This window comes from Nomascus leucogenys, chromosome 12 (assembly GCF_006542625.1).
Source record: "Nomascus leucogenys isolate Asia chromosome 12, Asia_NLE_v1, whole genome shotgun sequence".
NCBI classification, from domain to species: Eukaryota; Metazoa; Chordata; class Mammalia; order Primates; family Hylobatidae; genus Nomascus; species Nomascus leucogenys.
Window position 1 is genome coordinate 42600081 of NC_044392.1, and position 60948 is coordinate 42661028.

Here is a 60948-nt window from a genome sequence, read left to right on the forward strand (position 1 = left end):
TCCAACTCATTTTTGGAGTGATCAAGGTGTTGTTCTCCACGTATCCACAAGGATATATGAGTTGGATTTGTTCTCTTTTTATAAAAGGCTATGTGGGACTTGCAAAACTTCTAGTGGCCCAGAGGAGGCAATGCCCCTGGGATTAAACTCTAAAGTCCACAGTGAGGGTGGCAGACTTGAGAAAAGTCATTTGAGACATAGAGCTGCTCTGCTGCACTTGCTTTTGCACAACTTCTTGCCCCAGAGAAATCCTTATTGAAAGCTTTACACACTTTGCAACTCCAGGGAACATGCAGCAAGGAGCCCCTGAGAGGCCCGCATTTCCGGGAACATGAAATATAAGTAGAGGAGTGTCTTGGGGTAGAAACGATGCTGAGGAGAATGCTATAAGTTCTAATGTCATCAAAACCATCAGGTAACGGACAGGAGTGGGGCCGAAAAGATGAGAGTAGCCAAAGAAGACAACTAGATGAAGGCTTTGGACCTTCCTGAATGAGGCTTGTTAGGGTGTGGGAGGAAAACTCAAGTGACATAGGTGTTGATTCCCCTCAAAACCCATAACCATTTTCCAATTTAGGGAAACATACATTACCTGTGCTGTAAGAGTCTTAGGAAACAAATGCTTATGGCTTTCTTTTTTTTTTTTTTAAGAGGAAGCTGAGGTTAAGTAAAAAGTTGCTCAACCTAATTGTTTAGTGGCAACCAAATCGCTGACTTCAGAGAAGGCTTTTCCTATTATACCATAGGACCTCTGGCTTCTTTGCTTCTTTGCTTCTTCTTGGCTTCATGGTTTTCCTTTTTAAGAATTCCTAGCACATACCCTTCGGGGATTATTTTTTCACCCAGCACAGTGTATCTGCTGGGTGAATTATCATCAGGCACCACGGGCCTAGGATATTATAGCTTTTGGACATTCTGCATTTCTTTTATTTTCCATTTTTTCTTCTTCTAGTTCTTATCAGGATAGTCTAAACACTTCAGAGGGGCTTCCTGAAAGAAGCTTCAACAGTCACTTTTGGGACATGACTTTTCTTCCTTCTCCACAGTCCAATGTTGTTGGTTATTTTCTCATTGGGAAGTACAGAGGGATAGCAATAGGAATTTTCTAGCTCTCTTGTTACTGGATGGTGGAATAGGGGAGAAAATCACTGAATCACTAGAGCACAATATTATAACATAGAAAGGGATTAAACTGGGATCAGGAGCCTTGGTTTCTAGTCCCAGCCCTGCTACCAACAGACTATGATATGGGGCCAACCATTTCTCCTTTTGGGACCTCAGTTCCTCTAGTGCAAAGTGAGGAACATTGATTAGATAATGTCTCAAGTTCCTTTTAGGTGCTCAGATTTTACGAATAGAGGAAGAAGCTTGAAGTAATTTATATTCTATGTTTATCGCTTATTCCTAGGAATCATGGATCATGTCAATCGTAACTGGACCCAGAGTTTTATCCTTGCTGGTTTCACTACCACTGGGACCCTACAACCTCTTGCCTTCTTGGGGACCCTGTGCATCTATCTCCTCACACTTGCAGGGAACATTCTTGTCATTGTCCTGGTACAGTTAGATTCTGGACTGTTCATGCCCATGTACTTCTTTATCAGTGTCCTCTCCTTTGTAGATGTGTGGTATGTCAGCACCACAGTGCCCACGCTGCTGCACACCTTGCTCCATGGGTGTTCACCCATCTCATCAGCTGTATGCTTTATTCAGCTGTATGTCTTTCATTCCTTAGGGATGACTGAGTGCTACCTGCTGGGTGTCATGGCACTGGATCGCTACCTTGCCATCTGCCACCCACTCCACTACCATGCACTCATGAGCAGACAGGTACAGTTACGACTAGCTGGGGCCACTTGGGTGGCTGGCTTCTCAGCTGCACTTGTGCCAGCCACCCTCACTGCCACTCTGCCCTTCTGCTTGAAAGAGGTGGCCCACTACTTTTGTGACTTGGCACCGCTAATGCGGTTGGCATGTGTGGACACAAGCTGGCATGCTAGAGTCCATGGCACAGTGATTGGTGTGGCCACTGGTTGCAACTTTGTGCTCATTTTGGGACTCTATGGAGGTATCCTGAATGCTGTGCTGAAGCTACCCTCAGCTGCCAGTCGTGCCAAGGCCTTCTCTACCTGTTCCTCCCACATGACTGTGGTGGCACTATTTTATGCTTCTGCCTTCACAGTATATGTGGGCTCACCTGGGAGTCGACCTGAGAGCACAGACAAGCTTATTGCCTTGGTTTATGCCCTTGTTACCCCTTTCCTCAATCCTATCATCTATAGCCTTCGCAACAAGGAGGTGAAGAAGGCTTTAAGGAGAGTCATGGCCAGGCGCGGTGGTTCACGCCTGTAATCCCAGCACTTTGGGAGGCCGGGGTGGGTGGATCACGAAGTCAGGAGATCGACACCTCCTGACCTCCTGACGGTGAAACCTCGCCTCTACTAAAAATACAAAAAAAATTAGCCGGGCGTGGTGGCGGGCGCCTGTAGACCCAGCTACTCGGGAGGTTGAGGCAGGAGAATGGCGTGAACTCAGGAGGCGGAGCTTGTGGTGAGCCGAGATCGCACCACTGCACTCCAGCCTGGGTGACAGAGCAAGACTCTGTCTTAAAAAAAAAAAAAAAAAAAAGGAGAGTCATTGACAGGATCAGAATTATTTTAAGGGAAGCTCAATGATCTAATTTGTCATAGCCCAGCTTGTTGGTAATTGTGGGAATCAGCTGGTTGGCTTGTCAACCATGTGGTCAGAGTCAAAAAAAAACACCAGTAAAGAAATAAAAAAGATCAGTAGTCAAACATGCTGCACACACCCATGCCTGAACTGGTCAAAGTTGGAAGATGTAAAGAGAAAGGGGTTATGGTCTCTGATTACCCCATTCTAATGGGAAATAAATGCAACAAAGGGAGAAAAAACAGGGATGCAGAACAAGTGGTTAAGCTGTATTTATGACTTAGAGAGACAGTGCAATACAGAAAGAAAGAAGACAAATTAAAGCTAGGAGTGGCAGGTTTAGTCAAGATAAGATTCCTGGAGAAAGATTAAGAAGGTGGAAAACTAGGTTGGAAAAAACGAGTCTAAAATTTTAGCTTGTATAAAGTTGCAGATGTAGATCAGTGCACCATGAGCAGAATGCTTATCAATTTGTGGCATCCAGGAATTCTGGGTTATTATGTGATCAAATGTAGTTTGATGGAGAAAAAACCTGAAGTTCTGATCACACTTCTTTTCTCTCCAGCTCCTCTATTACTTCCTCTGTTGAGCAGAGTAATCTCCCATTCCTTGATGGTGTCTGAACTGGGGCCCAAGTACCTGCTAGAGTATGGTCAGACAAATTAGTGAGAAAATAGGACCAGATCTTGGCAGAGACTAAGTATTGCCTAATCTTGAATACTTTCCATTTTCCTCATTCTTACAGATCTTACTGCTTTATTTTATGTATGTCTATACTATGCCAGAAATAGTTACAGCTGCCTTCATGTTTTTAAAATTTTAATCTTTATAATATCCCTCTGAAGAAGGAAGAACATCCCAATATTTATGTAATAAAATTATAAAGATTATTGAACTTGCAGTAAAGAGAGACAGATTCAACCCTAAATTCCACTTCAGCTGACTGAGTTACCCTCCTCAGCCTCATTCTCTCTGTCTGCAAAATGAAAGGCTGGCAATGAATGAGTGCTCACATTCCTCTCAGCTTAGGGAGTTTTGATTCTATGCTTATAGTACTTTTTTTTTTTTTTTTGAGATGACGTCTTGCTCTTGTCCCCCAGGCTGGAGTGCAATGGCGCGATCTCGGCTCACTGCAACCTCTGCCTCCCGGGTTCAAGCGATTCTCCTGCCTCAGCATCCCGAGTAGCTGGGATTACCGGCACCTATAGCACTTCTTTAGGAAAGCAGGACCTGAACTAAGTCCAGATGTGTAAGATCTGAATTTGCAGAGCAGAGATAAAAAGGTGTTGGTACAAATTCAGATGTTGCCATTTTTGCCTCTATGATTCTGGGCAAAAAACATAAGCTCTCTCTAATGCCAGATTTGTTTTCCTTTTAAAAAAAAAAACTACATCAAAGTGTTCTAAAGTTAAATAACACATACTAAGTATTTCATAAGCAAGTTAGTCTCAGCATACCAGAATCAGGACAGTATAGTGCTTACAGCATGGACTTTGAAGTCTCTCTGCCTGCGTCAATTCTACCATTTGTTTGCTGTGTGATCATATGCAATACACTTAAATTCCCTCCACCTCAGTTCCCTTACATGCAAAATGGGGACAATAAAAGAACATTAAGCATGTAAATATTAATCGTTGTTACTTCAAAGTTTTCCACATAAATGTCTTCAGTGGGCATTTATTTCTTTGATAATGCTTAGTTTTATACCTATCTCACGTTGTTATTACAATAGACTCGTAACTCTCCAAATGAGGCATCTTCTTTTGACCTAAGGGTCCAAATTTATCTTGTCATAAACTGAGTAGTCCCTGCTTTCAAGAAGTCTACGCTGTTTCCCCAAATACGTGGTGCAAAACTCTATTCTGCTGACAGTCTGAGTCTACTGCTTTTGGGCTCCTTTTCTTTCTCTCCTTCTGCACCTCACTTCACTCAGACTACTCTTTTTGCACGAACTCTTATGGGCCCAACAGAAACTCTTTTTTCCCTGTGGTGGCAGCTCTAGACGATGGCTCCAATTGAAATGGCTTAGATCACATTAATTAATAGGTCATTATTGTAACAATAATTACTAAAACTGTTACAGCAATTCTTGTTAATTACTAATGTCTGTTGGGTGCATACTGTGCAGTGAACATGGGGGACTTACTATCCTGTAGTGAAGACATAAGTAGTCATCTAACTCTCAAAGTGGCTTATATCTCACTATTAATTTGTACTGCAATGCATGGTATCCACTCATATTTGAACAAATGAATGAATGAACAAACTCTTAAGAGTCAAATGGGTGTGATAGAGATAGAGTTACCCTCCTGAAACTCCACCAGAAGGTATTTTTTTAAGATCCATTTATAGCTGCAAACTCCTCTTGCCTTTCATTCTGTACTCTATTCTATACTCTTTTTTCTCTTGAGATCTCCTTGGGTATTTCCTTTAGAACATAAAGTGCAGGTCATCTTTAGCGCAGAGCTTCTCAACAGATATAAATAACAGATGTGCTGAGTTACTGAGTCCCTGCCCCTAACGCACACCCTATGAATGGTCAGATAGGACCTAAGGGAACTGAAGACCTTGGACTGGTTGCCTCAAGTAGTAAGTGGACTTTCTGTTCACCTCAGTGTGTCCTACAGATACCATCACTTTTATAAGTGCTATGATATGAAAATAAAAGTTTGAGAAGTAGTGCCTTAGTGTAACATATTGGGGTAAGTCCCCAAGGTAAGGTCCAACTTTTGGCCACTTCTCCCATGGTGACAATTGGATATTGACTCTAGCAAGATAGACAGTAAGAAGCAGTCACGTCTGAAAGGCAGCATAATCAGACCATTCACTTGGTACTAGCATCAAGGCTGACATTCTGTCTCATAGGACATTCAAACTCAAGTACATCAGAGAACAAAAGGAAATACTGTCAATGTATCCAGGGACAACAGATATAAACCACAGTTGTATTGGGCAAACAAAGGCATGTGACCTTGATGTATCACTTCATTTACATAGTTGTTTTAAAAGTTTATTTGCTTCAATTAATAATATCTCTAAAAGGTTCAAAAATTCATCTTATGTGTGAAATTGAAATTTTTTCTTACATGTTTAAAAAACTTATATTTTAAAAAAAATCAGGTGATTTGAGAATCTGTCTCCTCCCACTCTATATAATAAATATCTTAAGGGAAGCAACAGTGTTATACGCATCCCATTTTCTCCAGTTCCTTGAATAAAGTCTGGGACATAAAAGCTGTTTCAAAAATGTATTAAATAAATACATAAATGAATTATTGTGAATTCCCCTATTTCTCACATTATGTTAGTTGCATTTCATATCATTTTTTTCTAACATTAAAAGCACTTTTAAAAATAATGTATTACATATAAATATAGGACATTAAATGTTTACATAAATAAAAATTTAAATTACTTATAATCCCATTACTTGAAAAATTATTTCTCTATTTATTTCTAAATTCTAGTAAGCATATGCTGTTTTTCCAAATAGTAGCAATGATACTCTGAAAATTTGAACATGTTGAATACTACTTTTTTCACTTAAGATTTTAACAAATAATTTTAGATCTCATCTTTCTCCTCAAATAATGAATTGCTTGATGAAAATATCAGTGTAACCACCGAACAAGTTCAATCTGCTTTAACTTTGTCAATAACAAAATACAACAAAATGATGACTCGTTTTTTAGTTGCAATGGACCCTCAGGTTGCAAGTAACCCAAGCGTGCCCAGATGAACCAAGTGTGCCAGATTTGTGACCCTGGAGCCAACCAGAACAAAAAAGTAAACCACATGCAGAACCTAAGTATTCAGACCAAAGAATGGTGATCAAATTAAAAAGGAAAGGATGACCTGTTTTGTTGCAGCACAATCATGAAAGTCAAGGACCTGGCATAACCTCTTCTCAGGAACCAATCAGATAACGCTTTGTTGCATTTTCCTATCTCTCTCTTAATTGCTCTCTGACTATAAAACCTGTCCCCAGACCTCAGTTTGGGGAGACAGATTTGAATATTGCCTCCTGCCTCCCTGCTGGTCAACCTTGAAATAAGGCTTTTCCTTTCTTAAAAGCTGCTGTCACAGTATTGGCTTCTAAGCTCATGGGACAGTGAACTCATTGCATAGTAATACCAGAACTTGTCATTTTATCTCACTCTATTTCTGATACAGAATAAATGCCAAGTAAGCACTCTTTACTGACAAGTGGTGACATAAAAGAGAAGAAACAATGCTCTTGACTAGGCAAGAACTAAACTTGGAAGCCTCGATCATTTAGTACGCATATCTACACTAACTGATTCTAGGTAAGGTTTACAATTCTTATGCTCAGGTATGTGTCATGTTGATAGCCTTCTGAGGGATCGTGCATGGGCATTATAATTTACTCAGTCAATGTTAAGCCATACAGATATACAATTAGACAATACAAGTGATGCAGAAAGTCTGTCTCAGAGTCTGGCTCACAAGAGGAAAAGAGGAATGTAGGAACACCAATGTGATGTGGTACAGGGAGGAATAAAAATGAGTATTAAAGTGGCCACTTTGAGTACAGAACAATTATTCATTTGGAGAATTGGGATAGATGGCTAATCTATATATCCATGAAATAAAAATGAAAACAAAGGTCTTCTGGTGCTTGAGACTGGGAGATGCAGTAATTTAGTGAAGGATAGTTTCAACTATCCATCTTTGTGAAAGGTTAGGTATTTCAGAATAAGTGGGACATAAGCTAAATGCTGATTAAGGTTGAATGAGATGCTCATATTGTCCAAATATTTGAGAGACTCTTCCAATCCTAAAGTCACATTAGTAATCTCAGAAACACATATCTTCCTTTCCTTTGGCTCAAAAACTTTCCATCTCCTACAGGAAAGCTTTTCCAATTTGATCTCAGAACACTTGGTGTTTTTCTTCCATTTAATATGATCTACTTGTTAATCTTTTTATGGTTACCTCCTTATCTTAAATTTAATATAGCAACTGCTTTCTTTCCACCTCTGATTCTGAAAAATAAAAGTACATTTGGGGCTATGAATGTTTCAAATACCTTACTTCTGACAGATAAATGCTGTGATTCCATTATTTATCTGGACTCCATATCCATCCAAGTACATGCCCACAGAGAACACACAGCTGAGATAAGAGTTCAGATGTCAAGATTAGGATGTTTGATGAGCATATTAAGAATATGGACAAAAATAAAAGTAATAATGAAAAAGTAGATTAGTCTCATGAAGATGCCTGGGTAATAATAATGGTGGTGATAATGTAAATAATGGTAACAATACTGGTGATGGAGACTTAGACAAGTGTATTCGGTATTCAACAATCAATGATTTGGAACAATGGCTAAAGACAGCTGACATGGCAAAGGGAGGGACAGTGGTGAGAGTAACAAAGGTAGAGATGGTCAGCACAAAAGTGATAGTGGTGCCTGTGCTGACTGTGATAATATGGTAATGTGGTGAGGTTAGTAGGGATGGATAAGAAATCTCCTTGCAAAGAAAGCTTTTAAGATGAAACTCACCTCTGGGGTCCTAAAGATGTTATTCTTCATGTATTCAAGTTGGATTGTCTCTTCTCATAAAAAGCTATGATGGGGAGGCCAACGTGGGTGGATCATGAGGTCAGGAGACCAAGACCATCCTGGCTAACACGGGTGAAACTCTGCGTCTACTAAAAAATACAAAAAATTAGCTGGGTGTGGTGGCACATGCCTGTAGTCCCAGCTACTCGGGAGGCTGAGGCAGGAGAATCGTTCGAACCTGGGAGGCAGAGGTTGCAGTGAGCTGAGATCACGCCACTGCACTCCAGCCTGGGCGACAGAGCAAGACTCCATTTCAAAAAAAAAAAAAAAAAAAAAGCTATGAGGGACTTGCAGAACTTCTAGTGTTCTAGTGTCCCAGAAGAGGCAGTGTCCCTGGGATTGGATTCTAGAGCCAGTGAGGGTTGCAGAAAAGCCATTTGAAAGAGAGTTGGGCTGCTTTACTTCTCTGTGTCCAACTTCCTACCCCAGAGGAGCACTTACAAAAAACTTTACACAGTTAGCAACTCCAGAGAACATATAACAAGGAGCCCCTGGGAGGCCAACATTTCCAGGAGCTTGAAATATAAGTAAGGGAGTGTCTTGGGGTAGAAAAGATGCAGAGGAGGATGTTGTAAGTTCTAATGTCATCAAAACCATCAGGTAATGGGCAGGAGTGGTACAGAAAAGATTAGAGTATCTAAAAAAGAGAACTAGGTAAAGGCTTTGATCTTTCCCAGATAAGGTCTATTAGAATATGGAAAGAAAACTCCAGGGACATTGATATAGACCACCCATCTCTCTACATCCACACTAGAAATATTTTTCAATGGCGTTAGAGATCCATAGACTACCAGGGTAGTGAGGGGCTTTATACAATATTTATTTAGAGAAGGGGAAGTTGAAGTAAAGAAAGGAGAAATGGTTAAGCCCAATGTTCATTTTGAGTTAGTGGCAAAACAAGTTTACAAAGTCAATTTAGAAATAGAATGCTTTTTCTGTTGTGCTACAGCCCTTCTAGACCAACAATATAGGGGCCTTACCTTACCAATTCCTCTCTCTCCTCATTCCCTTTGAGAATTCCTGATGCATGTCTGCCTTAGGAATCCTTCTTTAAAATGCGCTTTGTCTGTTCATTGATTCTTCATGTAGCCCTGCAGTTCTGAGCTTTGAGAGATGGGACATTTCTTTAGGGACTAGATGGAAATTTTTCTGTCTCTCCTGTTTTCTGGCAGGGTGGGTGGGGAAAAAATCCTGGCACTTAACAATTTTGTTTTAAGGAGCCAACCCACTCTCTCTCTCCCCACCTCCACCCCCACCTTTTTCTCTTTTTCACATACACACACAGACAGACACACACACAAACACACAAACACACACACCCCAGTATGTGCAGCAACATACTGACTAACACCAAGAAACAGACTTTTTTTTCGTTTTGTTCTATGTACTTTTGTGGTGATGGGAGGTCATGAAAAGTGGTGGGAAGGAGTGCATGGATTGGTGAGAAGTGAATGAGCAAAACAAAAGAAAGCCTCGCAGAAGTGTAGAAGTGTATTGTGATCTCTCCTCATGCCTCAGACTTTGGAATGCTAACTGGGCACCCATTTGGTACTTCTATGAAGGTTCTCTGAAAACCAGGTGTGGAACGGTAGGATCCTACTAGGAGATTCCCTGTCTGAGGATAACATAGCCATAGCTTATTGAAGATACAAAAAGAAAACTTATTTTTCAAATAAAAACTCTCTGGGTAAACTTTTAAAATTTCTTTTTAGTGATAGCGTAAGTTTTGGGTTTCCTGTTTTTGAAAAATGATGTTGAAATGCTTTCTTTCCAAATGCAGGTATGACTTGGTATTTATTTTAGCTTATTTTAAGAGAAAAGGTATGTGTGGAGGACAATGTGTGTGGAGTAGCATACAGTAGCATTATCTCCCTCTTAATTTAGTAAATTTGACTAAGATCACAGAATGTTCTGGGATCCCCACCTATTAAATGTGCATAAGTTGTCCAATATGAGGTTTTTCTATGACAATATGCCCTCAGGTAAATTTTCCCTGGACATCCAGCTCAGATATGGACTATATTCTCTTTTCTGACATTTGGTGGATCCTAAATAAGGGCAAACCAATTTTAATATTGTCAAACCTTGAAAATTAATGTTGTGGAGAAAAACAACAACATAAAAATAGTAGAAATCAAATCCGTGATTTTTTTTCTTTCTTTCCTAGGTAAAAGCAACTTTTCCTTTGTGGTATGGGGTAGATAGGTTCAAGTGTTGGGGTAAGCCAACACATAACTTTTGAAGACTTGCTTTGAGCAAACGCCATTTGCAGCTAGGTGAATTCCACCAGGAAGTCACTGAGAATCAATGAACTTCTGATTTAGAAGGTGCTTAAGAAGTCATCTGGTCTAAACCCCTCTGTCTTTACAAAACATAAAACTGAAATCAAGAGGTAGGGAATAACTTAATTAATTAAGTTTGCATGGCAATTTAGAAACAGACTGAGAATGGGATAGCACCAACGTTTTCTAACGCTTTCCAGTATACCTTTCGGCCTCTTTTTTTTTTTTTTTTTTTTCATTTTATCTGAAGTAGAAAGCCTCTGGCACCAAGCACCATGCAGCAGATGTAGGCGGGAAAGCCGATACAATGAGTCACAGACTTCTTCTAGGGCTCTATCTTCCCATAGAGTAACTCATACCTTTAGAGAACACGGCTGGCTGTGGAGGTTCACAAGTCTTGTCCAGCCAGCCTTTCTTCTCTCAGACTCCTGCAGTCTCAATTTTCCTTTCCAGAAGTAAGTTTGGGTTTCATACTTCACAAACCATCCCATGTTCTCGCTTAATTTCGTGATCCTTGATTATACAAGGATCCCTGATTACACAAACATACGATTTATAGTTAGATGTCCTTTGTCTATTTTCTCATTAAATCTCCCACAGAAGGTAAATAGATAAATGTCTTTTCAACATTAGTTAGTAGGTAGATTCTAAACTTAATCCAAAAGATTTAACTTTCATTTAAAAACCAAGAGGATCTAATCATGTTGACTGAGTTTTCACCCTCCTTACCATCCCTGACAACTGTGGGTTTTTAGAACATATATGATCCCACAAGTCAGCCTACATATGACCTTTCACTTGAATGACCTTCTACTGAAACGCTGGCTAGAAAGAAAATCCTTTTAAACATGGTTTATATGAGCCTGCAGAGTAATTATTGGGAAGGTATTATTTGTCTATGTTTATTAAGGTCTAAACGTAATGCCAATATTTTATGGGTATGTTAGTCATTTTTTTGGCTAACATAGTGAACAAATCGTACAATCTTTTTAAGCTTTCTCCAAACATTGATGAGGTGTGGGATAAATGGGGATCAAGTCACCTGGAATCTTCTCAGGTAAAAACTTTAGCAACAGAAAAAGATTTTATTTTAATGAGAATGTCTATCTCAGATCAACTAAATTAGATGCTTTGAAAGTGGGGTCTAGTAATTGGTGTTTTAATAAACGTCAGGATGTTATGCATGCAAATTAAAGTCTGAGAACCAGCCGTCTATGCCAATTGGTGAGATTGAAAGGAGGAGCTGGGCATATGCAGCACGGTTCTTTCCTGTGCTCTTCTCCCAGGGAGCCAGCCTGCCCATTTTGTGCGTTCTGCTCTGCTTTCTGCCATGCAGTAGAATGAGGTCTGTGGCTTTCCATGCTGCACAGTAATCACGTAAAAGCACCATAAGGAAAATTAACACGCCCACTATCAGAGTAAGACATTTGAAATCTCTTCCCCGAAGAATAAAAACACCAGGCAAATAAATAATAAGTATATATATAAATTATTTGTAGAATAATTAACAAGGTCCACCTACTGGAGGCATATGGAATAAAGATTGATTTCAAGCACAGTGGAATTAAACAAATGCTAGGCCATAAAACAAGTGTCAATACAGTTAATAGAATTAATAATATTAATGTAATATAGACCTCTGCTTCTACTAGTGATATAAATAAATTAGAAATAAATAAATGATAAATTTAACATGTCCATATGCTTGATATTTAAAGAAAATACTTCCATACAACTTACTCTCAGAAGTATCATAGGAAAAGTAGAAAACATCTATATCTGAACAATAACAAAAAGTATAATTTCAAAATATTTGGGAAAAAGTGCTTTTTAGAAGTTTATAGCCTTAAATTTAATGTTATTTAAAAAGTATAAAAATAATAAGCATTCAAATTTAAAAATTAGAAAAATAATGTTAGGGTGAAAAAAGAAAGTGTAAGAAAAAATCTGGGAGCAGAAATTAATACAATAAAAATAAATATATGACAAAAATGATATATTAATAAAAACGTTGATTCCTAAAAGTAGAAATAAACTCCTGACAAGACTAATAAAAAATAAAGGAGAGAGAGGGGCAAAAATAAGAAAGATTAAGAATGAACAATTGGCGGAATTACAGATGCATCAAAGTTTAAAGTTATAATAACATATTATTAATAATATATGCCAGTTAATTAAAATTTAAAATTGGCTGGATTCATTTCTAGAAAATTATAAATTAGAAATATCAATGTCAAAATTAATATAAAATCTAAATAATATTAAATTAGAAGTTAAAAAATCACTAGAAAGAAAACGTCAGTGGCAGCTTGCTTAATAAGTGAGTTCTACCTAATATTGAAGAAAAACATAGTTCCTATTTTTACAAACATTCTTCTGAGAATTAAAACACTGGAAATGCAGCTCAATAGTGCATTTTACAAAGATAGCCTAACAGTGATTCCAAAATAAATAAAACTAGTAATGTGAAAAAATAGATAACATCATTCATTAACATATACACAAAATTCTTCCTCCAAATATTCCTAAGCCAAATTCAATCATCCCCATTAAGAACAAAACAAGATTAATTACTAATATTACTTTTATTTAATATTGTACAGAAAAAATATGACTTAGGTCACCAAAATGATAGAGTAGAAACAACCTGGCTCCACTACCCTCGATCTCATAGAAAATAAAAAACAAATAACAAAATACACATATACAGTGCAGAAATTATCACTAGCGATATCCCAGAACCCAAATAGAAGGATGAGATAGTTTCTGGGGTTGCAGAGAAGTAAAAACGCTGTGCAGAGGGTAATAGAATTGGATTTTTATAACTATAACGCTTTTCCCCCAATTTGCCATGAACCAGGCATTTGGGAAATTTCCCCTGATTCACAGTTATTACAGCGGAAAAGGTAAGTTTAAGATGGACAACCAGCTTTCTCAACATCTTGGGTTTCCTGGCAGGAGACATGTTCCTGCCTCAACACACAGAAAGCTGCACAAGTACTTGAATGGAGAAAAATTCCTGAAGACTGACAGAGACAAAGGGGGCAGATGGGGCTAGCAGCATCCCCAGCCTGGGAAACTCTCTGTATCTTGGCTGAAGGAGTTGCCAAATTAGTGTTCAGTAGAACCTCACTGTAGGAGGTATGTTCTGTTAGTCTCTTGGGCACAAAATCCTAGACAGCTTTCCCATTCTGCTGCATTATCCCCTTTGGGACCTCCCCCATCCTGGACAGGCAGCACTCTGAACACTTGCTAAAACAGAGGTAAACCTGGACTTAGTTGCCATTTAGTGCTGAAAAGGAGGCAGTGACCTAACAAAAAAAAAAAGTAAATTGTAAAGAAAACGCTAAGCAAACATATCCAATAAAAACAACAATATATCAGATAAAGGAGACTGGAATAAATAATTTTTCAATTCAAAGTCATAAATGTACATACACAAACAGAAAATCATGAGCTCCCCAAATTGACAAAGCAAGGAACCAGTAACCAACACTAATAAGACAGCAATAGGGAAGTTCCCTGATTAAGAATAAAGAGAAGTTTTAAGAAAACTCATAGATATTCAAAATAATACAAAAAAGCAACGTAGAAATGTATCAGAAAATTTTAACAAAGAGATTGAAATAATGAAAAACAAATCAAATAGGAACCCTGGAACTTAGAAGTATATTTGCTAAACTGCAAAATTATTTAGAAGCTCTCAACAGCAGAATGGATCAGGCAGAAGAAAGAACCAGTGAGCTCAATGACAGGGTGTTGGAAAATACACAGTCAGAGAAGAAAAAAGAATGAAACTAAATGAAGGAAGCCTACAAGACATAGAAAATTACCTCAGAGGAGCACATCTAAAAAATTGAAGTTCAAGAGGGAGCTGAGCATGAGCAAAGAATAGACAGCTTAACGAAAAGATAACTGATGTACCTTTAAGGTACCAAATAAGACCCCTCCAGTTTGCCCATGATTATGGAAAACTCTGAAGCATCCTGGGTCATTGAGCTGTCCCTTTGACTCTAAGTACTTTCCAAGAAGCCCCTTTTACATCCTTGTTCCTGAGGCTGGAGATGATGGGTTTTATGAAGGCAGAGACAATGCTGTAGAACAGCACCAACTGTTTTCTGACTGTAGGTTATACTAGGAGTCAGACCTCAAGTACACGATAATGGCTGGCCCTTAGAACATGGTGACCACACTTTTACTTTTTTTTCCATAATGGCAGGTTGAAGGCATTGTTAACGTGATTCTACCACTTAGAAAGACAAAATGGTGTGCAGAGGTTCATGCTGTGGACTTTTTTCCAAGAGCAGCACAGGAACTTAACAGGAAAACTGAAAGAAGCCACAAACTCTGTGAAAGAAGTAGTGTGCAGCAGCCTACACTGTGAACCAAACAGAAAACTATGAGTCTCCAGAGCATAAGTGGGGAGACCACTGTCATGACACACATTCCCACAGTGGGGAGACTGTTGCCATGACACACATTCCCAGAGGGGAGCTGGGCAATCCAGGCCATGGGGGGAAGGCCTTAGTCCTACTCAGTGCTGGGGCTGATTTAGGGAGCAGTGGGCAAAATATGAGAAGGAACAGCATGGGGACATACTTTGCATGCACTCCCACATGCCACTGGAGATGGAGGGAAGCCATTCCTGATCCTACCTCACAGGGGACCTTGCAGAAGTCTATTGGTATCAGGCAGTGGTCACATGTTGAGAGAAGCTCCCAACTTAGATTTGCAGTATAATCTGAGTAGGGGTGAACCGGTGGCCAGAACCAGCAAGCAAGTGAGAAGTGTGCTATAGATATGGGCACAGAAGCTGGATGCCCCTGCTTTATGAGCAAACCAGGAGGGGCGTGGCCTGAAAGCCATGGTTTCTGTCTTCCTGGGGAAGGCTTATGGTTTGGGGCATACGCCTTCTGAGTGAAGGCTGCCTGGAACTCAGGTAGCTGCTACCAGCAGAACACTGTGTATGTGAGACCTGACCTGCCAAGTGTGTGAGAGCTAAGTGGGGCTTATTTCCACTTACTACACCCCCCTGACTGTTTGGAGTCTTTTGTGCAGCAGAGGAAGCTACACTCTTCCTTGGAACATTACCCCAGCAGCCAGGGAACTGCCCTCCGTGGCCACTGCCTGCACCCACACGTGGGGAGCCAGAGTACAGACTTACCTGGCTCAGCCCCCGCCTGGCTTTGCCCCTAGACCCACCTTGGTAGTGTACCACAATGTATAGAGATCTTTAGGAATTCCGTGGGAGCCTTGGGACACCCACCAATTGCTTGAGATGCCAGATCACCTTCCCTGGGTAACTTATGGAAAGCACAAATTCCACTGCCATTACTGCAGCTGATGTTCTTTTACGAGTACCACCTCCTGGCTAGAAGCAACCATGATAGCCTTTTACAACATCTGGAGGCAAAACAATACTGTGTTTAGGAAGGAGAATACGTTTGTGTAATTTCTGCTATTGCCATTGACTGCATCATCCTGGCTAGCCAAGAGGTCTTGAATCTATCCACATGCTCAATACATTATTTCTACAGCTAACATTCAAGAAAGCCAACACACTAAGGCTATTTCTAACTAAGGAAACCTTAGAGTCTACTAACTTCCCTCCTATCCCCATAAGAGCTGGTGCTGGTACCTGCTGCTGGGAGACTAAAGGAAAATTCATATCACAGGGTGCCTTGCAGACACTCCCCGGCAATAGCGTTGAGTGTGGAAGCCCCACTGGGTGGCTCAACCCAGAGGAGCAGCAGGATTCACAGTAGACTGGCCCTCAGGGACTGCTACTCCTAGGGGAAGGGGGAGTGCATCACACTGAGAGATCATCCCATGAGAGAGAAGATGCCATATTGCAGGCCTTAAGTCCCTGAACTTTCCGCTTATGGGATTGAAGAGGCACAGGTGCAGTGCTGAGCTAGTTGGGGAATGTCTGTAAATCTACTCTGACAGGCAGGCAGCCCTGATCCTTGTGAAGAGTATAGGAGAAGGGGACTTTTCTCCCCACTGATTACTACTGCAAACACAGCTGAGACTTCTGCTATGGGAAATCAGCATGGGTACATCTGTAGACAGCCTTTCTGAAATACTTTGATGTGACACATCCCCATAGAAGGAGTGCCCTCCAGGTTCAGGCTTGTGTGAGAGGTAGAGTCACAATCGCCCTCTACATAGAACATCAGGATTCCTGCAGATAAAAAGAAGTGCCTTTCTAATCTGAATAGCTGGAACATCACGTTAGGAGTGTGGCTGGAAGAAGGATCAATTTTCCGATGGCTGGGAAGGAGAGCTGTGGTGGCTCCTGCTCCTCCTCCTGAAAAGACCTAGTGCATCTCACTGAGAGATTCCCCAGCTACTTCTGTCAAGGCTGGGACCTCTGCTCACCATTGAGGTATTGCATTTACCCACCTGCTTTAGCTGCAGCTGGATTTTACCCATGGGCACCTCCTACTGGCCTGAAGCCTAAACTGTTCAACCCAGTGAATAAAATGCTAGGAAAAAAAATTTTTAAAGTGCACACCACTGAGGAATAAAATAAGTTTCATGAGACCTCTGGCATTCCAGCCCCACAGGAGACAGTGAACCTGCTTACACACCCAGCACATAGATACTACAACCAGCATCTGAGAAAGTTATTGTACAAAGATTCTCTATAACCAAGAAATTCATAGAGTCTTTGCCATTGAAAATACACAGCCAAAGCCAAGTACCAACAAACTATAAACATTAAAGTCACATCCTAAAGGGGAAAATATAAATTTAAGAAACTCAGAATCAAAACTAAATTAAAAAAATTAGAAAAAATAGTCTAGCAAAATGTGAAGGAACCCAAAAATAATAATTCTGGCAATATAAAAAAACAGATTTCTATAAAACTCACAAAAGATAACACTAACTCTCCTGCAGTGGATTCAAACCAAGATGAAATCTTTGAAATACCGGTTAAGGCATTCAAAAGGTTGATTATTAAGTTACTCAAGGAGATACAAAAGAAAAATGAAAATCAGCATTAAAAAAACACTTCAGGATATGAATAAATTTTCTAGAGAGACTGATACTTTAAAGGAAAAACAATGAGAACTTCTGGAAATAAAAAACACATTTAAGGAACTGCAAAAAGCAGAGAAAAGTTTTAACAGTAGATTAGACCAAATTGAAAAAAGAATTTCAGAGCTCAAAGGCAAGGTTTCAAAGTAACCCAATCAGACAAAAATGAAGAAAAAAGAAATGGACAAAGTCTCCAAGAAATATGGGATCATGTAAAGTGGCAAAGCCTAATAATTATAGGTGTTTCTGAAGTAGAAGAAAAAGCAAAATGTTCGGAGAACCCACTTCAGGTAATTGTTGAGGAAAACTTCCCTGGTCTTGCTAGAGATTTAGACATTCAAATAAAAGAAGCTCAAAAGCGTTAGGTAACCTATAAAAGAAAACCTATCAGACTAACAGCAGTCTTCTCAGTGGAAATCTTACAAGCCAGAAAAGACTGGGGTCCTATCTTTAGTTTCCTTAAACAGAATAACTTCACTGTCAACCAATAATTTTGTACTCAGTAAAACTAAGTTTCATAAATGAAGGAGAAATAAAATCATTCTCAGACAAACAAAAGATGAATGAATATGTCAACACTAGACTAGCCCTGCAAGAAATGCTAGGGGGAGTTCTAAATCTTGGGGAAAAAAGGTTAATATACATCAGAATAGAAGCTCCTAAAGGGCTCATAAAATAATAACACAATGAAGAAAACAACGTCAGTAGGTAACAACATGATGCCTGGAACAGTACTTCACATCTCAATATTAACATTGACTGTAAATGATCTAAGTGCTCCACTTAAAAGTTTCAGATTGGGAGAATGGATTAAAAAATCACAAACCACATACCTGCTTTCTTTTTTTTTTTTTTTTTTTTTTGAGACGGAGTCTCACTCTGTCACCCAGGCTGGAGTGCAGTGGCGCAATCTCGGCTCACTGCAACTTCCGCCTCCCGGGTTCACGCCATTCTCCTGCCTCAGCCTCCGGAGTAGATGGGAACTGCAGGTGCCCGCCACCACGCCCGGCTAATTTTTTTGTGTATTTTTAGTAGAGACAGGGTTTCACCGTGTTAGCTAGGATGGTCTCCATCTCCTGACCTCGTGATCTGCCCGCCTCAGCCTCCCAAAGTGCTGGGATTACAGGCATGAGCCACCACGCCCGGCCGAATCTGCATTCTTAACACCAAACATGCTAACCACCCTAACCCATCTTGCTGTCGGCTATACCCACAAGGCAAATTCACACCTTCATCTCCGAGCTTGAGGTCAGAATAGTTAAATTTTAGTTATGTTTTAAAAATCTACATCTGACCAGGTCACTCATCTATCAAACATTCTTCAGTGATGCCCTGCATCTATGGAGCTAAGGTCTTAAAGCATTGAGTGAGCTTTCCCAGTTTGCTTACCATAGAGGGGAACATGTGTTTCCTTCATGTGAGCTGCTTGCTCCTCGATATTTTTATTTTTGTCTGAAATATTTCTTTTTCTCTTTTATGCAGCTGATCCCAGATCTTCTTGGAAAATTCATCTTACGGGCTTCCTCTAAAAGTTTTTTTTCAGTCATCTTGACCTGAGAAATGAGCCACTTCTCAGGCACACTGAAGTGTTCTGTGCTTTACAGTACTTTAGAGAAGATGTCTGCTTCTCTACAGGGTTGTAAGCTGTCTGGTGGCAGAGATTGTACCTTGCTGAATTTTGTGTTCTTTCTGCCTGATACATATTTGTTCAATAAATGTTTATAGAGGTGAATTGAACAATAAGAAAAGATTTGCTACTATATTAATCTCATACCCAAAATTCACTCTTTGAGGCTTTACTGAGGGAAAAACTACGACCTGGGAAGAGGAGTTAGAATGTTTGGGAACAGTCATATAGTATAGAGCTGAAATGCTTGAGGATGGTCTAAATGTTGTTTCTGTGAAATAGTATCTATAGGAAATACAAAAGTGTTCTAATTACTTCCTTCTCTCTATTCCCGAGTTTTCTTATTTGCAAAATAGGCAGAACAATGGTGCTTATCTCACTGAAGTATAAAAATTTAGTAAATATTGAATGCAAGACACTAGTAAAAATGTTTGATGAATAGTAAGTGCTAATAAGAGTTAGCTATTAATATTTTTACGGTAATAGTAATAGTAGTGAGAGCAACAGTAGTAATTTCAGTGCCACTTTTAAGTTAAAAAGAGAGAGAGAGAAATGAAGTTTTGGCATGGATTCAGCAGTCATCTCAATCCAATGTTTTCTTCTTTCCTTCTTTGCCTCAGCCTCCCATGGATCAATGCAACCATTCAAGCCTGGCTGAATTTGTGTTCCTTGGCTTTGCCAGTGTGGGCTATGTCAGGGGCTGGCTTTTTGTCCTGCTGCTGTTGGCATACCTGTTCACCATCTGTGGCAACATGCTCATCTTCTCAGTCATCCGACTGGATGAAGCTCTGCATACACCTATGTACCACTTTGTCAGTGTTCTTTCCTTCTTGGAGTTGTGGTATACAGCTACCACTATCCCTAAAATGCTGTCTAATATTCTCAGTGAGAAGAAAACCATTTCTTTTGCAGGATGCCTCCTTCAGACCTACTTCTTCCACTCCTTGGGAGCTTCTGAATGCTACCTTCTTACAGCCATGGCCTATGATAGATACCTGGCCATTTGTCGGCCCCTCCACTACCCTGTAATTATGACCACTACACTCTGTGCCAAGATGGCTGCTGCTTGTTGGACTTGTGGCTTCCTATGTCCCATTTCTGAGGTCATCCTGGTCTCCCAGCTCCCATTTTGTGCTTACAATGAAATCCAACACATTTTCTGTGACTTTCCTCCTTTGCTGAGCTTGGCCTGCAAGGACACGTCCACTAACATTCTGGTGGACTTTGCCATTAATGCTTTCATAATTCTTACCGCTTTACTCTTTATCATGATTTCTTATGCAAGGATCATTGGGGCTGGCAGAAGATAAAAACAGCATCAGGAAGAAAGAAGGCCTTTTCTACCTGTGCCTCACATCTTGCTGTGGTCCTCATCTTCTTTGGGAACATCATCTTCATGTACGTGTGGCTAAAGAAGAGCTATTCCCTGACCCTTGACCGAACACTTGCTATAGTTTACTCCATACTAACACCAATGGTCAATCCAATTATCTACAGTCTTCGTAACAAGGAACTCATTAAAGCCATCAGGAGGACAATCTTCCAGAAGGGAGATAAAGCTAGTCTTGCTCATCGTTGACTTTCTTCCTATGTCCTTTCTCACCTCAATGTTCAATTCATAAAAGTTCCTTGAATAATCTTCCCATCATCACACATGCTCTGAATTTCATTTCCTTTCACCTCTTCAAAGACTTCATTTCTTTATGGTTTTCTCATTTTCTACATCTTTACTTCTTCCATTTTTTACGCAATCACTTATGTCAGCATTTAAGAATATTTTAGTATCTACATTCTTTTTTATAAAAAAAAGCACGTATATTTCCTAGGCCCACACATTTCCATCCAGCTAGAGATAGATTTCCCTGTTCCTTTTTCCAGTCAAACTTCTCAACACACCATATCTCCTCTTCTTTACTTCATATCCACTTCTCAACCCATTCCAATCTTATTTTGGCTCAGACCTTCCAACTAATATTTTGTGAAGGCCATTATTGACCTCCATGCTGCCAAATCCATGAAAAACTTCTTTTCCTTCCTCACCCCTGAACTGTTTTTTTTTTTTTTTTTTTTTTTTTTTTTTTTTTTTTTTTATTATACTTTAGGGTTTTAGGGTACATGTGCACAATGTGCAGGTTTGTTACATATGTATCCATGTGCCATGTTGATTTCCTGCACCCATTAACTCGTCATTTAGCATTAGGTGTATCTCCTAATGCTGTCCCTCCCCCCTCCCCCCACCCCACAACAGTCCCCGGAGTGTGATGTTCCCCTTCCTGTGTCCATGAGTTCTCATTGTTCAATTCCCACCTATGAGTGAGAACATGCGGTGTTTGGATTTTTGTCCTTGTGATAGTTTACTGAGAATGATGTTTTCCAGTTTCATCCATGTCCCTACAAAGGACACGAACTCATCATTTTTTATGGCTGCATAGTATTCCATGGTGTATATGTGCCACATTTTCTTAATCCAGTCTATCGTTGTTGGACATTTGGGTTGGTTCCAACTCTTTGCTATTGTGAATAGTGCCGCAATAAACATACGTGTGCATGTGTCTTTATAGCAGCATGATTTATAGTCCTTTGGGTATATACCCAGTAATGGGATGGCTGGGTCAAATGGTATTTCTAGTTCGAGATCCCTGAGGAATCGCCACACTGACTTCCACAATGGTTGAACTAGTTTACAGTCCCACCAACAGTGTAAGAGTGTTCCTATTTCTCCACATCCTCTCCAGCACCTGTTGTTTCCTGATTTTTGAATGATGGCCATTCTAACTGGTGTGAGATGGTATCTCACTGTGGTTTTGATTTGCATTTCTCTGATGGCCAGTGATGATGAGCATTTCTTCATGTGTTTTCTGGCTGCATAAATGTCTTCTTTTGAGAAGTGTCTGTTCATGTCCTCTGCCCACTTTTTGATGGGGTTGTTTGTTTTTTTCTTGTAAATTTGTTTGAGTTCATTATAGATTCTGGATATTAGCCCTTTGTCAGATGAGTAGGTTGCAAAAATTTTTCTCCCATTCTGTAGGTTGCCTGTTCATTCTGATGATAGTTTCTTTTGCTGTGCAGAAGCTCTTTAGTTTAATGAGATCCCATTTGTCGATTTTGGCTTTTGTTGCCATTGCTTTTGGTGTTTTAGACATGAAGTCCTTGCCCACGCCTATGTCCTGAATGGTATTGCCTAGGTTTTTGTAGGATTTTAATGGTTTTAGGTCTAACATATAAGTCTTTAATCCATCTTGAATTAATTTTTGTATAAGGTGTAAGGAAGGGATCCAGTTGCAGCTTTCTACATATGGCTAGCCAGTTTTCCCAGCACCATTTATTAAATAGGGAATCCTTTCCCCATTTCTTGTTTTTGTCAGGTTTGTCAAAGATCAGATAGTTGTAGCTATGCGGCATCATTTCTGAGGGCTCTGTTCTGTTCCATTGATCTATGTCTCTGTTGTGGTACCAGTACCATGTTGTTTTGGTTACTGTAGCCTTGTAGTATAGTTTAAAGTCAGGTAGCGTGATGCCTCCAGCTTTGTTCTTTTGGCTTAGGATTGACTTGGCGATGCGGGCTCTTTTTTGGTTCCATATGAACTTTAAAGTAGTTTTTTCCAATTCTGTGAAGAAAGTCATTGGTAGCTTGATGGGGATGGCATTGAATCTATAAATTACCTTGGGCAGTATGGCCATTTTCACGATATTGATTCTTCCAACCCATGAGCATGGAATGTTCTTCCATTTGTTTGTATCCTCTTTTATTTCATTGAGCAGTGGTTTGTAGTTCCCCTTGAAGAGGTCCTTCACATCCCTTGTAAGTTGGATTCCTAGGTATTTTATTCTCTTTGAAGCAATTGTGAATGGGAGTTCACTCATGATTTGGCTCTCTGTTTGTCTGTTATTGGTGTACAAGAATGCTTGTGATTTTTGTACATCAATTTTGTATCCTGAGACTTCGCTGAAGTTGCTAATCAGCTTAAGGAGATTTTGGGCTGAGACAATGGGGTTTTCTAGATATACAATCATGTCATCTGCAAACAGGGACAATTTGACTTCCTCTTTTCCTAATTGAATACCTTTTATTTCCTTCTCCTGCCTGATTGCTCTGGCCAGAACTTCCAGCACTATGTTGAACAGGAGCGGTGAGAGAGGGCATCCCTGTCTTGTGCCAGTTTTCAGAGGGAATGCTTCCAGTTTTTGCCCATTCAGTATGATATTGGCTGTGGGTTTGTCATAGATAGCTCTTATTATTTTGAGATACGTCCCATCAATACCTAATTTATTGAGAGTTTTTAGCATGAAGGGTTGTTGAATTTTGTCAAAGGCCTTTTCTGCATCTATTGAGATAATCATGTGGTTTTTGTCTTTGGTTCTGTTTATATGTTGGATTACATTTATTGATTTGCGTATGTTGAACCAGCCTTGCATCCCAGGGATGAAGCCCACTTGATCATGGTGGATAAGCTTTTTGATGTGCTGCTGGATTCGGTTTGCCAGTATTTTATTGAGGATTTTTGCATCAATGTTCATCAAGGATATTGGTCTGAAATTCTCTTTTTTGGTTATGTCTCTGCCAGGTTTTGGTATCAGGACGATGCTGGCTTCATAAAATGTGTTAGGGAGGATTCCCTCTTTTTCTATCGATTGGAATAGTTTCAGAAGGAATGGTACCAGTTCCTCCTTGTACCTCTGGTAGAATTCGGCTGTGAATCCATCAGGTCCTGGACTCTTTTTGGTTGGTAAGCTATTGATTATTGCCACAATTTCAGAACCTGTTATTGGTCTATTCAGAGATTCAACTTCTTCCTGGTTTAGTCTTGGGAGGGTGTATTTGTCGAGGAATTTATCCATTTCTTCTAGATTTTCTAGTTTATTTGCATAGAGGTGTTTGTAGTATTCTCTGATGGTAGATTGTATTTCTGTGGGATCGGTGGTGATATCCCCTTTTTCGTTTTTTATTGCATCTATTTGATTCTTCTCTCTTTTCTTCTTTATTAGTCTTGCTAGCGGTCCATCAATTTTGTTCATCTTTTCAAAAAACCAGCTCCTGGATTCATTAATTTTTTGAAGGGTTTTTTGTGTCTCTATTTCCTTCAGTTCTGCTCTGATTTTAGTTATTTCTAGCCTTCTGCTAGCTTTTGAATGTGTTTGTTCTTGCTTTTCTAGTTCTTTTAATTGTGATGTTAGGGAGTCAATTTTGGATCTTTCCTGCTTTCTCTTGTGGGCATTTAGTGCTATAAATTTCCCTCTACACACTGCTTTGAATGTGTCCCAGAGATTCTGGTATGTTGTGTCTTTGTTCTCGTTGGTTTCAAAGAACATCTTTATTTCTGCCTTCATTTCATTATGTACCCAATAGTCATTCAGGAGCAGGTTGTTCAGTTTCCATGTAGTAGAGCGGTTTTGAGTGAGTTTCTTAATCCTGAGTTCTAGTTTGATTGCACTGTGGTCTGAGAGACAGTTTGTTATAATTTCTGTTCTTTTACATTTGCTGAGGAGAGCTTTACTTCCAACTATGTGGTCAATTTTGGAATAGGTGTGGTGTGGTGCTGAAAAAAATGTATATTCTGTTGACTTGGGGTGGAGAGTTCTGTAGATGTCTATTAGGTCCACTTTATGTAGAGCTGAGTTCAATTCCTGGATATCCTTGTTAACTTTCTGTCTCGTTGATCTGTCTAATGCTGACAGTGGGTGTTAAAATCTCCCATTATTATTGTGTGGGAGTTTAAGTCCCTTAGTAGGTCACTCAGGACTTGCTTTATGAATCTGGGTGCTCCTGTGTTGGGTGCATATATATTTAGGATAGTTAGCTCTTCTTGATGAATTGATCCCTTTACCATTATGTAATGGCCTTCTTTGTCTCTTTTGATCTTTGTTGGTTTAAAGTCTATTTTATCAGAGACTAGGATTGCAACCCCTGCCTTTTTTTGTTTTCCAGTTGCTTGATAGATCTTCCTCCATCCCTTTATTTTGAGTCTATGTGTGTCTCTGCAAGTGAGATGGGTTTCCTGAATACAGCACACTGATGGGTCCTGACTCCTTATCCAGTTTGCCAGTCTGTGTCTTTTGATTGGAGCATTTAGCCCATTTACATTTAACGTTAATATTGTTATGTGTGAATCTGATCCTGTCATTATGATGTTAGTTGGTTATTTTGCTCGTTAGTTGCTATAGTTTCTTCCTAGTCTCGATGGTCTTTACAATTTGGCATGTTTTTGCAGTGGCTGGTACCGGTTGTTCCTTTCCATGTTTAGTGCTTCCTTCAGGAGCTCTTTTAGGGCAGGCCTGGTGGTGACAAAATCACTCAGCGTTTGCTTGTCTGTAAAGTGTTTTATTTCTCCTTCACTTATGAAGCTTAGTTTGGCGGGATAGGAGATTCTGGGTTGAAAATTCTTTTCTTTAAGAATGTTGAATATCGGCCCCCACTCTCTTCTGGCTTGTAGAGTTTCTGCTGAGAGATCAGCTGTTAGTCTGATGGGCTTCCCTTTGTGGGTAACCCGACCTTTCTCTCTGGCTGCCCTTAACATTTTTTCTTTCATTTCAACTTTGGTGAATCTGACAATAATGTGTCTTGGAGTTGCCCTTCTCGAGGAGTATCTTTGTGGCATTCTCTGTATTTCCTGAATCTGAATGCTGGCCTGCCTTGCTAGATTGGGGAAGTTCTCCTGGATAATATCTTGCAGAGTGTTTTCCAACTTGGTTCCATTCTCCCCATCATTTTCAGGTACACCAATCAGACGTATGTTTGGTCTTTTCACATAGTCCCAAATTTCTTGGAGGCTTTGTTCATTTCTTTTTATCCTTTTTTCTCTAAACTTCCCTTCTCTTTTCATTTCATTCATTTCATCTTCCATCAGCAATACCCTTTCTTCCAGTTGATCGCATCTGCTACTGAGGCTTCTGCAATCTTCGCGTAGTTCTCGAAACTTGGCTTTCAGCTCCATCGGCTCCTTGAAGCCCTTCTCTCCATTGGTTATTCTAGTTATCCATTCTTCTAATTTTTTTTCAAAGTTTTTAACTTCTTTGCTGTTGTTTTGAATTTCCTCTCGTAGCTCAGAGTAGTTTGATCGTCTGAAGCCTTCTTCTCTCAACTCATCAAAGTCATCCTCCATCCAGCTTTGTTCCGTTGCTGGTGAGGAACTGCGTTCCTTTGGAGGAGGAGAGGTGCTCTGTTTTTTAGAGTTTCCAGTTTTTTTGGTCTGTTTTTTCCCCATCTTTGTGGTTTTATCTACTTTTTGTCTTTGATGATGGTGATGTACAGATGGGTTTTTGGTGTGGATGTCCTTTCTGTTTGTTAGTTTTCCTTCTACCAGACAGGACCCTCAGCTGCAGGTCTGTTGGAGTTTACTAGAGGTGCACTCCAGACCCTGTTTGGCTGGGTGTCAGCAGCGGTGGCTGCAGAACAGCAGATTTTCGTGAGACCACAAATTCAGCTGTCTGATAGTTCCTCTGAAAGTTTTGTCTCAGAGAAGTACCGGGTTGAATGAGGTGTCAGTCTGTCCCTACTGGGGGGGTGCCTCCCAGTTAGGCTGCTCAGGGGTGAGGGACCCACTTTAGGAGGCAGTCTGACTGTTCTCAGTTCTCCAGCTGCGTGCTGGGAGAACCACTACTCTCTTCAAAGCTGTCAGTCAGACAGGGACATTTAAGTCTGTGGAAGTTCTTGCAGAGTTTTTGTTTGTCTGTGCCCTGCCCCCAGAGGTGGAGCCTACAGAGGCAGGCAGGCCTCCTTGAGCTGTGGTGGGCTCCACCCTGTTCGAGCTTCCTGGCTGCTTTGTTTACCTAAGCAAGCCTGGGCAATGGCGGGCGCCCCTCCCCCAGCCTCGCTGCGGCCTCGCAGCTTGATCTCAGACTGCTGTGCTAGCAATTAGCGAGACTCCGTGGGCATAGGACCCTCCGAGCCAGGTGCGGGACACAATCTCCTAGTGTGCCGTTTTCCAGGCCCGTTGGAAAAGCGCAGTTAGGGTGGGACTGACCCGATATTCCAGGTGCCGTCTGCTTCCCCTTTCTTTGACTAGGAAAGGGAACTCCCTGACCCCTTGCGCTTCCCGAGTGAGTCAATGCCTCGCCCTGCTTCGGCTCGCGCACAGTGCGCTTCACCGACTGTCCTGCACCCACTGTTAGGCACTCCCTAGTGAGATGAAACCAGTACCTCAAGCAGAAATGCAGAAATCACCCGTCTTCTGTGTCGCTGGGGCTGGGAGCTGGAGACCGGAGCTGTTCCTATTCGGCCATCTTGGCTCCACCCCCCCCCTGAACTGTTGACACACATGACCAGTTTTTATGCCTCAATTCTCCTAACATTTTACTCCTTAACTCTCCCTAACTCTCATGACATCATTACCTCCCAATTTTCTTCTTATCTTTCTAGTGAGTCTTTCCCAGCCTTCGTTGTCCTGCCGTGCTATCTCCCTAGATACTCAGAGTTATTCTTATGGATTTAAATATGATCTCTGTCTATCACAAGGGCTCTTAAATTTTTATCTCCAAAGCACAATTTTTCTCTGAGATTTAGATTTATATATTCAACTTCCTACTTATCAACACTGCCTGGATTGGAATTCCCAATAATTTAAAACTTAACATGTCAAAATTGATTTCTTAAAATTTCTAACCATGAAAGCTTGATGCTTTTGTTTCCCTGTGTTTCTTCTAGAAAATTTTAAATATTCTATTTTGCTTCCTTTTCTTACACCCATAATTCCAATCAATTATTAATGTATGCCAATCTTTTCACAAAATATATTCTTAAATCAATTTATTTCTTATTTTCTTTAGTGTTTCTACCCTGGTGTAAATTGCCAACATCTATCAACTGGATTAATATAATAATATTCTACCCATGCTCCTTTCTCCTACTCTCATTCTATTCTAATATATTTTCCACATAAAATATAAAGTAATGTATTTGAAATCTGAATTGTATATACCACTTTATAAAAACATGAGAAATTCTCAATTGCCCTTAAGATAAAATTCAAAGCCTCACCATACTTTATAAGGCTATAAACAAAATTCTTCCCTGCCTTCCTCTTCAACATAGAGTCATACCTCTTCTCCCTCAGCTCCCTCTTCCCTAGCTACATGATTACTCTTTCAGGTCTTCAAATACATTATGGATTTTTCTGGCTTCAGGATTTTCACCCTGTTTTTTCCCCAACATTTCATTTGGTTCACTCCTCCTAACTGTGTGATTTTCTGTCCAAATATCAATTTCCAGTGACGCTAGCTTTGAGAGGACTTCTGAACACTCAGTCTAATTTATGTCACCCATTTTTATCTCTGAAGTATGTTTTGCTTCTTTTCAAAATATGTATGGCAATTTATGTGTTTGTGGACATTTATGTATATATAGATAGATACAGTTGGTCATTCTTTCCTACAAGTATCTATAAACCAGATTTGATCTTAAATTATTTCAGATTTTTTATTTGTTGTATGTCCAGAATCTAGCACAGCACCTAAATAGGATGAGTATTCAATGCTATTGTAATGAATGAAACATGTAATAAATCTTACCCACATCTGGTCAATAACATATTTGGCCTTTAACAATGACATACTGATTCTAATCATTACTGAAGCCCACTCTTCTATAGAATGCATCAGTCTTCCCTAGTTGTACTCACCAGTTTTCTGCACATCCCACCTCAACTTGTCTCACATCTGCCTTTTGAATTTCCTTGGATAATACTGGTAACTAGTCCTTACTTAGCTACTGTGCATCATACTAGGTTAACTTTTCTGGATCTGCATTGTTTTTTTTTTTTACTCACAAACTTTGGTGGGCATGTAAGCCATCTCTAGATAATATTCATTTTTAACATGATACGGTTATGTGTAAACATAAATTTTCATGTCATTTGAGAAAATGTGTAAGTATAGGATTGCTAGGTCACATGAGAAATGTATGTTTATAATTAACTGTCTAACTGTTTTCCAAAGACTAGTGCTTTTTGGGTCCCTCCGCTGTGGTGCAATGTGGGGCATGTGTAGTGAGAGTTCATTCAGCCTGGGCAGCTTTCCTGAACTGTGGGAATGGGCTTGTGATGAACCCCAGCTTCTGTTTCTCATTGCTGCGTGTCTATGAGTAACAAATCTGCTTTTCTTGATTTGTTGTGTGTTTTGTCTCAGCTGATTTATGAACTAGGTAGAGAACCTTTGCATATATATGTATGTCCTTTACTCCAAATCCTCCCTGCTGTCACCCACACTACTTTATCATATATTTTTGTAAAATAAACACACAGTACATCGCTACTATTTTTGCTATATACAGTCATTTTCTGTAAACAGTGGCGGTAAAAGACATTGCAAGAGGGTGAGAAGTTAGTGAGAACTGAGGAAGTCAATGGAGCTGCAGGTTCAAGAAATGTGATCCCATAAAAAAGACAGGCAGTTATGTGCTGAAGTCTGCTCATAGTTTTTGGGAAATGATTGACAACTTATTAGAAATTCTGTAGAACCAATACTTGGAATCAGATACAGTGGGAGTATTAGCACTATGCCAATCAGCAAATGTTATAAATCAGGACCTTTTTAAAAACAGCAGGCTATGTCAAAGCTAAACAATGCAGGCACTAAAGTGGTAAGGACAGATTTAATCAGTAATATACAAATATACAAATACACACACACACACAAACACACACACACACACACACAGACATAAATTATTTTGGTAGCCTTGAATTTTCTCAGGCAGGCACTTAAAGAGGTGCTAGGATCGTCTATGGCCTTGAGCTCTTAGAAACTATGTTAGTGTTTATTTAAGTCTTTTAATACATGTGGTGGGGGAGGTAAGGTGGGGAGGGTGGATGAAATCATTTTTGCTGACAGTCTATAGATTTTGTAAGCCAAGATTGAGGTTTAGTCAAAAAGAGAACTAGAGTTCAATGAAGTAGAGAATCTTTGTTAGAGGAAAGTCGGTTGTTAAACATTTACCCCAACACAAGTAGAGACAGAATATCATTTGGAGGGGAGGGTAGCAGAATTGATGGACATATTTTAGGAATAGAGGATATTCTAGTTCACAGAAAAGAAGCAATTGAAATGAAACTGACAGAGGTGGAAAATTTTATTTAAAAGGTAGTGGTTATTTAACTCTTAATTGCCTTATAGGGATTTAGAAAACCTGAATAAACCTCTAGTCATTAAGTGCATAAAATTATTACTTAAACTCTATGTATACTAGTCAAAAAACAAAATAATACTTTGACTCAAAAATTAAGTTATTAGTTAAAAATCTATTCACCACAAACAAAATATTAAATACTTTCAACTCAGTTTGGAAAAAAAAACTTCCAGAAATCAATTAGGAGATAGAAAAATATAAACTTGGAAGAAGAATATTGAAAGTGTGGGTGGGATGGAGAAAGTGACAAAAATTATTTAATTCTTCTCATAGTTCATATTATAGTTTGTAAGTACTTTTTTTTACATTATCACATTTGATTATTAATTTTATATGAGGAAAGTAAGTCTTCTTTATACTTTTTAAATTTTTTATCTGACAAATAATAATTATATATGTGATGTTTTGATACATGTATGCAGAGTAGAATGATCAAATTAGGCTAATTAACATATTTATCACCTCACACATAGTACTTATCATTTTTATTTTGTGGCAAGAGTATTTAAAATCCACCCTTCTGGCAATATTGCCAACCAAGGCTCAATGAGGTGCCTAATGTCTCATAAGTATTTGGAAGAATGGCTGCGATTGAATCCAAGATTCTGAAGCAGCACTCTTTACAGAGCAGATAACACTAGAGTAGAGAGGAGACTGCAGTGTGTAACACAACATATAACTGCTATTAATTAACATGAGCAACAGACAAGATTAGGAGTCGGCCTTGATGGTATTTATGTCCCCAGTGTCTCCCTGTCCTCACCCTTTCAGGATCAAAGAAGGTCAGTCAAATTTTATAAAGATCCTATCATAATTGAAAGTTGTATGCTTACTCCCAAGTCATGCAATACAGGAACCCATCTGAACCTAGTTTTCACACCAGTTATTGTTATTTACTAAAGTAAGTAATTGCCTTGGACATGTTCTATCTCAACTTGGACTGGTAGTTATTGTTGTAGTAATAGGTAATGAAGGACTACTGGCTAATGAACTTGCTGTATGTCAGTTCCCTTCCTGAGAGAGCACTTCAGTGACCCCAGGAGGTCTGCTCAGAAGGCCCATGGGCTTCTGCCTCTATAAGGACCCTATCAAGAATCCAGGTTTTATGGGAGAAGAATTTGTTTCATGGTTTAACTTATTCCCACAGGTTCCATCAAAGTGATAAACTTCAACCCCTCCAGGCCTCAGGAGTGGCTGGGTATAATACTGCAAATGAGACATAGGAAGTAAGCAGGAATTTCTCTTCAAACTTCGGACTCTGAGCAGTGGCTGGGCTTCCAGAGTCAAGCTCTAGCAGAGCGCTCCCCGCCAACAATCTCTAGGTAAGACTTTATCAAGCAGGCATTTTCATCTTCACATTCCTTCTTAGTTTGATCACTAAGAGACCTAGAGGATTCAGAAATAGGGAGAGGCTTTTGGATAATCAGGGTCCATAAAACACATAATTGAAACACAGAAACTATTTTTAAAAACAGATATTCTGCTTTTCAAATGCTATAGTGAAGAGTCTGGCTTCAAAACTAGCAAATTAGCTATATTTTTAACTAACTGTGTAAACTGGAACAAGTCTTCTCCCCTTTCTGGATCCCAGTTTTTGTTGTTGTTGTTGTTTGTTTGTTTCTTTCTTTTTTTAAATGAAGACATTGAGTGTGATAATCTCTAAAATTGCATCTCCCTTCTTACCCCCAGATCTTTGGCCCTATGCCTAAACAATTATGAACTATGAATAGTGCAGCTGTGGTATCTGAAGAAAAGAATGCAAGGCACATATTCTAAAAGTTTTCTAGAATTAGGGGAATAAACTATGATTTCAATGGACCTAAGTAAGATAAATGTAAATTTGTATATGTGGTAGGATTTATGAGAGCCCTGATTCCCATATCAGGAATAGGAGTAGATGAGTAACTGATGAGCTAAAGAGCTGCACAAGTCATCTCAATTGCCCTCTTTTTCATTACCCACCATAACTCTGATACATCAGGCATTGTGCTAAGTACTCTAGGAGGTAGGACATGGTATGAAGTTTCCTCATTAATTTCAAAAAGCTCACAGAGAGTTGCCTTGGAGTGATAAGACATATGCCTGGAAAATAATTGCAGTGCATTGCAGGATATAATTGGAGGGACAGTGAGAAAGTACTACTGAAAATTTAGAAGTGTGAAAGAACAGTATTTAACTTAGATGGTCAGGGAAAAAAATGACAGACTTGAGGTAGAAAATGGTTCAAGTGTCTTCAGATTGACAAAAGATAAAACATATTTCTAGTGAGGGTACACTGCAAACAAAGGAGTCTAGGCTAAATACAGAAACCCACTTGGCAAACACTGAAATTGCTATAATAGTGATGAAAAGAATGTTTGAAAACATGACTCTGGACCAGAGCAATAAGGTTGTTTCACAGAGCAAAACAAAGAATAATGGTGAAAGCCAGGTTTCTGGTCGTTGGAAAGGACAGTTGTAAACTAAAACATTTCAAAAATGGAGAGAACTGTCTTATGGGTCAGGAAGCTTCCAGTTCTGTAAATCCAGGCAGAGGGTTGATGCCCATTTGTGGGGATATGGATTCCTCTATGAGTGAGAAGATATGAGTTTTTGCTGGGCTGAATCAAAATTAGAAACATAAGTACAACATGAAGTTTGATACACATGATTTATCCTTCTATTTTAGCCTTCCTTTTTGTGATATTTAAAGGTCTTTTCTTTTTATGAACTGTTGGAAATATATAATACATTTAAGATATTCTAGCAATCCATTGAAATCCAAAATTACGGGGGCCACTGGAAAGTGATAGTTTCTAAAGCTTTTCTCAACACTAACTTAAGGTTTATCAGTACTAGAAGTTACAATCATAATTAGAAATAATAAAATAAATTTTTTAAAAAGGGAAAACCATCAGTATTTTTTGCCATCTTAAAGGGGGTGTGAAGAAGAGAAGGAAATGGTCCAAACCTCTGAGAATTGTGTGCTTGGAAGATGAGGGAGTTGGGGGTGCTAGTTTTCCGTGGCAAATAATACTTGATCTGATCCTGATGGCTGATTGCTTAGGCGGAGTATGGAGGGAGTGAACAACAGCAGGTCATTAATGAGTGATGACACAATGTATAGTGTGATAATAAGTCTTTGAAGTTATGTGGAAACTTTACCTTCTGAGAAAGGAGAGGACAAGGTACTGGCTTCTCATATTCAATCTTCTGACCAGCCATCCATGTAGATCTGAAAATTTAGTTAAGGGCTCAGAGTCTAGACAACTCATCTGTGAGTGGGACTGGAGGCCAGAGAAGGAAAGACGCAGCTCTAGAATAGAACCTTTTATTTATATTTAGAAGGGAAGGAATACAGAACATCTAGAAAATAAGGGTCTGAGAAGAAGTAGAAATTTAGGGATAATCCTTTATAGAAGGCAGGTATGCATCCAAGACTTGAAGGAAACAGAAGGCAGAATTGGGCAGTGGATAGGCATGGATATGCAGTGAGAAAAACTAAGACAAAGAAATTTTGGACAATAAAGTAATTATGCTGATGCAAAATCACCCATATAAAAGTTTGGCCCAGAAGTAGGTCTCTGGAATCTTAGCAGAGAAACATCCTATATTAAGTCTTGGATTGAGAAAGGCTTTTGTATATGGGATGGACATGCTCCCTAGGTTTAGAAAAATGCCAAGAAAAATCAGAGTAAAGAAAGTTAGTTTGGATGAATTTCAGGATCCTGGAGAGGGAAGAAGTGATAGGAAGACTGGAAGGCAGAAAGAGAAGACTCGGTGTCTTTCATAACTCTGCCTTTGTACAAGCACTCCCTTTTGTTTCAAATACTTTTTTTTTTCATTTTTCCATCTAAAAAATTCTGACATTTTCTTCACTTCAAATAAAAATTATATCTTCTGGCAAGGCACGGTGGCTTATGCCTGTAATCCCAGCACTTTTAGAGGCCAAAGCAGGTGGATCACTTGAGCCCAGGGGTTCAAGACCAGCCTGAGCAACATGGCTAAACTCCGTCTCTACCAAAAACACAAAAATTAGCCAGGCGTGGTGGTGCATGCTTGTAGTCCCAGCTACTTGCGGGGCGGAGGCGGGAGGATTGCTTGAACCCAGGAAGTCAAGGCTACAGCGAGCAGAGATCCTGCCACTGCACCCCAGCCTGGGTGATAGAGTGAAACGCTGTCTCCAAAAATAATAAAATAAATTATGTGTTCTGTGAAATTTTCCTGATTTATCTCCATTTCCAGCCCATGGCTCGTAACTCCTATTGCGTATGCAAATTAGCAGTTATCTTAATAAATTTGCATATTAATTACATAAATATTTATTGAGTTGTAACTATATTTCAGACATGGCTCTAGGCAATTGACATACACCAGTAAACAAAATAGAAAAGAAAAAAATGTTTGCCCTTAAGGAACTTAATACTCTCAAAGAGGAGAGACCCAATAAACAATAGGAATAAGAAATAAGTATATTTTACAGGTTAGAATATGATAAGTCCTCTGGAAAAAAAGTTAAAAATTAAGTAGAGAAAGGCAATAGCCGTACAGAATATAGATGTAAGGATGGAGGCACACTGCAGTTATATAGGGTGGCCCAGGTAGTTGAGCTGGTGAAATTTGAGCAAAGATGATATAAATGAAAGAGCTATCCAAGTGGTGAAAGAGATACTAGAACAAGGAAACAACTACAGCAAAGGTTGTTAAATGACATGTCACTAAACACATTTGATCAGTGGAAACGCAGAAACCTAATTTAGAATGTAACAGGATCACTCTGGTGTGTTGAGATGAGGCTACAAGCGGACAAATGCAAGTACGGAGATCTGTTAGGAGTCAATTACAGTAAGAGAGGTGAGATAAAAGTGACTTGGACCGAGGTGGTAAAACATAATCAGTTCCTGGGTATATGAGAGACAGATAGAAACAAGGAAGACTGCTGGAGTTTAGCTTGTCAGTTAGAAGATTGCAATTGCCATCATTTGTGATGGGCAAGACTAGGGGTAGAGCCCCCAGGAGTTCAGTTTGAGATGGCTCTTAGACTCCGAAGAGGAGATGTGAGTAGGCAGTGAAATATATGAGTCTGGAGTAGGGGAGAAAAATATTGCCTGAGATATGGATTTAGATGTCTTCAACAAATTTATAGTGTTTAAAGCTCTGGTATTGGATGGTATTAGCAGAGGAGTTGAGTTTATATAGAAGAGAAAAAAAAAGATTAAACACTGACCATGGGCACGGTGACATTAAAAGGGTGGGGCATGGAGGAGGAACTAATGGTGGAGAATGAGAAGGAATGACTAATAAGACAGAAAGTAACCAAAAGTATAGTACCCCGAGAATCAAGTGAAGGAAGTGTGTGAACAGGCAGGATAAATCAACACTGTCAAGAAACATAGATAGTTCAAGCAAGCTGAGGATGACCATTGGATCCAGGAAATCTTAGATAATTAATGTCTATGAGAAAGGAGGTTTTAATGGAGTGGTGGTAGTGCAAATCTAATTAGAGTGGGTTTAAGAAGAAACTTAAAGAGAGGCATTAAAGGCAATGCGTATAGCCGACTCTTGGAAGAGTTTTCTGTTAGGGGCATAGAAAGAAATAGAGCAGTGGCTGTGGCATGATTAAAGAGAAAGAATTTAAGGCTCTTGCTTTTTTGTTTGTTTAGTAAATGAGAATAATAGCATGTTTTTACATTGATAGAGTATTCCATGAAAGAGCTGTATGATAGTTGTTTCTCTATACTCTGTGTTAGAATATTAGTTTGTTAACATCAGGTGCCACATTTTATTTATCTGTTTAGTCCCTGTTCTAAGTATAATACCTAGAGTACTGAAAATAATCAATATTGTTACATTGACCTCAACACAGTAGAGCATGTATATTTAATATCTACAGAAGCAATAAACCAGAAAAGAGCATTTGAAGTTGATAGAGGGGGAAATGGGAGGAAGAATTGATGAAGTGGCCACAGTCTGAAGTTGAAATTGCAGAAAGATAGATTTGCCTCCTGTCTTTCTTTGGCTTTTTTATTTACTCCAACCTTCTTATTTTTGGCTGGAGCTCTCACCGGTGTCCAAAAGAGGTCTAAATTCAGACCTACATGCCCCTGAAAGATGCTAGCAGAACTGAGTTCTCATAAAGGAATAGGAGGGAGCAGAAGGGAAAAAAATTGATTCTTTGGTAGCCAGAAAGTTGAAGAAGAAAACAAATTAAAATGAGAAATTAGAAAATAATATTCAAATTATATATATTTGGTCCAGTACAGTATCAATATATTATCAGTATAAATGATGATTTGTACCTTAGACGAACAATATGTATAAATGTTAATATATACCTTGGATTAGAAATACTTAAATTTCTAAAATCTATATAGATTCTATTGAGAAAGTCAACTGGGTTACAGGATGGATTAGGAAGGCCAAAAATGAGCTGTGTTAATCAGGGAAGACTAAACATAAAGGTGAATAGTTTGAAGGAGGCTGTTGACAGGAAGGGCAGGGAGAAATGGAATTGAAATGTTGACCTCTCAAAGCATTTACTGAGAGGGATTTACTCTGGAGGTGAGTGAAGGGAGGGCAATAGAAATTTGAGGGTTGCCTTCTTGTTAGAACCTCTACAGTTCAATTTTCTTTCCTATCCTTCCACACTTCACATCTAGGGACATGAATGATGAACAATGGACACAGGGAACTGGAGCCAGGTAACAGAATTCATCATCCTGGGCTTCCCCCTTCTCCAGGGTGTCCAGATTTATCTCTTTCTCTTGTTGCTTCTCATTTACCTCACGACTGTGTTGGGAAACCTGCTGATATTCCTGGTGGTCTGCCTGGCCTCCCGGCTTCACACACCCATGTACCACTTTGTCAGCATTCTCTCCTTCTCAGAGCTTGGCTATACAGCTGCCACCATCCCTAAGATGCTGGCAAATTTGCTCAGTGAGAAAAAGACCATTTCCTTCTCTGGGTGTCTCCTGCAGATCTATTTCTTTCACTCTCTTGGAGCGACTGAGTGCTATCTCCTGACAGCTATGGCCTACGATAGGTATTTAGCCATCTGCCGGCCCCTCCACTACCCAACCCTCATGACCCCAACACTCTGTGCAGAGATTGCCATTGGCTGTTGGTTGGGAGGCTTGGCTGGGCCAGTAGTTGAAATTTCCTTGATTTCACGCCTCCCATTTTGTGGCCCCAATCGCATTCAGCACATCTTTTGTGACTTTCCTCCTGTGCTGAGTTTGGCTTGCACTGATACGTCTATAAATGTCCTAGTAGATTTTGTTATAAATTCCTGCAAGATCCTAGCCACCTTCCTGCTGATCCTCTGCTCCTATGTGCACATCATCTGCACAGTGCTCAGAATTCCCTCAGCTGCCGGCAAGAGGAAGGCCTTCTCCACGTGTGCCTCCCACCTCACTGTGGTTCTCATCTTCTATGGAAGCATCCTCTTCATGTATGTGCGGCTGAAGAAGAGCTACTCACTGGACTATGACCAGGCCCTGGCAGTGGTCTACTCAGTGCTCACGCCCTTCCTCAACCCCTTCATCTACAGCTTGCGCAACATGGAGGTGAAGGAGGCTATGAGGAGGCAGCTAAAGAGAATTGGGATATCGGCATGAGTTGGGGCTGGGAGTAGGCCAAGGCTGGGCTTGAGGATATGGTGGCCCGAGGGATCAACAGTGGCCAGAGGCGAGAAACCAAAAATTCAGTGCTTTTCTATGTGGGATGGTGGAGCTGCAGCAAGTGCTGACTGACTTTTAGTGTTATGGTGACCTTCATACTGTCTGCTGGAGCCACATTCGGCTTGAGACCAGAGACTAGGGAAAGTACACATCCCTTCAACATGATGTGGTGCAGTGATTTTCAAAACTCAGGTGTTTATGTATCATACTTAGGATTTTTTAAAAATCTGTGTCTTACCTAATATATATATAACATATATATATAGGCATTTTTCAAATTTATTTGACAATATAAATATACTCAGTCATGTCCTAAACAAAATGTGCTAAATAAAATTTAGAACATGAAATTCATGATGTTTTTGTACCACTTGCAATCATTTCATGTGGAGAAGACTGGTACAGTAGAAAAAAGCATGTTTTTTGAACTCACATATATCTGGATTTAAATCATATTTTATTCAGTCACTTGCTAATTACTTAATCTTTAGAAAGTAACTTAGCATCTCTGAGTCTTAATTTCATTATTTGATAACGATATTTTCTTGAAGAGTGTTTTGAATATTAGTGTTAAGATTTGTAAACCACAGTGCACAGTGTCTGACGTAGGTGATAGTAAATAAATAAGGACTTATTTTTATTTATTTTATTCTGCGAAGACCTCTCATCATTACTCTGAGTCTTAGAACAATATCTAGTAAAACATAAATAAATAAAAATACTTTCCAGGTATTTTCCCCAAAGGAAAGGAGCAAACCAGCCAGAAGGAATACTTGTATAGTATACAAGTATACTATACTTGAAAAGTATAATTTGTCACAGTTCTGTTCTGACAAGTTTCATGTACCTGTCTTAGTGGTCCTAATATCTATGGCCAGTATAATGTATGAAAGTATAGGAGTTGAGTCAGTGGCAAGAAATAGGATTTACTTTTTACATGGAGCCATTTCGTTATTTAATTGTAAGCTAATTATTTCCTGAAATGTGTGAAAAATAATTCTAAAAGGTAGCATATGAGAGATCTGGGGATTTAATTAATAGCTAATATTATGTATTCTTTATGTATCCTTCCATGAATGGAGGATCAAATATTAACTACAAGAAATCTTTGAATTCTATAGAACTTCCTAAGAAGACTACAAAATATTTTTAATACCACACTTTTAAAGGTATTCATCCATCCATGCATTCAATTTAACACGTTTATTTAGCTCTTACTATATATCAGATGCAGTGTCAACCCTATAAAAGCAATGAACAAGACATATATATGTCCAGGTCCTACCTTTAGGGTGTTTTAAAAGAGTTGAGAATATAAATATTAAAATTATAATTAATTTATAATTAGTTATAATTAATTATAATTGTGGGAAGTAGTATTAAGATAAACATACATTCTCTTCTTGAGAAAGTTGCATTTAAACTGAAAACTGAAGAATATGTCAGTTAGCCATTTTTATGAAAGTATGCATAGCAACTTTTCTTTTTTTTTTTTTTTTTCAGATGGAGTCTCGCTCTGTCACCCAGGCTGGAGTGCAGTGGCGAGATCTCGGCTCACTGCAAGCTCCGCCTCCTGGGTTCACACCATTCTCCTGCCTCGGCCTCCTGAGTAGCTGGGACTACAGGCGCCCGCCACCACGCCCGGCTAATTTTTTATATTTTTAGTTGAGATGGGGTTTCACTGTGTTAGCCAGGATAGTCTCGATCTCGATCTCCTGACCTCGTGATCTGCCTGCCTCTGCCTCCCAAATTGCTGGGATTACAGGCGTGAGCCACTCGTACCCAGCTACAACTATTATATCTATTCTGAAATATTAGAAATTTAGAACTCGGTAGATGAAACAACTTGCCAAAACTATAGAGTAAGTCAGAGTCAGGGACTCTGAATTAAGAAAAGTGTTCATCCTTCCAGGCTATGTTTCTCTAATCTTTAAAAGGCCCAGGGAAAGAAAGGCAAAGGACTAATATATGAAAGTAATAGTTTAAAACATAACAACCAGGTTATGGGTTTGGAAACAAAAATGCAGTGGCTGAGTGGCTGCCAGGGGTGCTTTGTTCCTTGGGACTTCACTCCCTGTTTAAAGAAAATGATTTAAACTGAGAGAATGATGGTCTCTACCCCAGTTTTAGAGAAGCATTGTTTAACCCCATACTCTGCTTTTTAACTCTTTTGCTAAAGCATTCAATTACAAGACTGATAATTTTCCAAGTCCAAAATAAAAATAACTGTGTCTTAGGAAAGTTAGTAAATTTCTAACGTGAAGGAACAATGCTGCATCATAAATGGGGCTGTATTTCTTTCTATTTTTTTTTTTCGGAGTCGGAGTCTTGCTCTGTTGCCCAGGTCGGAGTGTACTGGTGCAATCATAGAATCACTGGAGCCTCAAACTCCTGGCCTCAAGCAATCCTCCCTCCTCAGCCTCCTAAGTAGCTGGTGTTACAGGCGTGAGCCACAGCATTTTCTACCGTGAAATGGTAAATTGCTGTTTTGTTTGTGTCAAAATATTATATAACAGTTTCAGTTCTTGGCCCTAAGAAAGTCACTTTCTGAAATTTGGAGAACTCAGCTATTGCTACTAGGATTTCAGAAAGCAGAAATTAAAGATTTAATAGCATCCTCCGGAGGTTTCCAACATGTTGGCCCTATGAGTAATTTTTGTCTCATAACAATAATAAAAGTAACTGCTAAACATTATAGGCACTTGTGCTCAGTACATTTATATGTATATATGATTATATATATAATATATATTTTATATATATAGTCTTTACAATCTATGAAACTCCCATATTATAGATAGGAATATTAAGACTCAGAACACCTGTGTCAGTTTTCAAAGTTGTATAGCTGGTTAGCGGAAAAGCCATGATTCATGTTTGGACAGTAGGATTTTGAAGTTCTCAGTCTTAGTGAGACCTTAAGTCTACTCTAATAAAGAGAAGCTTTCTCGTTATTGGAACTAGTTAACACTGCGAAGGCCACCTTAGTTAAATGTTCAAGCAGAGGCTAAATTACCTTTTCTGTCATATGCTGATGAGGAGTTCATATATTTAAGTGTAGAAAAAAATAGATGTCTTTTTTTAACTTTTATTCTAAGTTCAGGGGTACATGTGCGGGTTTGTTACATAGGTAAACTTGTGTCATAGAGGTTTGTTGTACAGATTGTTTCATGACCCAGGGATTAAGCCTAGCACCCATTAGTTATTTTTCCTGCTCCTCTCCCTCCTCTCACCCTCAACTTTGTGAAACGTTCCAATGTGTGTTGTTCCCCTCCATGCGTCCGTGTGTTCTCATCATTTAGCTCCCACTTATAAGTGAGAACATGCAGTACTCAGTTTTCTGTTCCTGTGTTAGTTTGCTAAGGATAATGGCCTCCAGCTCCATCCATGTCCCTGCAAACAATATGATCTCATTTCTTTTTATGGCTGCATAGTATTTCATGGTGTGTATGTACCACATTTTCTTTACCAAGTCTAGCATTGATGGGCATTTAGGTTGATTCCATGTCTTTACTATTGTGAATAGTGCTTCAGTGAACATACACATGTATGTGTCTTTATAATAGAATGATTTATATTCTTTGGGTATATATGCATCTGACAAAGGTCTAATATCCAACATCTATAAGGAACTTAAACAAATTTACAACAGAAAACAAATAGCCCCATTAAGAAGTAGGCAAAGAACATGAACAGATACCATCTCACACCAGTTAGAATGGCTATTATTAAAATGTCAAAAAATAACAGATGGTGGCGAGGCTGTAGAGAAAAAGGAATGCGTATACACTATAGATGGGAGTGTAAATTAGTTCAGCCATTGTGGAAGACAGTGTGGTGATTCTTCAAAGACCTAAAGACAGAACTGGATGTCTTCCAAGGTAACTTCAGGTTCAGAGCAAATGAGGAAAAATGGCTATTCTTTTACACAGATGACCTTAAGGAAAAAGTAACAACATCAAACTAATAGGAGAGAGCCTTATACTGAACTAGGGCTGGGACTAAGAAGAAGTTAAAGGGGGTACCTGAAAATAAAGTAATGAAGGATCTGGACAGACTTATTATTTTAGCCTGGCTCATTTGAGTTCTGCTTCCACCTGGGTGGCAAATTTTCCATTCTTTACTCCTTCTCCTTCTATTTTCTTAGGCTGATACATGCACTGCTTATTATTGACATCAAAGGCTGCCCCTTCTCACTCTATCTCCTTTCTTCCCACAGGCCTTGATCCACTGATTCTCTCAGCCAGCCCAACCTGTCAATCAATTGGTGCACTAACTTTTCTCATGTAAAAAGAAGTTCATATTTATTAAATACAATTGTTGATGATAAATGAGATAATACATCTTAGGGAATTGTTAAAAATGAGTATTAAATAGCCTCAGGACTAGAAATGATCTCAGTGATCATCCAGCCCAGCTGTTCCTAAATCAAGAACAAAGCTTGGATAGTTGACAGATAATCTGCAGAATTATATTCTGTGTTCCGGCAATCAGAAAGATGAGAAAACATTTCTGCTATCTGTGGACCCCTACTTAGTCTAATGAGAGATGTGGGACAAACAAAACTATATTAATAGCAAGAGAAACAAAAAGAAAAAAATCATATCAAAATAAGGGCCAATATTGGTCCTAAAATCAGTGCCAGAGATATTAGTGTGAGGAATCTTTCCTGAAGAGTGCAGTAATTCGGAACCAGGTTGAGAAGCTGGAGGCAACAATATTAAAAATAATTATGTCTAAGGTTCAGTCGTAAAGGTTAAGGATATCTTTGTGAAAAGAATCAATGTGCAGGGTTGAGAGAGAGAAGAGAATAAAAAAGGGTACCAACTAAAGAGGTTTCAAACACACACACAAAAACTTCAGAAGACTTAGAGGAAATAAAATGGCCTGGGAACAATGAGTTCATAGGGATTATCCCATCTCATGACAAGAAAAACAGTAAATTTTATGGGTAATGACATTCTCTTTAATAGCAGCAATAATGATTCATTAGACTCCGAAGCCTCCAAAGCCAAGACCATTCATATGATAGCCACTAAGTGGATGCTCTGCACCTAAGAGGTTGCCTGACAAAGAGTTCCTACTCAAATTTTTAAAAAATAAATCAATCTTGATGACTCGAGTAATAAACTCTTTCACCACTTAATGTAAGATAATTTGTAATTACATTTACTTATTGAATACTGTATTTCCTTTAGAAATTTTATTAAGTTTAGTGATTAGGATGAAAGCCTGTGAACTAGGTATGAGATCATGGACAATAAAGACATGACTCTGGGACCAGACATAATGAATTTCTGCCTAAAGATTCATAATAATTATCTCTGTGTACTTGGACTAGTTATCGCAACTCTGTGTATCATGTTTCTCATGTAAAAAGAAGTTCATATTTATTAAGTAGAATTGTTGATGATAAATGAGATAATACATGTTAGGGAATTGTTAAAAATGAGTATTAAATAGCCTCAGGATTAGAAATGAACTTAGTTATCATCCAGCCCAGCTGTTCCTAAATCTTACCCATCATCTGAATTTTCTGGGAGATTTTTAGAAATGCGAATGGCCAGGCTTCACTTTCAGATTTTCTGAACCACAAATGTTGACAATCAGTTTGAGCAATCACTGATCTAATCCAACCACATAATTATAGAGGAAGCTGAAGGCCAGCAAATTAAGTGGATCATCCAAAATGGCACAACTTAGTGTCAGAAAAAGGTATAAAATACAGTCCTTAAATCTCCTTGTCCCATAGTCTTTCCATGATGCCACAATCACATGAGGGCTGGAGGATTCATGGAGGAAAGAACCATTAACTCCTAGGACTCATTGAAAACTGGTAAGCTTTCATTAAACTTTGGGGAAAAGAAGTTTGCATAATTTAGTTTTTTGAACATCAAGTAAATTACACAAAATTATATATTTAATGGGGACAGAGAATATAGTGGAATACCTGAGGTTAAATGCCAGCTCTGTCACTACGTATATGACCTTAAGCAAGTCATTAAACTCCTGTGAGCTTTAGTTTTAACATTTAAATAATAGTGATCCCTGACCTATTTATTTCAGGGTATTTTAGATTTCAAGAGGATTTATCTTTGTAAAAATATTTTAAATAGTAACGTGCTCAAGACATATAGTGGACTGTTACTGTTATTAATTTTGGTGGAACCTCCTGGGGTCTAAAATTCTGTAACACATCATGTACATAGTCAGTTCACGTTTGCTGAAATGAGTTTGGGAATTAAATGAGCTAAAAGTAGAGAAGATCTCTTTCTAGTATCAGGAAACGATTTATTTATATGGAATGCCAAATGACAGGGGACACATTTCCAGAAAGGGAATTGGGGAAGTTAGCAGTAGCAATTCTCAGAACTTTCTTGTCTGTCATGCCTCTTCTATTCTGCTTCCTGGCCCCACTAGCATGTCAGATCACTGAAGAGACTAGCAGGAGCCTAGCTGCTAGAGTGCGAGGAGGAAGCCAACCTGTGTTAAAAGCAAGAGAGTCGATCTATACTGCTTCAGCTGTCACAAGGATGGTAGGGGCATTGATGTAAACTGGCCATCCACTTACCATCCACAGCCTGTATACAGCAGTTTATCATTCTTTTTAAAAATAATAGAACAAGTAGCTGCAGCAATAGGGAAAGAGGATAGACATGGAAAAGATAAGTAACAGGGAAATTTTGCTCTTCCAAGAGGCTTTTTAGAAGTCTCCAGGATCTGTGTTTATTTCCCAGCCCAACCGGCCCTCTTCCGATGGTGGAAAAGCCTTCCAATAGCCTCTTTCATGTCCCTGTTTCTCAGGCTATAGATGATGGGGTTGAAAAAGGGAGCAAGGATAACAAAAGTGACAGCAATTGCTGTGTCCCAAAACACTGAGTAGGTGGCTGAGAATCTCAAATACATGAGAGCTACACTGCCAAAAAATAGCAAGAACACAGCAAGGTGAGCAGCACAGGTGGAAAAGGCCTTGTGACGACCTTCAGCTGAGCACATTCCCAGAATCAGTATAATAATCCGGATGTAGGATAGAGCAATGACCAGGAAGGAGGCTACAATTTCCGCTGCATGGATGGCATCCACAATGACCACTAGGGATGTATCTGTGCAGGCCAAGCTCAGCACAGGTGTGAAATCACAGAATATCTGGTAGATCTGGTTGGAGCCACAGAAAGGCAAGGTGGAAATCCATGCAATCTCAGGAAGCACAAGGAGGAAGCCACAAAAGCAGGATCCAACTGTCAGCTGGATACAAAGTTTGGGAATCATGATGGTTGGGTAACGGAGTGGATTGCAGATAGCTATGTACCTGTCAATGGCCATTGCTGCCAGGACACAGCCTTCTGTGATACCAAGTGAGTGGAAAAAGTACATCTGCAGGAGGCAGCCAGCCACGGAGATGCTCTTCTGCTCACTGATCAGGCAGGACAGCATCTTGGGGATGGTGGTTGTGGTATAGCAGATCTCCAGGAAGGAGAGGACACTTATAAAGAAATACAAAGGGGTGTGCAGGGCCATGTCCACCTGGATGACAATGAACATTATTAGGTTTCCAGTTAGGATAAATCCATAGATGAGAAGCAAGGGAATAAAGAATACAAGGCCACCTCTGTGCGGATGCGGGAACACAGAGAAGAGGAACTCAGTCACCATTGTCTGATTCCCACTGGCCATCAACTGTGTCATCTGTGAACAGAGAAAAGGAAACAAGAGACTCCTATAATTGGAATTTTGATTACCCACTGAATATTGCTTCATTCCTTTCTGTAATGAGTTACTCAAGCTGATTCTGGAATCCTGAAGAAACCAGTTAGAAATATCTCTTAAGCTTTAGCTCCATGCCAAAATCATCTGAAATATTTGCTGTTGGACCCCTAAATGACCTTTTTTTTTCTGGTAAACATTTTCAACTGATGTGCAAAAAGCAAAGCAACACACAAATTTCATTATCTGGAAATATTTTCTGTAGGTTTGGTCATTTCTTAATGTCTGTCTGTCCTGGGCGTGAGGTGAGAAAGCTGACATGGTTTATTCAATAGGTCAAAAGCAGATACAAATAAAAGCATTTCAGACTAGGAAAATTAATTATTATTATTATTATTATTATTATTATTATTATTTGAGACAGAGTCTTGCTCTTGTTGCCCAGGCTGGAGTGCAATGGCACAATCTCACCTTACCGCAACCTCCGCCTCCGAGGTTCAAGCAATTCTCCTGTCAGACTAGGAAAATTAATTTTTAAAGGATGCCTCTGCCTTGCACCTTAAACTTTGAGGAAGGTAGATAGGAGAGGCAGGATTTGGAAGGGAACAAGCAACAATGCTCAGCAGAAAGGCTGAGCCTCCAAGGGGAAAGGTGTAAGAGATTGGAATTGTCTCCTGACTAAAATATCCACTTCTCTGTCTTTCCTGTGTTTTTCTTTTCTAAGCCATTGAATAATCGTGCTGAGTAGTCATTATAGAGAATATGGAAGGACAGAGAAGGAAACATAGGGCTATAACAAAATACAAGAAAATAGGTGCTAAGTGGCTCATAAAAGCCAGACAGAGTGACTATTTTGTTGCTGTATGCATGGGGCCCTTCTCAGTAGCAAAGCTGCATCATTATTCATCATTCGTACATTTATTCAACTAACACTCATATATCGATTGATCTTCTGCTATGTGTCAATGATGCCATAGGTTCAAGGGCTATATAAAGGTAAATAAATGTTATTCTTGTTTCTGAAATACATAAAGAACCATCAATAAAATCCTACTGTTAAAGATATTTAGTAGTGTCCAAGGAGTTCAATCTAAAAATATTTCTTGTATAACGTAAAGACACTTGAATTAGATTAGACTTGACTTTGAAGAAAAGCAGTAACTTTCTCTGTGACTCTTCAAGAGTCCACAATTATTAGGGTTTCAACAAGATTTAATGTTTAAAAGACCTTAGACATTATCAGTATCTTCATACTGTTAGCTGAACCATATTCTTTCTGTTATCCCTTCCCGATTTCATTTACCCTTATTATAATATTTTACTCATGTAACAAAGTTCTTAAAATATGACACTTTGCCATGAAAGAGTAGGGCAACAGTTGGGTTCTGAAGAGTTGAGGATGTAAGGAAGCTATTGCAGGCAAAGTAGAAGTAAAAGGAGGTTGGATGATGCCCTTTCAATGCAGTCTTTTGTACTTACCCTGCCTGACACCATGAGAATGCTCCTCAAAATCTCTGCAGCCACCTCTTCTCCTAGCTCATCAATAAGGGTACAAATGTCTCTGAAGCCTCTTCCAGGAATAACTAGAATGGAAAGGTAGTCTTTCCTGGGAGTTTCTCTTTGGATGATGCAATGTCTAAGGAAAATTATGTATCTTTCTCTCCCCTCTAAGGGACAAATTAGAAGAAAAGTGCTACATAGTAATTAGACATTCCCCAGGGTCAGGTTTCAAAAGTTGTCCTGGGACTAAAACCTTATCTCTCATAGAGGAATAGAGTATAAAGCTGGGCAATGGGGCATAGCTATGGGAGTCAGAATAAACTTCATCCAGGATCATGATTCTCTGGAATACTCAATCAGTAAACACTCTTTCCTCTCCACTTTTATTCATTTTCACTATGATTTCTATTCCCTCTGTTGATATAATCAACATCATCATATTTTTAGAAGTTTTTAAATGCAAGTCTCATTTGATCCTTTAAAAAACCTATTTGTATGCTGAAAAAAATAGTTAACATGGTTAAGATTTATGTGATTTGCTTTTAATCACATTTAAAAAACCTCTTTGTATAAGGTAAGCAAAACTACAGTGATTCCCATTTTGCAGATGTAGAGGCTCAGAGAAGCCAAAAGCTTTCTGCAGTTCACACAGGCAATACAAGGCATGGAAGAAATTGAACCTTAATCTTCTAAATTCAAATCTAGTTAAACACTAGCATTACCTTTCAATTGTATCTCTACTGATTAGTCTCAAGTATATATTCCCTGACTTGGGAATATATTGCCAGTATTGATGGCAGCAGTGGGCCATATGGAGTGGCCACTGCCTTCAGGCCAGCTGCAGCAGGGAGGTGTGGTCTGGGCAGGAGCCAGGGACAAGGCGGAGCCCTGCGCCTTCTGAGTTGGGGTGGGAGCACCCCAGGTGTCGCTGCAAGCCACTGCTGCAGACCCAGGCATCCTTGTGCTCTTGAGGCCAAGGAGCAGGTGAGAGCCCCGCTCTCTAGGCGCAGCTGCAGCCACCCAAACCCAGGCTATAGATCTGGGCCACCTGCTCCATGGAGCAGGCAGAAACCCCACCGAGGAGGTTCGAGCTGCAGCCACCCAAGTCATGACTGCAGATCATGGCCTCCCACTCCCCCATGCAAGTGTAGCCACCCAAACCACGGCTGCAGACCCAGGTACCTCTGCACTCCTGGGGTCCTGGGAAGGTCCCCCTTCTCTTGCAGGTTTGAAAGTGCCTGCTTCTGCTGCCTGGCTTCTCCCTGCTGTCGATGTCCACTCCAATCTAGGAGCAAAGTAGGGGCTGAGACCTGGTACTATTGCAGTCTTTCCAGGTGTGCACATGTTACGAGCAGTGCTGATACACCAGCCCCTTGATGCCTTGTCCCCCTCCAGACTTTGGGCACCAAGAAGCATAGGAGGGAAGCCGAGGGGGCACAGAGGGCATCTCAGAGCTGGCATGCAGGCCCCCCTTCACACCTGCAGCCTGGGAGCCATGAGTAGTAACAGGAAGCAGACAGGTTCCTGGGCAGAAGGGGGCAGGTCCCTGGTAAGATCCCACATTCAAGCCAGGGAAGGCCTGAAAACTGGGGGCTGGGCTACCAGTCCCTCAGACCAGAGCGGGAACTTACGGTGCCCAGCTAATTTTTGTATTTTTAGTAGAGACGGGGTTTCACCACGTTGGCCAGGCTGGTCTTGAACTCCTGACCTCAGGTGATCTGCCTGCCTCGGCCTCCCAAAGGGCTGGGATTACAGACGTGAGCCACCGTCCCCGGCCAGGGAGTCTCTTTTTTGTGCTTGTAAAGCATCTAGTGCCTACATCTGTTGTTAAAATTATCTAGTTATAAGTCTAGATTCTAAGAAATTTGATGATTATCTATCAATATTAATTTATATTTTAACCTTTAATGCATAGCCCTAAGACTTACCTAAACTCAGGTAATGTATGTTTAATAGAAGAGGATCAACTAGGATTTTGAGGTGATAATACAAGATCCATGTTTATAGATTATTTATCACATATTCCTGGCTTCAATCATATGGCATGTAGAATGTAATAGGGAAGAGACAGAACTGGAAGGTAGGGTTTGGCAGAGTGTGGAGGTCTTTGAATGTCAGACATTGGGATTTTGAAAACATATTTTTCACATAACAGAAAGTTATGAGATAATTTTTGAGTTGGAATTAATGCACAAAATTGCATTGGTGATATGTAGAATGAATTTAAGTAGAGAAATTATGGAAGTAAGAAGTATTATTTATTCAACTCACATTTATTGAGTACCTATCAGACTTCAGACCCTATTCTGCAATAATCTGGAGTAAAGACCTAAAATAGAGCTGTAATAATGGAATTAAAGGACAGAAGAGACAGGAGTAATTGTGAATAATCAATAGAACTCGACACCTGACTATATTTGTGCCATCCTGGTAAAAGGAACATTAAAGGTAGCAGATTCATAAGGTTGAGTCAGTCTGTCAGATGGCACTATGGACAGATACAGGACCAGCTAAAGCAAAGCTTGTAGGGGCAATTATAAGAAGATGAATTATAGATATTTTATCTTGAAAATGTGAGAGAACTTTTAAGTAGAAATGTCTATTTGTCATTAAGGATGAAGAACTGGATTTCAGAAGAGATGACAAGTCTCTTCTTAGACACATCTGTGGACACAGATGTCTGTTATTTAAGTAGAGATTATAATTGAACTATGAGAATGCACTAGATAATTGAAAAAGAATTTAGGGAATATGAGAAGAGACTGGAGGATTACAATTGGTAGGTGAGAGAAAAATGGTATTAATAGTAAATAACTTTCATTTATTAAATATGTGATAAAATATGCTAGGGAATTTTTATATTTCATCTCATTTTATCCTTTCATAGTTCTGTAAATTAGTCATTATTATTTCCACTTAACAGATGAGAAAACTAAAGTGTAATGACTATGTATCTTCTCTGTAGTCAGGTAGCTAAGTAGGTGGCAGAGTAAGAATTTGAACCTAGGTCTAACTTATTGTCTTATCCCAAAGAGTTCAGGAAACTAAGAGAGAATCAAGGCAATGATGTATTACAGAAATCAAATGAGAGAATTACAGGAACAAAGAAACAATCACTGGGTGAAATAGGGAAATCGACTAGCTCTTCCTTTTTTTTATTATACTTTAAGTTTTAGGGTACATGTGCACAACGTCATCATTTTTTATGGCTGCATAGTATTCCATGGTGTATATGTGCCACATTTTCTTAATCCAGTCTATCATTGCTGGACATTTGGCTTTGTTCCAAATCTTTGCTATTGTGAATAGTGCCGCAATAAACATACGTGTGCATGTGTCTTTATAGCAGCATAATTTTTCTATTATTATTTGTAACATTCAGCATCTAGAAATTTAAATATATTATATAATATATATATCATTATCCCCATTAAAAAATTATATACATAGATATGTATATATACCTATATAAAGAGATACATATTTAAAAATGGGTGTCCATCATAAAAGGTAAAACTTCATTTGAAAATAAGAAAAAGAAACACACAGCATTAAGACCATAGAAAAGAAAGAATGAAATTAAAGATGATATAAAATTTCCAAATGAAAATAAGGACAAATTATAACACAAAGTTTATAAGTGCATAGACACAAATGGATATATTTAACATCACATTATTGTATATCAGTAATAGTTGACAAAAAGTTTAATAAAAAGATGCCATTTGAAGTATCAACAAAAATAAAAAACTATAAAAGATATGTTACATCTAAACATAGCACTTTATAAAACTGTATTGGAATATATCAAAAACATAAATACATTGATTCATATACTGTATGAATGAATAGGATGTCTCAGTTACATAAACATGCCAACCATCTACAAGTCAATAATTTCAACCCAATTTCAATCAAAATCTCATTTTGAGTAGAAAGCAGTGAGATATGTAAGAATGAGGGCCAACAAGAAGACATTTCAAAGGAGGAGATTAAAATGGTGGCACTTGTCTTACTATTTATTAAAAGTCATTATGAAGCAATATTTGCAATAAAATACCAGTGGGAGTAAACAGCCAATGGAAGCAAAGAAATAAACTAATATATGGGATTTTAACATATGTGAGAGTAGGTATAGCAAGTCACTGGGGAAAAGATGAACACAGCTAGCACAACAGGTCTGTGGAAAAAGGTGCATTGTTTAATCAATTGTGTTGGAACTTCAGTTAAAAATTTCTTCAATTCCATACAAATATAAACCATAAATTTAAAGACTGATGAATAAAACTATTTAATAGTTCCTTTCATCAGATAACATCATTAAAAAGTAAAACAACAAGATATACACTAGGAGTGTGTATTTGTAATAACGTATATAACTGTTTATTTTTATTCAGAATATATAAAGAGCTTCTACAAAGTAATAAGAAAAAGATAAACAACAAAATGAGGGGTACACACACACACACACAAACTCACACATACACACACAACATTCAACTGCAAATCAAAGCAATAGCATATTGTTTACACAACAACCAAGTAGCAAAAATGTGACCACCCAGAACATTAGAAAAGATGTGCAACAATAAAAACGAATGCATTGTTGATGGTAGACAGATTTTGGAAAACAATTTGGCAGCATCCAGTGAAGTTGAAGATGCAAATGTTCCAGAATACAAAACGTTGAAGGCTAATGAATGACTAAATTGTGCTACATTTATACAAGACGGCGTGGATTTTCTTTTAAAGTTGCAGCTAGATACATTGACATGAATGATTCTCAAAACATATGTTGAGTGAATAAGCAAGTTATAAAGTAATGCGTAAAATACAATTCTATTTACATAGAATAAAACAGACAGAACTAAACAGTATATTGTTTTTGAGTGTGCATACATGTGCTAAATAGAATAATAAACACAAAATTCAGGTGAATGGTAATATGTAATATGGCAAGACAGAACTGGATTTGGGAGGGGAGTATAGTGATCTTCAAAGTTATTAATAATATTCTATGTCTTAAGTGGGGTTATAGGTTCATGTGAACAAGAGGTGAAAAAGTGGAGGCAGAAATACTGATGAAAGAGTGAACCAACCATGCTTTTAGGAAAATAAGAATGAGAAGGAGAACGGCAGTATGGTAGACTTAGAGCAACAATGAAAATGAGAAAGAGTATATACTTTAATATGTTTGAGTATATTCATAAGCTGTATAAGCAGACTAAAAAGAGGAAAATTTGGAGGATATATAGGTAAGTGAGACAACTGAAGGAACAATGTCTCTGCATGAGATGAGATAAATAGGTTCAAAGCATAAGAGGAGGAATTTATCTTAAATGGTAAGACTGGATAAAATCAGGGTCAAAAAGGTAAACATCATTGTGGCTACAAATTAGGTTATCTTTGGGTCACTATCTGATTCTTTAGCTATTCACCAATTCATTCAATTATTCATTTATTTAGCCACATATCCATTAATCAAATGCTTATTGAGGGACTGTCTTTATTTATTGTTATTATTTTTTATTTTTATTTTTTAGAGACAGAATCTCACTCTGTTGCTCCAGTTGAAGTGCAGTGGCTGCTCACAGGGGCGATCAGAGTGCACTGCAGCCTCGAACTCAGGACCTCAATCGGTCCCCCTACCTCCACTCAAGGGTCTGCCTTAAAAATCGCCTATTAAAACTCTAATCATTCAGAGTCAAAAGTCACCTCTGCTCTGACTCATTTTTTGCACCATTTATGCCTGTGTCCCATCAGTTTTTTTTTCTAATTTCAAATCTGCTTTCAAATTCTGTTGCATTTCTATATCCACTGCTACTATTCCACTAAACATTTAACACTTCATGATTGTTTTGTATTTCTTTTTGTGATAGAAGAAAAAAAATCTTATATGTTGTATATGTCTATTTCTTCTGCCTTTACTCACCTGGAGGTTAATATTAAGTCCAATTTCAGTTTTTAAAAAGTAGGAAAAAAAGAAAGAAAAGTATCCTTTTGCTTCTATTTCCTGTCCACTATATAAGGACTGTTCCCCCCTCCACCCAACCCCCAGGTCTGTCCAAGGGCTAGCTCATGTGTGCTCATCAATACAGCTTTCATGTAGTAGGAAAGGTTGCCCTTCAATCCTTTCCTGACTCCATACACTTGGGATATCTGCTGCTGGAACCCCTGAAACCCATGAATCTCATGAGAGCCCCCTCATTCCAGCCACTACTGCAAATGGCCCTGTGATCCCTGGATCCTTCTGAAGAAATTCTGCTAAGCGGTGCTGGATGGCAGCTGGCTGAATCTTCTGCAATACACTTCAGGGTTGTGCTGTGTGATCACTAAACTATTCCAAAGAGTAGAGAAAATTCTCCTGCCTTTGAACCACATTGCGTTAGTTTCATTCCTTTTGTTCCTTATCCTTCCCCTTTCTCAGCAGATTTTGTAATTTAAACCATTCTTTTACTCCTTGGACAGAATGGAAAGCCAAGTACTCTTTTCATCTGATTTCTAGCCTGACTTAAAAACCTAGCTTCCCATAGGTGTGTTGACCTCATGAAAGGGGAGTGTGGCAGCAAGTGTTTTCCTAATTAGTCACATGGGGCATACAGTTGCTTTTCCCTAAGCCCCCCAGGAAAGAGTCCTTTAGAAGAAAGCCTTTCTCCCACTTAGTAATTCCCTGTGAAGCCTAAAGTTGTGGCTGTGGTTACAACCTTCCTACTTATTGGGCTGCAGAGCAATGAAGATGGAGACATTTGGAAAAGAGGAGGTGGCTCTGTTGGTTTCTGTTGGTCCACCCATGGCCTGATGGGTGGACTTTCTACTTTGAGATATGAGTGAATGACTTTGTTTACTAGATATTGGGGGACAATTGTCACGTAACCGTATTATTTCCTATTGGACTTTAAAGAGGGACTTGTGGAAATTTTGTTGAGATTGTGACAACACATGAGGTAGAGGAAAGGACCATAACTTAGGGTTGGAGGGCTTTGGTGAGTGTTTGTCCTACAATTAGAGATTGTCATAAGATAACAAACACCCGGACTAAATCTATCAGATTGTGTCTGGCCCACTAGCTCTATGACTTTCACAACTCTACTATTTTCTGAGCTAAATTCTAATCTAGGTTGTTTGTATTGTATTTAGTGGCATCAGGACAGGCTCTTAAGAATAAAGGAATGTCAGGACAACTAGTGGAGCTTCTGGTTGAGACTCTGGGGTATCCATTTCTACAGAAAATAGGAGAGTCCTATTAGGTATAACTTTGCTCCCAAGACTCTACATCAAATTGCCTTCCTACAGGCATCCTCTTTCCTTCTTAAAGACTCAAGTTCCTAAAGACCTACCTTTTTAACAAAAATTTCCAGATTTCAATTTTCTAATTCCAAACTGTACTGGACATAGAGCTTAATGCTTCTTTCCCTGTTTATCTCCCTACTGCCTCTGTAAGCAGAACACAGAACAATTATATGGGTATCATTTTCTATCATACTAGGAAAGCCTGTTGGGGATAATACAGTCATAAGATATTGGGATGACAAAATAATTTTAAAATCTCATATACAGCCATATTATCTGTTCTGCTTAAAGGCTCAGGTTTGATTCGGAACCCTATAGAGAGCGAGTATAAGGTTTTCAGACAGAGGATTGACAGCTTTGCATTTAGGAAAGATTATTTCAGTAGCTATGTGAAGAGTGAGATGTAGTAAGACAAGTCTGGAAACAATAAACCCAGATAAGAGTAATTAAGATAAAAATTGCTAGAGTATAAATTACTTTTTATGAACCTCTATTTTTTATGTAAAAGTTTTCTTAAAGAAAAACAAGGGAATTTTCACCTCATATTTTCCTGTTTCAACATAGACTTACTATTTTGCTGTATGTATAAAAAGCAAGAGAAAAAAATTGTGGTTGCCATATGCCAAGCTGGGTTCTTATTTGTGTATAGCCTCTGGTATTGTGGTTTCCAAATAATTTTATTTATTTATTGTATCCATTGGCAGTTCACAGTTGTCTGACTTTTTGGTAGATATCAGTAGCTTTCTCCATTTAGATGTCCCATCTTTACCTCAGTACCAAGTGAAGAGTCAGAATTCTGCCATGCAAACGAACATTTATTAGCAAACAGGCAAAAACATACTACTATTAGGCCTTTTCTTGGAAGCTCATGGAAGTCTCAACTCTTTTTCCTTATGCTTTCTGGTTAGTATAATAAATGAAAGTTTCTATCAAAGATAAAATGTAATAAAATTCTCTCCAGTAGAAAAGCTAACTTTCCAGTGAGATTAGGTAATAAATACCCTTCTAAGGAGGGAACACAGGAATGAATGGATCATGCCTATTGCACCTCTCCAAGCTCTATAGGCTGCCTGGATCATCCTGTTTTATAGATTTCATGTTAGAGAAGGAAGGTGGAAATTGATGGATTAAAAAATAGAATCTAGACATCAAAAAGTAAAGAAAACTCGAGATCATCGTGGTGGACGGGAGACATGACCAGATTGCAGCTCCGACTCGGACAGACAAAGCAGCGTGTGGAGATGCACATTGTGAATTTTAGCTCAAAATCAACTGCAAGAACAAACCAGCAATCCCGAGAGGACCCATAGACCCTCTGAAGGAAGTGGACTGCTCCTACAGGACCCAGGAAACACCCTAAATACTGTGAGTGCCCCAATTGCGGAAGTGGGAAAATGAGAACCTCCTCTCCCAAACACACGCCCCCACCGGAGAAACTGAAGATCTGTTTATGGGAGAAGTTTCTGACATTACCTGGAGCTGAGTCAATTTAGAGAGCTGAGTGAAATACAGGGGTAGAGGAAGCAGCAGAAAGGCCCTGGGAGCTTGCTGGATCCCCAGGCAGGTCATTCCTGTCTGGCAACATAGGAATCCATTGGGAGGGTGGCCACAGGAGCAGGGGAGAAAACACCACAGGGAGAAGGAAATCCCCAGCTGAACTTTGTAACAATTTGAATGGGGTGAGAAATCTCCTGGCCAGAACTTGGGGGAGGGCACGAATCTGGTATGCAGATTCCACAGGCAGGGGAAGAACTAAGCCCTTTTCTTTCGCAGCTAGAGGCGGGTAACCTGGGGCAAGTTCTCAAGCCCTGCTTGCCCACTACCTGGAAACAGACTCGGGGCTGTTGGGAGGGCACAGTGGAAGTAGTGAGATCAGTCATTCATTTGCATGGGAGCTGGGTGAGGCCTCTGACTGCCAGCTTTCTCCCACTTCCCTGACGACCTGCATAACTCAGCAGAGGCAGCCGTAATCCTCCTAGGTACACAACTCCATTGACCTGGGAACCTCACCCCGATCCCCAACAGCAGCGGCACTAGACCCGCCCAGGGAGAGTGTAAGCTCATACACGCCTAGCCCTGCCCCAACCTGATGGTCCTTCCCTATCCACTCTGGTAGCCGAAGGCAAAGGGCTTATAACCTTGGGTGTTCTAGGGCCCCACCCACCATCAGTCCCTCTCCATACTGCCACAGCTAATGCTCTTTGGAAAGCGCCACCTACTGGCAGGACGCCAACCAGCTTAAAATAGAGCATTAAACCACCAAAGGTAAGAACCCTCATGGAGTCCATTTCACCCCCCTGCCACCTCTACTGGAGGTGAATCTCATGGTGTGGCTGGCTAGGACAAATGCAGCAATTTATGTATTTGGAATGCTGGCTTTTAAAATAGTGGCCCTTTTCATCCTGGCATATTATACAGTACATGGAACATAGTAAGCACTTGCTAAATATTTGGATAAACTAATGAAAATGTAATAAATGAATAAATTGAATATCCAACTAGTTTTCTAAACTAGACATCCAGGAGCCTCATTTCTTCTTTTTGCCTCACAGCTGAGAAGATGATAAATAAGAATTAGACAGCCATGATTGAATTTGTATTCACTGGCTTTCCTTGTTTGCAGGAGGGTGAGCTGGGGTTTTTTGTTTGTTTGTTTGTTTTTTGTTTTTGAGACAGAGTCTCACTCTGTCACCCAGGCTGGAGTGCAATGGCACGATCTCGGCTCACTGCAACCTCCACCTCCCGGGTTCAAGTGATTCTCCTGCCTCAGGCTCCTGAGTAGCTGGGATTACAGGCGCCTGCCACCATGCCCAGCTAATTTTTGTATTTTTACTAGAGACAGGGTTTCACCATGTTTGCCAGGTTGGTCTCGAACTCCTGACTTCAGGTGATCCACCCGCCTCAGCCTCCCAAAGTGCTGGGATTATAGGCATGAGCCACCGCGCCCGGCTGGCTTTTGTTTTTTATCCTTCTGCTCCTCATTTACCTATTCACCACCATTGGCAGTCTTATGGTGTTCTTTGCCATCAAACTGGATTTCTGCCTGCACAGCCCCTTGTATTTCTTCATCAGTGTCCTCTCCTTCCTAGAGATCTGGTATACCACCATCACCATCCCCAAGATGTTCTTCAACCTAGCCAGTGAGCAGAAGACCACCTCCCTGGATGGTTGCCTCTTGCAGATGTATTTCTTTCACTCCTCGGCATCACTGAGGTTTGCTTGCTCACCACCATGGCTATGGACAGATACCTGGCCATCTGTAATCACCTTTGCTACCCCACAGTCATGACACCTTAGCTCTACACTCAGGTGATTCTAGGTTGTTGCATCTGTGGCTTCTTCACACTGCTCCCTGAGATTGCTTGGATATCCACACGCCATTTTGTTGTCCAAATCAAATTCAGAATATTTTCTGTGACCTTGATTCTATCCTGAATCTAGCATGTGTGGACACTGGCCCAGTTGTATTAATCAAGGTTGTGGACATTGTACATTCTGTGGAGATCATCACAGCTATAATGCTTGTGACTTTGGCTTACGTCCAGATTATTGCAGTGATCCTAAGAAACTGCTCTGCTGATGGTTGCCAAAAGGCATTTTCTACCTATGCTTTCCACCTTGCTATTTTCTTCATCTTTTTTGGAAGTGTAGCCCTGATGTACCTGCTCTTCTCTGCCAAGTACTCCTTTTTTTGGGACACAACCATCAGCCTAATGTTTGCAGTGCTGTCACCGACACAATTATCTGTAGTCTGAGGAATAAAGAGATAAAGGAAGAAATAAAAAAGCACATGTGCCAATCAATGATATGTACACATCGTGTCAAATAAGACCAAATACACACCTCTTAATTATCAAAGAATATTTATGCAAATATTTACATTAATACTTTCAGTGTGTTTGTTGCTGCTGTGCTTCCTTTTTTGGTGTACAGGTAGTAAATGATGTTTAGTCGTTCTTATTATCTCTGTGGACTTAGTAAATGTCCTCAGAGGTTGCTTAACCATAGAATTCAAAGAAAGTAAGATAAAACTGTACACAGGTCCTTGGTTTATTATTTTTTGAATTCAGTGAGAGTCATAAAATATTGTCTCTCCCCTGAGGTCTTCTCCAGCCTATTCATAGAGCAGTAAACACACATTTCTTTGTTTCTATAACACATTGTTTGGACCCTCTATCTGGCATGATTTTTATACTTTCTTATGTCACAGTTTATATATCTTATGTTTTTCTAATTTGTATGCTACTTGAAAGAAGGTATCTTACTTTGTTTATCTCCACCTTCCCAATGCTTAACAGAATGCTTTGCCCATAGAAACCCTCTATAATAGTTTGCTGAATGAGTAAATGAATAATTAGAGGCAGTCTTTATCTCTTGAAGCTATACATTATAGAAAAGGAAACTCAGACTATTTTCATATTCAACAGAAAATGGCAGGGATAGGGGAGAGAATGCGTAAAGATAAGATGCAGAGTATATTTTCACTTAGAGACAATTTATTTTTTGTTAAGACAGAATCTTGCCCTGTCCCTCAGACCACAGTGCAGTGGCACAATCTCTGCTTACTGCAACCTCAGCCTCCCTGGGTTCAAGTGAACCTCATGCCTCAGTCTCTTGAGTAACTGAGATTACAGGTATTCGCCACCACGCCCAGCTAATTTTTGTTTTGCTTGTTTGTTTTGTTTTAGTAGAGATGAGGTTTCACCATATTGCCCAGGCTAGTCTTGAACTCCTGACCTTAAGTCATCCACCTACTTCAGCCTCCCAAAGTGCTGGGATTACAGGCGTGAGTCATAGCACCTGGCCCACAGAGACAATTTTTAATGGTAAAATGATGCTATACAACAGGTAATCCACTTAGATTTGTATGACTGACATAAACCTAGATGTTAAATGGAGCTTTCATTAATATCTTGAGACTCTAGTACCATAAACATAGTAATTAAACTTCATAGTTTAGTCATGGCTTTGAAGGCAATGATACATTTAGTTCCACACTTGGCTTTATTTCCTACTTGCCTCTATTCAAATGAGAAATTATATTCTTCCACTGAGCTCTTTTTAAGTTTATTTCCCTGAGTGGGACCATGTCACCAAGTATGCTGGTTTTGTAAAACTTCTGATAATTTAGGCTTAGATAATTCCCTTCAGGGTTGCTGTAATCAGAGATAATTATTAGTGGACAGGAGCATGAAGCAATTTTATGCAAGCTATGCTAATGATACATTGCAAAATTATTCTTTAAGAGATAAGTACTTAGCTTTATGAGAAATTATCCCATATCAAATCCCTGCCCTTTACATTCTGATTTTCAAAATTGAATGATTCAGAATTAAATGTATAAATTTAAAGGCTTAAATATATGTGGTTGACATTATTCAAATCAGTTTACAATAATAATTATTTTACTATGTAGACTTACATGCAAATTCTTTTTAGTCTGCCACCTAAATTGAGCTATATAATGATTTTCTGGAATAGGGATTAGTCATTACTGTACTTATCATATGCTTAATATATTTTAAGTAAATTTCTAATAATCATCTGATCATTAAATGCTGGAACCAGAACTTAAATCAGTGTATGTTCTGTTGGCCTAAGCTGTCTTCCAATTTCAATTACATGGTTAATTGCATTAAAGAAAACCATGGTTTTAGGGTTTTTCTTACTCAAAGCAGTAAAGCCAAATAAGTCAACAGAAAAATAATAAAATAAATAAGAAAGTGAGAGATGATTAAGATAGGAAAAGAGTTCTATTTCATTGATTAGAGAATTATAAATGAGCAATATGTACATCTGATAACTTATATATTGCTCAAGTTTGCATTTCTGTAAGCAAAGAGGCAAGGGACAAATAACCTTAGAACACCGAAAGTGATAAATCAAGGTGGCTACAGTAAACGGCAAAAGGCCTTGTAAAATATTTTGAATGACATTATCTACTGTTCTAACCCATTTATAAGTCAAAACTGGAGGAATTTTAAAACAAAAACTATTTCTGGAGAAACACAAAGTAAAAATTTAAAATAATAAAAAGTTTATGAGAAAAAATAGTTTACATTTAAGTTAAAATATTTGTCTTTATTGGTAATCAGCAGAAAAAGCTGAACTCCAAAAGATCCACAGAAAACAGGTATGGATTTTAGTGATTCCAGTTGAGAAGACGTTAGAATTTTTGGATATAAGCATCTCTTAAAGTTTCTGAGTCTAGGAGAAGATCGAACAGATCACTTTGCTCTGATGCCTGAACAGAGGCTGAGGTAAGCTGTTCAGTGCTGATTAAACTATCATGTAAAGTACAGACCCTCCTAGAGGTGATAACCATGGCCAAATACAGCAGCCCTCCAAATTATTCCTGCCCTTGTAAAGTGGTGTAAAATATATCTAAATATATAACTCTCAATTTAAAATCTCTCTAATTTTTGACTTCTAAATGGGCCAGAGCATTTAGATAATAAAATTCA

General features: G+C 39.1%; 4 protein-coding genes across 4 annotated transcripts; 3 read left to right on the plus strand and 1 right to left on the minus strand.

Moving 5' to 3' along the window:
* Positions 1–1413: 1413 nt before the first annotated feature.
* Positions 1414–2352, plus strand: LOC100606863 (olfactory receptor 6N2-like). The gene is given in 3 exon segments (XM_012511107.2): positions 1414–1632; positions 1697–1714; positions 1717–2352. Coding segments are annotated over 3 exon segments (873 nt in total).
* A 17487-nt stretch (positions 2353–19839) lies between these two features.
* Positions 19840–20792, plus strand: LOC100589010 (olfactory receptor 6N2-like). Its single transcript, XM_012510896.2, is given in 2 exon segments — positions 19840–20509; positions 20512–20792. Coding segments are annotated over 2 exon segments (951 nt in total).
* Positions 20793–36974: 16182 nt separating this feature from the next.
* LOC100606517 (olfactory receptor 6N1) lies at positions 36975–37989 on the plus strand. The gene has a single exon (XM_003258674.2). The coding sequence runs from the start codon at positions 36989–36991 to the stop codon at positions 37925–37927; it is 939 nt and encodes a 312-aa protein (XP_003258722.1). The 5' UTR covers positions 36975–36988; the 3' UTR covers positions 37928–37989.
* Positions 37990–44677: 6688 nt separating this feature from the next.
* On the minus strand, positions 44678–45838 carry LOC100606185 (olfactory receptor 6K6). Its single transcript, XM_003258673.3, has one exon. The coding sequence runs from the start codon at positions 45746–45748 to the stop codon at positions 44717–44719; it is 1032 nt and encodes a 343-aa protein (XP_003258721.2). The 5' UTR covers positions 45749–45838; the 3' UTR covers positions 44678–44716.
* Between the last annotated feature and the right edge of the window lie 15110 nt (positions 45839–60948).

Excerpts from the sequence above, each read along its gene's own strand:
- LOC100606185 (XM_003258673.3), bottom strand. The coding sequence starts at position 45,748 with ATGAAGCAATATTCAGTGGGTAATCAAAATTCCAATTATAGGAGTCTC.
- LOC100606517 (XM_003258674.2), top strand. The coding sequence starts at position 36,989 with ATGGACACAGGGAACTGGAGCCAGGTAACAGAATTCATCATCCTGGGC.